Raw genomic sequence first — 72,089 nt, 5'->3', positions numbered from 1 at the left:
CAACAGAAGTTTGTCCCTAGTACTTGGGGGCTCACCTTTCATCACGAAGCACTCTATAAAGTCATTCGACATTTTGTGGCCAGTCATGCTTTCTTCAGACTTGTGTCGTGGTTTATCTCTAATCTATTATGTTGTGTTCTCCCTTATCTGTATGTCCATTACTCTGCTACAATAGGAGCATCATGGATTGCCAGCTCTTCCCAGTATCTGTATCCTCTGCTCCTAGAATACCAAATCCTGGAGGCGACTCTGACTCAGCGGGCCTTTGATGATGGGGTAAAACTGCCCCCTTGGGTTTCCAAGGCCATACATCTTTATCCCAGCTTGCGGCCCCCCCTATCGTTAGCAGCGTGTGCTGACCACTACCCCACCAAGACTCCCCATTCCTACAATATAGCTTGGCAATAGACACCCAGTGCCTCTTTCACAACTAAGTTAGCAAATGTTTGGACAAGAAACTATCCCCCCAAACATATTCGACGGCAAGTATTCATGTTCTGCGAACGACTTCCATTTACTTGCTATGCACACCAAACTCAAGCGCAGTTATTCTGACTCAGGATGACAGTGTCGCAGAGTAGTCGGCCTGTGCCATGGGGATGCTGAGCCTGTCACCTCTAGGGAAGCAAACTGCCACCTTTCTTCCTGTGGAGCTCCTGGTGGCCTTCACAACCATCTTTTGGTAACAGGGCAGCGCTTTCACCACTGTCGCCATCGGTGGCTTCTACCAACCCAATGATTGGGAGAAAAAAAAGGGGGTGGGTGGGCAACTTAAATTGCATATTAAAGTACTACTCCTACTAGCCAATAGGCTAGAAGCATTTTTCCACGAAAGAAACACTTTTTTTTAGGGGTCTAGAAAGCCACAGCCACCAAAGTGAAAGATGCATCCCTGGCTCGCCATCCCTATTCCACGTCCTGGTGCTGTGAGGTGCCCGAGCCGGCATTCCTAGCGAGCCCCGAGTGACGCAGCAGAAAGCGCCCGTTCCCCGGCAGGGGAGGCGCGCACCCGCCCGCCGGGCCCGCACGGGGCGGGGAGGGTGGCGCGCAGGCCGTCCCTCCCGCGCACGCGCAGCCCGCCCGCCGGCCTCTGGGAGCGGGCGTTCGCGGCGCCCGGCGACCTCCGGCCACTGCTCCCGCACGAGATGCTGCTGCTGGCGTCGCGCGGCCAGTGGGCGGCCGCCGTGCGGCTCGGCGGGAGGAGCGCGGCGCCGTGGGCCTCGGCCGCCGGCCGGGGCCTGCGGGAGGCCGGCGCCCGGGCCGTGTCCGGCAGCGTGCCCTTGGGGCGCGGCGGCGCTGGGCTGCGGGGCGCCGCGCCTGCTCTCCGGCGTCCCGGGCGAGCGCAGGTTGGCGGGCCGAGGGTTCTCGACTGGGGGGAGGACGGGCGTGGGGGTGCGCCCGCCGTTCTCCACGGCCCCCCTCCTGCACCGCGTGGTCTGGGCGCTGAGGGAACTCCGCTGGGCTTGCACCGGACCAGGCCCTGGAACCGGCCTGCGGCTGGAGGTTCACGGCCCCAGCGAGGGTTCTGCCGCCGGAGGAGGAGTTGCGAAGGGCCCCTTTGCAACGTCTAGAGCTGCGCGGTGGCGTTTCCACGGCAGTGATCGTTAAGGAAGGCCGCCCCCACTTTCACGCGAGGGGCTGGTGGGTCCCATCCGAGGACCCACCAGATGAGCAGTCTCCCGCTGGTAACTGCTGCGCCAGGTCTCCTTGACGTTCTTATTGGGTGGCTCTATTTTGGGAATCCTCCGGACTCTGGGAAGGAAGGACTGTGGATGGTTAACCCATTCATTTTAATTTTAGTAAGTCACCTCCCCGCCCTGTTGCATTGTAAAGTGTCAGTCAGGCTTGGCAATCCTCATGGGAATTTGGAAGAAAGGCAGAAATGGAATTAGAATCCAATTAAATATCAGCATAAAGGTGTTGGTCCTGCCACTTTGTATATGTGATGGGAAATTCATTTTCAGTCTCCAAAATTTGATGGGAGATCTCAAGTCATATTTTTCCTCCGTTTATGATTAAGAGAAACAGTATTTCCAAGAACTGTTAGGGAAGTTGTTTTTGCCCTCTTGTCTTTTTTCTCCTCTTAATACTAATTAGAGTACATTCATTTGAGAAGTATTGAAAATGGGCCGGACTATGATAATACTGTGTAGTAGGTTTTACTATAGTATGTTAAAATCAGTTTTATTTTTCATCTTGAAAAGATAATGCAATGCATCTAATCTTTAAAACAATCATGAGAATAACGTATCTAGCCATGTACGTGTCCCAGTCGTGGTCCATTCCTGCTTCTGTGATCCCACCTATAATTGTGATGTATTGAACTGCCACCAAGGATGCTTTGGGTGGCTTTTGGTGACAGTTCACCCATGCCCTTGGTATCTCAACGAGCCCTTGGGCACCATTTTGACCTTGTGCTGATGACCCCCCTCATCCAGATGCTGTCTGTGTCTTTCGCTCTTTTAAGACTTAATAAATGTACACCCTGGACTATATTAAAATAGCACAAAGGCTTCTAATTGCCAAGAAAAAGTGAGCATCTGGAATTGAAACCTATGCTTTCCAACTTCCTGTCCTGTGACTGGACTGAAATAAAGTCCATCGCGTATCCAGTTTGATTGTTTAGCTCTGTAGGTTATTTTTATTTTATCTTATCTCATAGGGACTGCATAGGACAAACTAGAACTGCCCCTTTGCGTTTCTGAGACTGTACATATTTATTTTGACTCTAAATCTTTACAAGAGTAGATAGCCTTGTTTTTTGCCTGAGGAGAAGCTGGTGGGTTCAAACCACGGACATGACTTTTAACAGCCCAAAGGGTAAGCAGCTGCACCACCATGACTGGATGGTGGTGGGTTTTGGGTTTTGGTAGATTGTGTGGAAGAATACTTGTTACCTCATATGGCAGTTGTCTTCTATGCATTATAATTAGTAAAAATGTACAAGTTGATCTAAAGTGCAAATTACTGTGTGCCTACTCATATAATGGTCTCTTTCAATAGACACCTGTGTGTTGGGAAGTATGTGTCCGATGCTTACATACACAAGTTGAAAAATCAGATGACGGAAGGCTGATCTATACTGGGAATCTAGCCCGAACAGTCTTTGGTGGGTAATACAAACCTACTTTTCTTTTTAAAATTTTTAAATCATTTCAGTGGGGCTTGTAAAACTCCTATCATAATCCATACATCCATCTATTGTGTCAAGCACACCTGTATACTTATTGCCCTCATAATCGCAAAACATGTGCTTTCCGCTTGAGCCCTTGGAATCAGCTCATTTTTTCCCGTCTCCCCCTCTTCCCTCACAAACCCTCGACAATTTACAAACCATTATTATTTTGTCATGTCCCATACTGTCTAACATCTCCCCTCACCCTCCTTTCTGCTGTCCATCTCCCTGGGAGAGGGCTACATGTCGATCCTTGTAATCGTCCCTTGTGTTCCCCCCTCCATGCCACCCTCCCAGTATTGCCACTCTCACCACTGGTCCTGAAAGGTTCATCTGTCCTGGATTCCCTGTGTTTCCAGCCCCCATTTGAACCAGTGTACGTGTTCTGGCCTAGCCGGACCTGTAAGGTAGAATTGGGATCATGATAGTTGGGGGGAGGAAGCATTTAAAAACTAGAGGAAAGTTGTGACAAATCTACTTTTTCATTGTAAAAATACTTAGCGTACCTATAGTTTTAGCATCTCTTGTTGGACTTATCAACAACAACAACAATTAAAATGCACTAGGAAAAAATTCAGTAAACTTTTTTCCCTTGCAGGCCTGTTTAGACAATGTAAAGATTAAAACCTTTGCATTTTTTTGAGCTTTGAAAAAAGATTCTGTATGAGCCCCTAATAAAATGATTTTTTAAAAAGGAGCGAGAGAAGAAGAAGAACATCTCAGGCTCTCTCCTAGAAAGACTGGGAAACAGGCAGCCTGAGAGAACTAAAATCAAGACGAGAAACAGGTCAATAAAACCCTGATGACTGAGTGCGGGGTTCCGAGATAATTTTGTAATTTTGAACTTCAGTCACTATGGTAATGTTTTCAATGAGCTCTACTGTAAATGATGAAAGAAAATTGATCCAGCGATTTCTGTTTCCCATAAAAAAAGAAGAAAGATTCTGAAGGCGATATTGTAACTGTGAGCTTACGGCTGGGCATTCACTAGATGATAAAGTGCTCCATTGCAGCGGTTCTCAACGTTGCTAACGCTGCAGCCCTTTAATGCAGCTCCTCATGTTGTGACCCCAACCACAGCATTTTTGTTGCAACTTCATAACTGCAATTTTGCTACTGTTGTGAATCGGGTGACTCTGTGAAAGGGTCGCTCGACCCCTAAGGGGTCACAACCCACAGGTTGAGAACCGCTGTTCCATGCTTTGATGACCTTTCTTGGAATGTTTAACAAGAAAACAAAAGTTGTATATAGCCTAATAGATATGGACTAATATGTTTTAAGAATAGTAGTTATCTTTGGGAATTAGGATAGGGAGGCAAAGTTAACATGTAGTTTTTCTAATTGAAATATATATGCTTTATATAGTTTTAAGATAATCCTATAATTTTCCCTTTTTTAGAGGTTTATTTTAAGAACTTTATTGTTTTAATCTTAGAATTTTCAACAAACATACATTTAGTAGCAAAATTAGGCACAGAACAGAAAAAAGAAAAAACAGAAAAAGCTCTAAGCTTAAGGTTTTTCTTAGATTATAATCTCGTTAGAAATAACTACAGTTAAGAATTTAGTAAGGTGTGTCATTTGTTAAGTTCTCTGAGACCACAAAAATGTATTCTTTAACAGTTCTCTTGGCTTCAAGTCCAAGCTCAAGGTATCAGCAGGGCCATGCTCCCATTGACGACCTTGGAGAAGAGTCCTTTGCCTTTCCCAGTTTCTTTTACTCTGGAAATCCTTGGTGTTTCCTGGGTAGTAACTGCATCACTCCAATTTCTACCTCTGAGTTCACTCGCCTTTTTCTCTGTGTCTTTGTTGTCTTTTATAAAGATTCTCACTGGATTTGAGGCCCACCCTAATCCAGTAAGATTTCATTTCCATCCTTAGGTCAATTGCTTCTGCAAAATTTACCACTCACCACTGCTCCTGAAGGGATCATCCTCCCTGGATTCCCTGAGTTTCCAGTTCCTATCTGTACCACTGTACATCCTCTGGTCTAGCCAGATTTGTAAGGTAGAATTAGGATCATGATAGTGGGTGGGGAGGAAGCATTTAGGAAGTAGAGGAAAGTTGTATGTTTCATCATTGCTACACTGCACCCTGACTGGCTCATCTCCTCCCCCGAGACTCTTCCATAAGGGAATGTATAGTTGCCTACAGATGGGCTTTGGGTCTCCACTCTGCAGTCCCCCTCATTCAGAATGATATGAGTTTTTGTTCTGATGATGCCTGGTACCTGATTCCTTAGATACCTCGTGATGGCACAGGCTGGTGTGCTTCTTCCATGTGGGCTTTGTTGCTTCTGAGCTAGATGGCTGCTTGTTTACCTTCAAGCCTTTAAGACCCCAGACACTATATCTTTTGATAGGCGGGCACCATGAGCTTTCTTCACCACATTTGCTTTATCTTCAGGGATTGTGTCAGGAAGGTGAGCATCATAAAATGCCAGTTTAATAGAACAAAGTATTCTTGCATTGAGGGAGTACTTGAGTGGAGGCCCAATGCCCATTTGCTACCTTAATACTAAATCTATAAATATATGCACACAAATCTATTTCCTCATCCTCATATATAAATATGTTTACATGTGTACATGCCTTTATTTAGACCTCTATAAATGCCCTTTGCCTCCTAGCTTTTTCCTCTATTTCCTTTTACTTTCCTCTTGTCCCACTATCATGCTCAGTTTTTATTTGGGTTTCAGTAATTCCTCTTGGTTACATTACCCTTGATCATCATGTCCTACTAGGCCTCCTACACCCTCCTCACTACCGATTTGGATCACTTGTTGTTTCCTTATCCCTGGGTATGTTAACACCACCACGTTTTCCCCACCTCCCCCTCCCCCATGTCCCCCTGGAACTGTTGGTCTCGTTTTCTCCTCCAGATTGTTCATCCAGCCTATTTTACTTAGGCAGACCTGCAGAGATAATGACATGCACAAAAACAAAACAGAGCACAACCAAGCAGCAAAATAAAGCAACAAGCCTATGACAAAAACACAACAAGAAAGAGAGCTTGTAGTTAGCTCAGCGACTGTTTGTTGGTCTTTAGGAGTGTTTTCCAGTTGAGTCTGTTGGGGCACCAAGCCCTGGCCCCAAAGTCTATTTTTGGTATTCCCTGGGGATTTCGTTGCTCTGTTGCCCTTGCTGTTCTGTGACACGCCCTTACTGTTTTGCCTCTGTGTGGGCAAAGAATTCCCACACTGTGTCTCCAGTGTTGTTTCCTGTAGGGCTATGGGTCAGTGAGGGATGTCATGTCTCCTAGTGGGGCCAGGCATGTGGTCTTCTCTGTGGATTGGCTGCTCTGAGTGGAAATATCGTCCTCAAGGCTTGGTGGGCCAGGATGTGCTGCACTCTCTCTTCCTCCCCCTTCATTTGCTCCCATATGCTCTCATCAGATTCAGTGCTGTCCTACCTTAAAACTTTAAAGCAATTTCTTGCCTAGAGTGCCAGTGCAGTGTAATGGTCAGTGTTATGGATTTCAGAGCCTAATTGCATGGACTTAAATCCCATCTCTGCCAGCTCCTAGCTATGTTATTGGATGAGTGTCCCGTTTTTCTCTTCTGATAGATGAGTCAGGGCCATAGTAATTGTACGAGGGGGTGCCCAAGAAAGACGGATGGAAGCTCCAGTGAGCGGAGCTTTCATAAGCCACATTTGCCCTGCTAGGCGAACATCCAGCAATCCACTTTGAGTTAGTGCACCCAGTGGTGTTACCTGGGAAGGTTCTCTGATCGCAGTGAATTTTCTTGTAAAAGCAGTTTCGCGTGAACCTGATTTTTTTGTGAAGGCTAATTTAAGAGAAGAGCGTGGAGCTGTGGATTTTTTTTCAAAATTTTTTTGCCTTCTCAGGAGAAAAATGCTGCAGAAACTTGTGATGTTGAATACAGCTTACAAGGACAGCACTGTGGGAAAAACTCAAGTGTATGAGTGGTTTTCTTGTTTCCAAAAGGGTAGAATGTAGGTTGGTGACAAACCTAATTCTGGATGGCTATCAGTTTACCGAATGGATGAAAATCTTGACAAAATTTGTGTAATCGTGCTCGAAGACTAGTGATGGACTATTAAAGAGATGGGGAAGCTCTCTGGACTATCTTGAAGCTCGGTTCAACAAATTTTAATGACTAAAAAGCCTGATTTGTGGCAGCCCCAGGTGGGGAGGAGGATGTGTGTGGCCTGCACTGGTTTTACCACCATGACAGTGCACCTGCTCACACAACCATCTCAGTGCACCACTTTTGGCAAAAAGCAACGTGCCTTTCTTGTTCCACGCACATTACTCACCTGACCTCGCTTAAAAAATTATTTTTATTCCGTGAATGAAGAGGGACACGAATCGACAGTGATTTGATGATATAGGAGAGGTGAAGAAAAAAACAAGGGAGGTGCTGGTAGCTTTCTGAACAGATGAGTTTGCAAAATGTTTCCAAGAATGGAATCACAGATTTTATAAATATAGTAAATGTAATGGAGAGTACTTTGAAGGTGATAAGATGGTTTTGTAAAAGAAAAAATATATATACCTAGTTTTGGGGGAAAAAAGTCTCTTTTGGGCGGGGATGGCCCTTGTATATCTGCCTCAGATTTTTTTCTGATGAATAAAATTAATACGTGTATAAAACCTCCTGTCATGTTAAACATGGTACTTAAACGGGTATTCTGGTTTTGTTGTTGTTTTGATGATATAGGAAGAAGAAAGATAGAAAAGCTAGTAGGATAGATTGATTCTGTTTTTAAAAAATAATTTTATTGGGGGCTTGTACAATTCTTAGCACAATCCATACATCCATTGTGTCAGGCCCATTTGTACATTTGTTCCCATCTTTCTCAAAACATTTGCTTTCTGCTTGAGCCTTTAATATCATTTCCTCATTTCCCCCCTTCCTCCCCTCTCCTTCCATCATGAACCCTTCCTAATTCATAAATTATTATTATTTTGTCATGTCTTACACTGTCCGACGTCTCCCTTCACCTACTTTTTTGTTGTCTGTCCCCCAGGGAGTAGGTTCTTGTAATCGGTTTCCTCTTTCTACCCCACCTTCCCTTCACCCTCTTAATATCACCACTCTGACCACTGGTCCTGAAGGGGTCATTTGTCCTGGATTCCCGGTGTTTCTAGTTCCTTTCTGTACCAGGGTACATCTTCTGTTCTAGCCAGATTTGTAAGGTAGAATTGGGGTCATAATAGTGGGGGCGGAGGGGAGGAAGCATTTAAGAACTAGAGGAAAGTTAAATGTTTCATCTAGATTGATTCTTTTATGAAGTGCATTAACCCCTTCCTTTTTCTCCTTGTTTAGGGGTGAAGTGTTTCTCTTATTCTACAAGTGTGATCAGCCTTGCTTTCCTACCGTACATTTTTGCACAGAGTGATATTGTGATCGGCAGTCTGCCTTTGCAAGTCCTGTTTTACGGCATCATCGGAAGCTTCACAGTGATCACTCCACTGTTGCTTCACTTTGTCACAAAAGGCTACGTCGTTAGGTTGTATCATGAGGCCGCGACAGACACTTACAAAGCCATTACGTACAGTATTGTGCTTTCAGAAAAGAGTACAGTGTTTCACCAGAATGATGTGAAGATTCCAAGCAGCGCACACATGTTCACCACGTTTTATGCTAAAACAAAGTCCTTATTAGTTAATCCACTACTCTTTCCAAACCCTGAAGACTTTAACCATCTAATGGGTTATGACAAGCCTTTCACTTTTGATATGGAAGAAGAAGAAGAAAAGAAACAGCTTCAGGAAGAGAAATGAGCCTATTGTTTTTATGTCTAGGCTCAAGTTTGATTTATCCTTCATTGTACAGTAATAAAGTTGCCATTACTTTTGTATCTGTAAGTGACTGATGGTTAAACTGTTAGAAAAGCCCTGTGAACAAGAGCTCTGAATTTTCAGTGAATGATAGTCCTTTATAATAAAATAAGCAATGTTTTAAAAAAACAATGCATGTTATTTTGTGTTTTTAAAAACTGTGAATGAATGTGTGTATGCGGTTTATCACGGCACTAGGGCAATGATTTGGAAGAATTAATACCAGACTAGTCCTAAGGAGCTAGATAGGTAAGGCTTTCCCAAATGTCAAAGTTTCCCAAGACGGTAAGCCACTCCCGTCTGTCTTCCTGATCACCACCACTCCACTTCGCGCCTTCCCTCACACCCGTGGGTTCTGCAGTTCACGGGAATGTCTCACAGAACTCATAAAGCTTTAAGGGTCACCCACATGTTTGAGGGTGTTAGGCCCAAATCCAAAGTTCCGGCATGCATTTTAAGGTTCCTCATCCACAGGCTGTAGAAGCTGGTGTGATGGAGTGCAACCCAAGTACCAAGAACTAGAGCTCACGGCACAGACAAGACAAATGCTGGGTCCAGAGTCAGAAACCAAGTACATCCTAAGGTCCAAGCAGATCTTGCTTCTGCGCATGCTCAAGAAGGGGAGGTAACACAAAACATAGTTTTGATAGAGATGTGGTTTTTGTCTTTCAGCAAACTATACCCCTAAGGAAACCAAGGTCACTTGAGTCATACCCTCTGTCAGTGGAGACTCAGAATGTATCACACTTTAATCCTTTCCATTAGCATAACAGAACTCCCTTCAAAATGGGTTTATAATAACTTGTTTAGAGGCTAGAATTTACAAAATATCTCAGGTACCTAACAACTACAGCATATGCAATCTGCATGGATGCTGTTAAGTACTTGGAGTTTTCTAAGTCTATAGATATGTTTTTCCACCCTTATTTTTTTTATTCCCAAATTATGAGAAACAATGCTAATCTGTCTTTAGTTCTCCACACAAGTTTTTGCCTCACCTCTGTCAAGGTTGCCCATAATAAATGTCTTGTACAGCTGAATGTGCAGTTAGTGATGGGAATTGTGATTTAAACTGTGTTGGTACTTCCTTTTCTTCCTCTCTGTTCCCTCTTGGTGGACCCTCAGGAGGAAAGCCATTTGCAATAAATAGATGGGTAATTCTATCAAATAAATAATTCCTTTTTACCTTTTTGAGACTCGTTTTAAGCTTTTTACATCTAATTTCAAAAGGTAAGTACATTCTTTTGAATTCTCTTTAGTCATTTCAAAAGAAGCAAGAGGGGACAAACCATGCTATTTAGATTATTAGGTACTTATTGAGTGTCTAGAATGCTCTTTTAAAAAAATTATGCTAGATGGGATAAACAATTCAGAGATGAAAACAACGGAATTGAGACACGTAGGACATGTGAGAAGTGGAGGGGGGCAAAAAGAAAGGTGTACGTCAACCAACCCAGGGACAAGGGAACAACAAGTGAACTAAAATCAATGGAGAGAGGGTGTAGGATGCATAATCGAGGGCAATGTAAAGTGAGGACTTATTAAACCTGAGTGAAGGTTGAACATGATGGTGGGACAAGAGGAAAGTAAAAGGAAATGGAAAGAACCAGGAGGCAAAGGACATTTATGTAGGTCTAAATACAGGCATGTACATATGTAAATATATATATATAAAGAGAGAGAGGAATAGATGTATGTACTTATATCTATATGTTAAGAATTAAGGTTGCAGATGGACAATGGGCCTTGACTCAAGTTTTCCTTCAATGTAAGAACACTTAATTCTAATAATCTTGGTATTCTGTAATGCTCACCTTCCTGACAATTGCTGAAGACAAAATGGGTGTATAAGCAAATGTGGTGAAGAAAGCTATTGGTGCCTGGCTATGAAAAGATACATCATCTGGGGTCTTAAAGGCTTGAAGATAAACAAGTGGCCATCTAGCTGAGAAACAACAAAGTCCACATGGAAGAAACATGAGCGTGTGTGATCATGAGGTGTCAATGAGAGCAGGTATCGGGCATCTTAAGACCCAGAACAGTCAATCTAATGTGAATGGTGGGTTGGGGCTGGGGGAGCATGGAGTAGAGACCCAAAGTTCATCTGTAGACAATTTGACAAACCCTTACAGAAGGGTCACAAGGAAGAGGTGAACCAGTCAGGGAGCAGTATAGCACCGATGAAACAACTTTCCTCTAGTTCCTTAATGCTTCCTCCCCCCCCCCACTATCATGACCTCATTTCTACCTTACAAATCAGATTAGATCAGAACATGCACACTGCTACAGATAAGAGCCAGAATCAGGGAATCCAGGAAAAACCCCTCCAGGCCAACAATGAGAATAGAGATACCAGGAAGATAAGGAGACGGTGGGGAGAGTAAAGGGAAATCAATCACAAGGATCAACATATAACCCCCTCCCAGAGGGATAAACAACAGAAAAGTGGGTGAAGGATGACAGAGGACAATGTAAGATATGAAAATAATAGTCTTTAACTTATCAAGGGTTCTTGAGGGAGGGAGGAAGAGAGGGAAAGGGAGTGGGAAAATGAGCTGATATCAAGGGCTCAAGTAGAAAGAAAATGCTTTGAAAATGATGGCAACATATGTACAAATGTGCTTGACACAATGGATGAATGTATGGATTGTGATAAGAGACATAATAGCCCCCAATAAAAGTATTTAAGAAAAAAGAAAAAAGATGAATTTGATGACAGTGATATTTCAAATTATTATTTTAAAAATAAACAGTGCCTTTCAATCCTTATAAATAAAATAAAATACAATGATGCTTTGGGCTGCTAGCTGGAAGGTCAGGAGTTTGATAGCACCCCCTGCTCCTCAGAAAGATGCGGCTTCTACTCCCATAGTTACAGTCTTGGAAACCCACAGCAGCAGTTCTACCTCGTTCTACAGGTTTGCCATGAATCAGCATCAACTCAATGGCAATGAGTGTGGCTTTCTGGAGAATGCTTGTTACTGAGTCATCAAGAACAAAGCACCCAGTCTGATTTTTGGAGATACCAATGTCTCCTGTGGCTAGCGGTCATGGCAGGCTTCATCTTCATGGCTCCTGTGCATACGAGGGAGGATGCTGGGAATGAGGCAGCATCACCAGATCACAGGGAGAGACCATTAGTCTGAAGCTGCTAGAAGTTTTGCATAGGACATAATCTGAGGCAAAGGAGTGTTTTCTAAAAACTCCTTTAAACAACTGCATCGCAGGCACCTCTTTCTGAAATTTACGGCCCACTTTCTCTAGGATCAACACTGGTGGTGTAGTGGTTATGCCTTGGGCTATGAACTTCGAGGTCAGCAGTTTGAAACCACCAGCCACTCTGAGGGAGAAAGATGGAGCTTTCTACTCCCTTAAAGAGTTGCAATCTCGGAAACCCTCTTGGGGGCGGGGTGCTATGAGTCAGCTGTACTCCAGCACTGAATTTGGGTTCTGGAGGTTTTTCTAGCATCAGCTGGTGAGTCAGACTGTCAGAACTTGCATCCCCATTCCTTGTTGCTCGTCCTGTTCTCAGACTGGTCATCTCCTTGCCTGCTCTTCTGTCTTATACTACCTAGGGCCATGACTATTATTGTTTCAGTAGTTAATGTGATTTGCATCTTGTTATAACACCTTATTCTTTGATTAAATGCTCATTATGGAAATATGAGCAAGCAGAAGGGGAATAATCAGTACTTCTAATCCTAGAGAAATTTCACCCCTCCCCGACTACCAGAATTCTTTCTCTTAAAAAGTTATTCATGATATTGCTCTTTAAATGCCCTTCACAGTGTATCCATATGACCATGTAGGGAAAGGTCAGACATGCCTCCACTCTTCAGCATTCTTAATTCTGACACCAATCGTCCTGCGTATGCCACTTGACATCTCTGCTGGGTTCGATAATCTGCTGCAGTGGCCATACAGAAGTCACAGACAATAACCACAATTTGGGGGGTTATTAGTGATGCTAAGAGCTTACAAAATAATCAGAACGCAGTCCTTATGTTCATAATGTCTCTTCTCAGTCATGTCGGAAGGATCTCTCTCTCTGGTCTTTTGGTCTCTGACTTGTTTCCTGGGCTGGGAAGCTGGCTGCGTGAACTCGGGATCTCGCCATGGCTCTTCTGCAGTGTCTGTGGGCTTGGTTCTGCCACTTTGCTGTCTCTGTCATTTCAGACAGGATCTTGCATGTGCTCGGTTGGTGGCTTTTTCTTTTTAAGTATTTCATTGGGAACCTGTACAACTCATCAGAACCCATACATACATACATTGTAACAAGCACGTTTGTACATTTGTTGCCATCATCATTCTCAAAACATTTGCTTTCTACTTGAGCCCTTGGTATCAACTCCTCATTTTTACCCCTCCCTCCCTGCCTCCCTCCCTCACTTATCCTTGATAATTTAAAAATTATTATTTGTTATGTCTTACACTGTCTGACATCTCCCTCCACCCACTTTTCTGTTGTCTTTCCCCCAGGGAGGAGGTTATATGTAGATCCTTGTGACTGGTTCCTCCTTTCTACCCCACCTTCCCTCGACCCTCCCGGTATCGCCACCCTCACTACTGGTCCTGCGGTGCTCATCTGTTCTGGATTCTCTGTGTTTCCAAATTCCTATCTGTACCAGTGTACATCCTCTGGTCTAACCAGATTTGTAAGGTAGAGTTGGGATAATAATAGTGGAGACTGGGTGGGGGGAGGAATCATTAAAGAACTAGGGGAAAATTGTATGTTTTATTGTTGCTACATTGCACCCTGACTGGCTTGTCTCTTCACCACGACCCTTCTGTAAGGGAATGTCCAGTTGTGGTGGCTTTTTCTTGATGGTCATGGGATTCCTTTGCCCCTGCTTCTGAGAGGGCTCATATACATAAACCCAGAGGAATGGCAAAACTGATCAATCCTCACTATTAGTGCTTCACACACCCTATTTGCATGGTCCCACCCAATCAATTTAGTGGTAGATACAAAGTTATAGATAGAAGAACCATCTTCAGCAGTTTCACTTCACCACAGGCAATCCTGCAATAGCAATAATAATTTATGAGTAGACACATAGGTCGATATGCAAGCTGAGCAGGTGTGGGATGGTGTATGGGAATATACCCATGAACATATAGGGGTTTGGCAGAGGATATTTCTATATATGTATTTGTTTTGGCTGCAAGTATATCCATGAATATAATGAATCAAACCAAGGGCAAAGTTATGCAAACTTCTTGGACATAACCAAACACCTGAGGGACTGAGTCTCTGGGCTCAAGGGTTTATAGGGCCATTGGGGACTTCACGGTTAATTGGTATAACTCAGTCCTTAAAGATATTATTCTACATAACTTTGGTGAGTAGTGACCCGGTTCTTGAAAGCTTGTAAGCCAGTCAAGAGAGGGAAGTCAAAACAACAATGAGGAGCCACCTGACTCCTGCACTGATAGCCAAGTTAAAAAAACAAAACACCCACCAAAAACCCCACAGAATATTATAGCTGGAGAGATTGTGCAGAGATAGAAATGTTTATACGCTGCCGGTGGGGCTGCCAAACCGTAAACTACCGTAGAAAGTGCCATGGACTTCCTCCAAAAAATGGGAATGGAAATGTCATATGACCTAACAACCCCTCTACTCTGTATACACCCTGGAGAAACACGGAGCAAACACGAACAGATATACATGCACATGTTTATCACAGTGCTATTCACAACAGCAAATAGATGGAAATAACCTAAAGGCCTGTCAGTGGGGAAATGACTAAATAAACTTGGGTACATACACACAATGGAATACTACACACCACTGAACAATAATGATGAAAGTGTCAAATACCTCATGATATGGATGGATTTGAAATATATCATGCCACGTGAAACTAGTCAGTCATAGAAAGACAAACATTGCATGAGACCACTGTTAGAAAACAAAACAAAAAGAATAATCAAGGTTTATATACCAAAATCCCCCCATACTTTGATGGTTGTGGGTATAGTGGGGCAAAGACACGAGGGGAAAAGATATTTTTTAAAAAGCTGGAGACTGGCCGTGTAAAGTATGACCAGTTTCGTCTTTCTTCTAGAGTAAAGAAGAATGAAGAAAATCAGTCTCAGAGGAACAAATGGAGTACCAGAATACAAGAACACAATTGCCTCCACCAGCCTGAGACTACAGGACTAGATGCTGTTCCGCAGCTATTACTGACCACTCCGATTCGGGTCCCAGTTGAAGACCCAACACAAAGTGGGAGACAAGGTGGTTGGAAACGGACTGTGATAGAAATTGTACAATTCTATTTGACATGATTGAAATATGGAATGAAATGTTATATGTATTAAATCCCAACTGATTAAAAAAGAAAACAAGGAAGGAGAAAAATAAGTAGAACATATTCACAATAATAAAAAAGACCACACTGACTGGTCCAGTAGAGATAGAAAGAACCCCTAACACTATGGACCTTAGATACCTTTTAAACCAGAACTCAACCCAATCACCAAGATTGCCTTTCAGCAGAAGAATAGACCGACCTACAAAATGAACAATAACATCTGTGAAGAACTTTCTCTGCAGAGACCCAAAGGGCAGCACTCGTCCAAAATGCAAGTTTAGAAGAAGGATGTTCCCAGGGGCAGGAAAGATGGGTAAGTGGAAAACAGGGAATCCAAGTAGGAAGAGGGAAGAGTGCTTTTCCACTGAGGGGATTGCAGCAAATGTAATGAAATAAAATGTGTATACAGGGCTGAAGGGAAAACAAATTTGCTGGATGCACTTTCACCCATACAACAACAAAGTCAAAAACAAGAATAAGATACAGAAAAGGATCAGCACACATGGGGCTACATCATGGAAATAAGACAACAGAAGCAACTCCGACTGAGGTAAGGAGGGAAAATGTCCACCCCTCTTCCCTGCCATGCCATTACCCTCTGTAGGCAGCGGGAAGATGACGAGTCTCCGCTGTCGGTGATGGCATCTGGGTCTTAGTCCACCCTGGGCAATCACACATGTCATTGCAATCCTTTATCTTCAGGCAATTCCACTGGACAAAAAAGGCCTCAGCGTTTGAAAGCAAAAGTGCAAAATGGCCTTTAAGTATTAATGACTGACTTGGCTTGGATATAGTTGCTTAAAATGTGTTCTTATGCTGTCAGAAGAATTTTATTTAACTGCTGCTTTTCTCTTTACAAACATAGGATACTCTGGTGTCGCTTCAGATTGTATAAATCTTTCACCTTTTACTAAAGATTTCTGTGGAGAGAAACAACTCTGAGTCATCAACCAATTTTTCGAGACCTTGCTTATGCGAGGTTTATAAAAAAAATTCAAACATAGGAATGGAGATGGAAGAGTACAACGAGTCCTATGCTTCCACCAGACCCTTGTCTCCATGTTCAACAATTACCTAGCCGTGGTCAGTATTGTTTATCTCTAGACTCTAGCCACTTGCCTTCTGTTATTTTCAAAGCAGCATCCTAGCATTTCTTTCTTAAATCTTTTATTTAATAGCTCTACAAGATCAGGGGTGAAGACCTTAGACAGAGTGGGAAATAGATGGAAATAACCTCAATGTCCATCAGTGGAGGAATGGATAAATAAACTTGGGTACATACACACAATGGAATCCTACACAGCCCTAAACAATAATGAGGAAACTGTCAAACACCTTATGGCATGGATGGATTTGGAAGATACTATGCTGAGTGACAACAATATCAACATTATACCTTAAAAAACCTTCCTAATGTTATCAAACACCTGGTGTTGCTGGGTGCTGTCAGGTCCATTCTAACTCAGTGACCCGATGTCCAACAGAACCAAATACTTCCCTACTGCACCACCCTCACAACTGTTACTAGGTTTGAAACCATATTGCAGCCACTGTGCCAATCCATCCTGCCGAAGGTCTTCTTTTTCGATGCCCCTCTACTTTACCAAGCAAGATGCCCTTCTCTAAGGACTAATCTCTCCTGATAACACATCCAAAGTCTATGAAACAAAGTCTCACCATCCTTGTGTCTAAGGAGCCATCTGGCTGTAAATCTCTGTGTCTAAGGAGCCTCTGTTCTTCCAAGACAGAGTTGTTGGTTGTTTTGGCAGTCCAGGGCAGTTTCCATATTCTTCACCAGCACCATCATCTAAATGCATTGATTCTTCTTCTGTTTGCCTTATTCAATGCCCAATTTCCACATGCATATTACACGAATGAAAATACTATGGCTCATCTGAAAATAATAATCATTTATCATTTATCACGGGTTCATGATGGAGGGAGAAAAAATTGAGGAGCTGATACTAAGGGCTCAAGTAGAAAGAAAATGTTTTGAAAAGGATGGTGGAAACATGTACAAATGTGCTTGACACAATAGAAATATGGATTGTTATAGGAGTTGTAAGTGCCCCAATAAAATGATTTATTAATACAACAAAGAAAATACCATGGCTTGTATCATGTGCACTTTAGTCCTCAAAGTAATGTCTTGGCTCTTCAACACTGTACAGAAGTTCATGTGCAGCAGATTTACACAATGCAACGTGTCATTTGATCTCTTGACTAATGTTTCCATGAGCATTATTGTGGATCCAAGCAAGATGAAATCCTTGACAGACTCACCCTTTTCTCCATTTATCGTTATGTTACCTATTCGTCTAGTTGTAAGGAGTTTGGTTTTCTTTAAATCGAGTTGTAATGCATATTGAAGGCTGCAATCCTTGATCTTCATCAGCAAGTGCTCCGAGTCCTTACTTTCAGCAAGCAAGGTTGTTCCATCTGCAGATTCCAAGTTATTAATAAGCCTTGTTCCAATACCGATACTGAGTTCTTCTTCATGTAGTCCAGCTTCTTTGATTATCTGCCCAGCATGCAGACTGAATAAGTATGGTGAAAGGAGACAACCCTGACGCAAACCTTTCTTGATTTTAAACGGTACAGCACTCCCTTGTTCTGTTTGCTCGACTATCTCTTGATCCATGTGCAGGCTCTGCAGGAGCACGCTTAAATGTTTGGAAATTCCTAGGCTTCTTAAGGCTATCCATAGTTTGCTTTAATTCACACAGTCAAATGCCTTGGCATAAGCAATAAGACACAAGTGGACATATTTCTGGTATTCTCTGCTTTTAGCCAAAGTCCATCTGACATCCGCAAAGATGTCCCTTATTCCATGTCCTCTTGTGAATGCAGCCTGAATCTCTGGCAATGCATTGCCGCAACGGTCGTTGAATGATATTTAGCAAAAATGTTACTTGCGTGTGATATCAATGATAGTATAATTTGTGTATTCCCTTGAGTCACCTTTCTTTGGACTGGGTGCACATTTCAGTCTCTTCCAGTCAGTTGGCCCGGTAGTTGGCTGTCGTCCAGATTCCTTGGCATGGGTGGGTAAGTGCTTCCTGTGCCTTAATAGCTTGTTGAAACATTTCCATTGATATTTCATCCATTCCTGGAAACTTGTTTTTGGCTATCGCCCTCAGCGCAGCCCGAGCTGATCTCTCAGTGCCATGGTTTCTGGCTGATATGCTGCGTTTTGAAATGGTGGAATGTTGACTGACCAGTTCTTTTTAGTACGGTGACTGCATCTTTCCATCTTCCTTTGATGCTTCCTGCATCGTTCAAGATGTTGCCCATACAATCTCTTAATAATGCAATTGGAAGCTTACATTTCTTCTTCATTTTAAAATTTTCAGCTTAAGATATACTTTTTAAATTTTCTGTCTGTAGGTCATTGCACATTTCATTGAAATACTTCACTTTGGCCCAGAGCCCTGGAGTCAAAGCCGGTTCCTGTTTCATCTAAGCGGTCGCCTGTCGCCTCATTCTCTTCCAACATGACAGATGCCGCTGTGTCCTTCGCCAAGGACTTCTTGGCAGGTGGAGTGGCCGTGGCCATCCCCAAGACGGTGATAGCGCCCATCGAACGGGTCAAGCTGCTCCTGCAGGTGCAGCCCGCCAGCAAGCAAATCACCGCAGATAAGCAGTACAAGGGCATCATCGATTGTGTGGTTCGTATCCCCAAGGAGCAGGGAGTCCTGTCTTTCTGGCGTCGTAACCTGGCCAATGTCATCCGACACTTCCCCACCCAGGCTCTCAACTTTGCCTTCAAAGATAAAAACGAGCAGATCTTCCTGGGTGGTGTGGACAAGAGGACCCAGTTCTGGCGCTACATTGCAGGGAACCTGGCATCGGGCGGTGCCGCGGGGGCCACATCTTTGTGCTTTGTGTACCCTCTTGATTTAGCCCGTACCTGTCTAGCACTGATGTGGGCAAAGCCGGCGCCGAACGGGAGTTCAAAGGCCTCGGTGACTGCTTGGTTAAAATCACCAAGTCTGATGGGATTGGGGGCCTGTCCCAGGGCTTCCCCGTGTCTGTGCAGGGAATGATCATCAACCGGGCTGCCGACTTGGCATCTATGACCCCGCAAGGGGAATGCTTCCGGATCCCAAGAACACCACATCTTCGTCAGCTGGATGATTGCATGGTCCGTCACAGCCGTGGCTGGGTGACTTCCTACCCATTGGACACCGTTCGTCGCCGAATGCGGATGCAGTCGGGGCGCAAAGGAACTGATAGCATGGACACCGGCACGCTGGACTGCTGGAGGAAGATCGCTCGGGATGAAGGGAGCAAAGCGTTCGTCAAGGGCGCCTGGTCCAATGTGCTCAGAGGCATGGGTGGTGCCTTTGTGCTGGTCTTGTACGATGAAATCAAGAAGTACACATAAGTTATTTCCTAGTGGGTTCCCCTGTGAATGGGCATGTTGTATTATGTAACATGTTTCAGGCATTCTTGGCAGACGGTTGGCTGTCTAGATCAATGGCAACTACCTACTGGTTGAAAACGGGAAGCAATAATATTCATCCGACCAGCTTTCTCTTAAAGCCATTTCCACGATGATCATCATGATGATGGGACTCAATTCTATTTTTTATTTCAGTCACTCCTAATAAATAAACAAATTTGAAGAAATAATATCTGAAACAGAAAAAAAAAGAAATACTTCACTTTGTCTTTTTAAGCTGCCCTTTGAAACTTTCTGTACAGTTCTTTTACTTCATCAGGAGCCCTGGTGGCAGAGTGGGGTACTGGTTAGGCTGCTAACCACAAGGTTAGCAGTTCAAAGCCAGCAGCTGTACCATGGGAAAGAGATGAAGTTTCTACTTCTATAAACAGTTACAGTCTCAGAAGTCCACAGGGGCAGATCTACACTGTCCTAGAATTTTGCAATGATTTAGAATTGTTTTGAAGGCAGTGAATTTAATTAATCAAACATCTAGTCTGTTCAAATATTGTTCAGTTATTTTTTTTTTAACATTTTGGACCACTATCCAAATAGGCTTCACACATTGTAATTGTTGAAATGCCTTTTAAGACTTTTCTAATCCGTGAGCTGGGCCTCTCCATTTCTTTTACTGTTTGTATCTGTTTCCCTTGGAAGTGAGGAAGCTGCTGTCCTGTAGATCTCCCCAAGGTCTAGTTTTTTCTTATTACCTCCTCATGGTGTCATTTAACATGCTACGCTGACTTCTGTACTTCTGATAGATTTGTAGTTATATCTCAGCTTTCCAGATCCAGATTTTATTACTTCAGATAAGGCTACTTCTTAGATGATATAATTTGTATTAATTATCTATTGCTCTACCAAAAATTACTCTAAAATGTAGAGATTTAAAATAGCAACAGGCATTTATAGTATTGCCCTATGCCTATGAATTTAGAAACAGTTCAGTTCAGGGTGGTTCAAACTCAGGGTTTCGGATGAGGATGTAGTCAAACTGTCAGCTCATATTGCTGTCATCTGAAGGCTTGACTAAAGCAGGAGGGCATTCTTCCAAGAGAGGTCGTTGATATATTACTGTCAAATTGGTGCTGGCTTTTGTCAGGAAACCTGTTTCTTACCACATGGATCACTTTATTAGAACTGCTTGTTTCCCCCAGAGCGAGCAATCCAAAAGAGATCAAGGTGAAAGTTACAATGTCATTTATGACTTACCATGGACATGTTGTAAGATATTGTAAAAACAATCTTTTGTTGGTCACGCAAATCTCACTTATTCATTGTGTTTGTATTTGGGTTGGAGGGGGCTACAGAGGGATATGAATACCAGGAAGTGAGGATCATTGGGAGCAATTTTAGAGGCCAGCTACCACACTGTTTTTCCATCAGTAGGTTCATAGGTCTTTTTGCTTCTCTCTTGGTGATGTTAACAACCCTGATACTCAATGCCTAGATCACCTAACATATTAAGTGTTTCAAATGGTTATATTCTTTTATTTATTTTTATCTATTAGCTAGAATACTCTTTTTACATAGAAAAGTACAAGAAGACATGAAAAGCTTATTACTCTCTACTAGTTGGTTACATAGAAGTTCAGTTTGTACATAAAAGTCATGATAAATGCTTGATTCTTTCCTTTTATTTACAATTTTCAAAATAGAATTGATTTCCCAGTATTATCTGCTAATGACCAATTATACCTAATTAAACTATTAATTACAACATATTTGATGTTTTAACATTCATTGCAGTTATTATCTTATTAGTGTTCATATAGTCACACTGGGGGAGCCCTTGTCGTGTACTGGTTACATGTTGGGCTGCTAACTGTAAGGTCAACAGTTCAAAGCTACCAGCTGCTCCAGGAAGAAAAACGAGGATTTCTACTCCCATAAAAGGTTACAGTCTCAGAAATCCATAGGGAAAATTCTACCCTGTCCTGTAGCGTCGCCATGAGTCAGAATTAGCTTGATGGCGGTGAGTTTGGTTTATAGTCACACTGTGGTAAATTGACTAAGGGTCCCCCTCTGGCAGATATTCATGTTTGAATCTCTAGCCCTTTATATAATGTAGCAAAGTTAAATTTCTTGGTATGACTCTGAAACTCCCACCCGAGGAAAATGTATCTTAGATCCCTGCCTGTGGTGGAGGAGGAAATAGAGGTACCAGTGGTGGCAACACCAAGACCATGAGACAGAGCAGAGTTGCTGTGCCCAGAATGTGAGGCAGTGTGGCTGGTGGGCTTCCTGGTTCTAAGAACGAGGCCGACGTCAACAGACCAGCGTCTGAGAGGCAAAGAACCAGGGAGAGACAAGCCTGAGGAGAGGTGCTGCAGACAAAACACCTGCATCCTTAACATTTTGCAGCCTGTTAACCTCTCCAGCGAACCCCATAGCCATAGACAAGATCTGTGAGTTCTGTGTGGCCATTGCAAAGAATCACCCAAACTCAGGAAAGAAGTAGAATGTTATGGGAGGGATACCTGGTGTCAGAACAGGGTCAAAGAAGTTGGAGGCATGTCTGACCTCTGTATCGCAGGAGTTATCCTTGGGCAGAAGTGGTGTCGGATTCTTCTCTGTACTCAAGCTCAAGGCGGACAGTGACTTTCACACCATTTCCCAAGATGGCAAAAGAGACCTTGAAGGTATGATTAAGGATCTTGAACTAGACAGATTAGCCTGATTCTACAAGTCTGTTGATAGACTACAGGAGTCCTCAAAGGAAGGAAGCAGGGTTTCCGAGGTGAAGGTATTGTGATGATGAATGTAGAGATTGGAATGATGGGCTTTGAAGACGTAGGTAGAGGGCACAACCCAAGGAATCAAGGTGAGCATTTGAAGCTGGGAAGGAGAAGGAACAAACCCTCCCTTTAGAGCCTTCAGAAGGAATTAACACTGACAACATTACTAAAACGGATGTTTTTTTTTAAACATCTGACTTCCAGAACTATGAGTAAATAAATTTGCATTGTACTAAGCCACCAAGTTTGTTACAACAGTAAGAAATGATTGCACCCAACTTTAGTCAATGGGGCCATCTTCAAATTGGCTATCTAATATGAAAAGATGTTTCAGCCTCACCTTAGATATTTTCTGCTTCAGTCCTGGAATCAGGTTAATTCTCTAAGGAGTCCTTGCCCCTTTGAGTTGGAAATGATATTTTGAGGCCACAATCTAGGCTTTTCTCTTAAAAAAAATTTAATCAATAAAAATTTAGTGCCATATTGGTCACTTTCTTCCCCACAGTTTTATTGGTGCATAATTCACATATCATCAATTCATTAGTTCCATCATATCAAGCAGTATTGTACAATCATGACCACAATCAATTTTAGAACATTTTCCCCCTTATGGTTAAATCAATTAAAAAATATGTTATGTAATCGCAATCAGTTCTAGTGCTCCCTCCCCATGTCCACATGTATTGCTTGATTCAGAAATCCCCTAAAAAAATAAAAAGAAATCCCCTCAACCCGCTATCTCCCTCTCTCAACCCTTATATCACTTTCATCAGTTATTATCTCTACGCATCCACTCCTGTGCTTCACAAACTGGAAAACCCAGCAGAAGCAATAAAATCAAAACCAACATAAAGTGGTAAGGATAAAATAATCATATTATAAAGATAAAAATACAAATAATGAGTGAGAAAGAAAAGGCCATCATCAATATTTAAAAGCCAGGGAAGAAGTTTTTGTCCTGGAACAAGTTGGAAGTACTCGAACCCAGAACAATTTCAGGTAGGGTCAGGAGGAAGTTCAACTGACCAACTGTCAAGTTCAATCTAGCATGATTAATATACAGTGATCTCTATCTGATAATAAAGCTGTTTGAGAATGTTGCCTCTGGCTTGAGGGGACCTGCCAGAGGCTTAATCTGACTCGATGGGCTTTGGAGTCCCACTGTCCTCCATAGCTGTCTACTAATTGGGTGGTTGCATTTTAAGCTCTGACACTTTTCCCTTTTGCACGTTTGAATTTTGTCATTGTCATCTTTGGATCACGCAGGCTGGTATGTGTTTCTGTGTGGATGTAGATGACACCTCACTTAGATGGCTGCTTGTTTTGAATACAAGCCTTTAAGATCTCAGACACTATTCTGTTTGATAGCTGGCCACCATCCGTTTTCTTCACCACACTTTGCTGTAATACCCTTATCTTCAGTGATTATTTCATGAAGGTGAGTATTGAGCAGGGCCATCTTATCAGAACTAACTGTTCTTGGATTGGGGCTAGAGTTAAGTAGAAGCCCAGAATCCATCTGATTGTCCACGGGATATTCATGACTCAGGATTGCTTTGGCGGTCGTATTATGACCAATTCAAAACTCCATAAGACCAATTATAACACCAAACCAACCATCCAACAAAACAAAGCAAAACAAAAAACTTAAGACAGGTAAACAAAACCCCCTCGAAACCAAAATGTAAAACATTGTCAATCATCCCTCTGGGGCATAAGGCCATTACACTGATGACATCATCAATTTTCCCAATGACACAGGACTCCAGGCACTGGCAGTATGAAGAGACCATGTTCCACCTTGACCCACAACCGATGAGGTGTTGCCCTACCCAGTTATATCTCCCATTGGACTGAGCTCTGTTTACCCTAAGTATGCGAATTGGTGCCAGGGGGAAACTTCCTGGCAGTTCTTCCAAGTGCAGATTCCTTCCCAACAGATCAAAACCTGTCATATCACTGAGGGGGTGGGGCACCAAGGTACTAACTATATGGTGAGTCTGGGTCCTTTTCAATTGGATACTCACCGAGCTGGGGGTTCTCCCCAAGGTCTAATGACTGCCACTTCTTCCACAACCCTGGGGTGGCCCCTCTCTACTTCGACTCCCATCCAAGTACCCATCTTCAGTACAAGGGAGCAGCAGGGCTTAATTCATTCAACCGAACCTCTATGTTAAGTCCTTCTGGTGTAGCTTCTGGGTTATGCAAGGTCAGCATCCAAGGTCATCATGGAGCATAGTCCATGGAGTGATTCACTGAGGGTTGGGTAGAAACGTATTCCTAGTGTCTACCCAGGAACATAAAATCTGGTCCATTGTTTAGCATACCATCCCCATTGGGAAGTTACTTCTCCCCAGTCACCCACCATACTCACTAACAGAACTATGTGTGCCTCCTCCAAAATGTAGATGCTCCTCTCCTCTGGTCTTGATTTAAATTTTTGGCAAGGTTCTCCTTCCATTCCTATGGGGGACCCATTGATTTGTCCCAGCTTGTTTTGATGTTGTTTATCCTTAAGTGGACAGTCTTCTCCCATTAACCCCCTCTTGAAGAAGTGACCCCAGACTATGTGAGGTTCCCTCCTCCAAGGTGGCTCTGTGAGGTGCACAATAGGGAGGCGACATATGGCAGGTAGGTAGCCTTCTCCCCTTTTGTTCAGGAATCGGTCCCTTAGATTTCTTTAATTGGTGTTTCTCCTTTTAGTAGTGGACTCATATCATGGTCCAGACCATGCAGCCATTTCCCCCAGCTCTCCCGAAAGATAGCCTGCTGGACTGTGCGCCCCCCGCCCCCACCTCTCAAGGCCAGGGCTGGACTGTGCAGTCCCTGCCTCCAGCGTTCCAAGGAGCTTATGTCTCTGGGCTGGGTCTGTACAGCCCTTTCCCTCGGCGTTCCAGGATGATTTACTCACAGACCACATCCTGACTCAGACCCTGTAACTGTAGCACCAGAAGGCCCTCCTTCCTCTTATCAGCACATACATCCTTGGCTCAAACCCTATAAATGTCCCATCGCCTCACTACCAGGCACGACCTAACTCGTTTAGTCTTGGAACCTGCCTGGGGCCTCAAGATGCCCCTGTCCCTTTCTCTGCTCTCCCTTCCCCTCCAGGAGTTCTTTCCCTGCCCCAATAAAATCTTTCTCAACTTCACATTCCTGGCTAAATGCTATCTCTGTTCCGAGTCTCCATTTCCAACCTCTCCGTTTCCAGGTCCTTCCATGTCGTGAGGTTGTTCATGCTTTAAACACTCTTTGTTAGGGATGCATAGTATTCCATTATGTGTATATACCATTGTTTTTTCATCCCTTCTTCCACTGTTGGGCATTTGGGCTGCTTCCAGTTTCTTGCTATTGTGAATTGTGCTTTTATGAACATGGGAGAGTATACATCTACTCATGTTATATTTCTTATTTCTTTGTTGTTGTTGTTATTTGTTATAGTTCTTATTTCTTTAGCTATATGCCTAATAGTTGTATTGCTGGGTCATGTGGGATTTCAATTCCCAGTTACTTTAAGTATGACTTTAATGCTTTCTACAGTGGCTGTATGTATTTACAAGTCCACCAACAATGTATATGCGTTCCAATCGCTCCACATCCTCTCCAGAATTTGTTATCTGTTTTTTTTTAAATTTGGGCTAGCATTAGAGTGTGGTTTTTGTCTTTTTTAGAAATGGAAAAGAGGTATAGTTCAATGCCTTTACCAACCTGATTCATTTCCTCTAAATTTTAGGTTCCTTTGGACCCAGCCAGACATAGAGTTATGCCATTTTGACTCCCAATTTCAACACTATATCCTACAAAGGAATTTCAAGTGGCAAAGTTACTTTTCTAAAACAAAGTGAGAATTTTGAAATTAAATATAGACTGCACACAGAATAATGACTATTGTTAGGGTTCAAAACATTTCCTTAAGCTGCACTTTGTGGTAGATGAATACATTCTCAAACCTTGTAAGAAACAAAGTATTCCACTATGAGACATCCCTCACTGACTCATAGCCCTACAGGGGACAACACTGGAGACACAGTGTGGCAATTCTGCCTGATCTGATCCCAACACACCGAGGCAAAACACTAAGGGCGTGCAACAGAGCAGCAAGGGGAACAGAGCAATGAAGTCCTCAGGGAATACCAAAAATAGACTTTGGGGCCAGGGGTTGGCACCCTGTCAGACTTGACCAGAAAACACTCCTAAAGGCCAATTAGTCCTTGAACTAATTACAAGCTTTTCTTTCTTGTTGTTGTTTTTTTGTCATTGGCTTGATGTTGTTTTGCTTTATTTTCTTGCTTGGTTTTGCTCTGTCTTGTTTTTGTGCATGTTATTATCTCTGCAGGTCCGTCTAAACAAGATAGGCTGGATGAAAAATCTGGAGGAGAAAACAACGGGACTGACAGTTCCAGGGGGTTGTGGGAGAGGGGGATGTGGGGAAAAAGGAAGTGGTGTTAACAAGCTCAGGGACAAGGGAACAACAAGTGATCCAAATCGGTGGTGAGGAGGGTGTAGGAGACCTGGTAGGGTGTGATCAAGGGTAATGTAACCAAGAGGAATTACTGAAACCCAAATGAAAACTGAGCATGATAGTGGGACAAGAGGAAAGTAAAAGGAAATAGAGGAAAGAGCTAGGAGGCAAAGGGCATTTATAGAGGTCTAAATAAAGGCATGTACATATGCAAATATACTTATATATGAGAATGGGGAAATATATTTATGTGCATATATTTATAGGTTTAGTATTAAGGTAGCAGAGGGACATTGGGCCTCCCCTCAAGTACTCCCTCAATGCAAGAATACTTTGTTCTATTAAATTGGCATTCTATGATGCTCACCTTCCTGACACACTCGCTTAAGCCAAAGCGGGTGCATAAGCAAATGTGGTAAAGAAAGCTGATGGTGCCCGGCTATCAAAAGATATAGTATCTGGGATCTTAAAGGCTTGAAGGTAAACAAGTGGTTATCTAGCTCAGAAGCAACAAAGCCCACATGGAAGAAGTACACCAGCTTGTGCGATCATGAGGTGTCGAAGGTATCAGGCATCATCAGAACAACATTCATATCATTGTGAATAAAGGGGGAGACCCAAAGCCCAACTGTAGGCAATTGGACATCCCCTTATGGAAGGGATGTGGGGAGGAGATGAGCCAGTTAGGGTGCAGTGTAGCAATGATTAAACATACAACTTTCCTCTAGTTCCTAAATGTTTCTCCCCTTACCTGCCCCCCACTATCATGATCCCAATTCTACCTTACAAATCTGGCTAGACCAGAGGACGTACAGTGGTACAGATAGGAACTGAAAACACAGGGAATCCAGGGCAGATGATCCCTTCAGGACCAGTGGTGAGAGTGGTGATGCTGGGAGGGTAGAGGGAGGGTGGGTTGGAAAGGAGGAAGTGATTACAAGGATCTACATGTGACCTCCTCCCTGGGGGACGGACAACAGAAAAGTGGGTCAAGGGAGGCGTTGGACAGGGCAAGATATGACAAAATAACAATTTATAAATTATCATGGGTTCATGAGGGAGGAGGGAGTGGGGAGGGAGGGGGAAAATGAGGAGTTGATGCCAGGGGCTTAAGTAGAGAGCAAATGTTTTGAGAATGATGAAGGCAAAGAATGTAAAAAAGTGCTTTACACAATTGATGTATTTATGGATTGTGATATGAGTTGTATAAGCCCCTCATACAATGTTTTAAAAAAAAGAAGCAAAGTATTGGTAAATCCCACACTCACAGTCACAGCAAGTATCCTACGTCATAGGCATAATCCAGCCCGAGCCTACTATGTGACTTGTTTTAGGAGGAAAAAAGACACCCCCCAATTAAAATATAATTTACACAGACACCTTTATTAAATCTTAAAAAGGACAAAGATAAATCATCCAGATGAGGGAGACCATCAACTCAAGGCCATAATGGTATCCAAGGATTCTCAGTCACACACTCACTTCAATAGGCTATGGAGAACAAAGGCAACTGTCACAAAATCACGATTGGCAGAGGTGGCAGCTACATAATCTGTCAACTTGAGCTAAGGGATGGAGTTTAGCCTGGTGATGGGGTCACAAGGTCACACCCACCAGGAGGATTCTGGGAACTTCATCTTTTTGTCCTAGGAAGAGGACCACACACTCTCTATGTGAGACATTCCTGTTGACAAGTCACATGGACACGCTGATGACAGCCAGAGCCCTGGACTGCGAGGAGCCACATGAGACCTGCACCAGGCCTGAGATGCTTCCACTGCCACTGGATCCGCCACTGGCCAGTGATCTTCCGCATTTGGTATCATCGCATGTGCTGTGTGAGTCTCAAGAGGAATTTATGGACTAGTATTGGACATGGGGGCTAATATTGGACTTATTGACTTGATCTGAACTGGGCTGGGATGTTTCTCAATATACAATTTCTCTTTGCCATAAAGCCCTCTCTTACACATTTATAAATGTCTCTGGATTTTTTTCTCTAGTCAACCCGGCCTAACACAGCAGCAGATCCATTCATGACAATTGTAGTTGAGATTCCAGAAGTGGAAAAGTGACTATGATCAGGATGCCTACACTATTAAAGATTAGAAATGCTTACAAGATTTGTTTACAGCCCTCTGACCAAGGCAGGCAGGCTAGGACTCACGACTGTGTGGTCCTAGTACCCTGATTTCCCCATGGGTACACTCAGGCCATCCTTGCGAGTAGGGGCTGCCCCGCCCAGGACTGGCTAGGGCACAGGCAGTCATCTACTTTCGAACACACTCTGCTAGAGGGCAAACCTTTTCACACTGTGGCCTATGGTTAGAAAGAACTCACATAGAAGCTGAGACTATGCAGAGACTCACCAATGGATTTAGGGCTCCCTCTGTAAACCATGGCCTCCTAAATACCCCGTGCATAGAATTTAGGCTGTAATACAGAGTGAACCTGTTACTGGGCAGAAATCATTTGCGTGAGACCCAGGTGATGAGCATGGGGCTGCTCACCACACGGTGTGAGACTCAAATCCACCAGTTGCTCTGTGGGAGAAAGGTGAAGCTTGGGTAAAGATTTACTGTCTTGGGAACCTTACTTAGGGTTGCTCTGATTGCAGTGGGTTTGATTGGGTTTGGGAGGGAGTTCAGGTCAGCTCTCTAGACCCGGGTTTCTGGGCTACTTGAGAATCTGTTGTATAAAGAGAATAGACCTGCATTGCAAATGCAAGGGAGCACTGTTGAGATGTAGAATGGACGACCAGGAAGTGTTTGTTTTTTTTGAAGTTTAAGAAACACTTTATTCAATGAGACCAATATGACTTAATATCAAAATCCAACAAAGACCTTACAAGAAAAGGGAACAATAGAGCAATAATGCTCATGAGCATAGATGCAAAAATCATCAACAATATTGTATTCAACAATTCATATATAATTGGAATGATCAATAAAATTGGTCAGCTATGATCAAGTAAAATTTACTTTAGATATACAAAGTTGGATCAAGATTTAAAATTAAGTTTATCGTTGACAAATAATCTGGAGGATAAATATTTAGCTGATAACTGTAGTTACCAATGGGAATAGAAATTAAAAATGATTTTATTATGCCTCCATTTTTAAGTTAGATTTACAGAGCAGATTGGTTTCCCATTTAGCAATTCATACCCTTTTTGTTCCATGTCATCTATTGCAATCCCTTCAATATAATATCACTTATCCCAGTTCCTCCCTGTGCTTCCTGTTCCCATTCCTCCTTCTTTCCTAGCCCTTCTGAACTTTGTCCTTTGGTGAATGCTGTACTTTTGATCTCAAATGGTTGGTTATTCTAAGGTGTGTGGGCATCATTAATGTTATCAGTCCCTTTATATACATGTGTATTGTTTAGCTGAAATTTGAGCTACGGGGGTGAGTTCAATTTCCAGACTTTACTTGAGACTAAAGGCCTTAATTTTGGGAGTTCCACCAACCTCTAACTGATCAGTAAGTCTTGTCTTTTTAAATGAGTTTTAGTTTCGTTCCACATTTTCTCCCACTCTCCCCAGAACCTTCTAATGTAATCACTTTCAGAGAAGTTGTCGGGTCTCAGGGTCATGGAGACTGATGTTCACATGGATCATTAGTTCCCTATATTAATTGTGTCCATGAATTTTCTGTTTTTTTAGTCATCCTTCCTTTAAAGAAGGAGGGACCATAGCTGCACCTTAAATGACTGCTCATTGGCTTTAAGATTCCAATCACTGCTCAACAAAGTAAGATGTAGAACATTGCCTTTCTGGACTTTGTTATTCCAGTTGACCTTGGTGTACAACTGATAATCTTGATTCTCCCTTTGTTTGCTGTATTGATTCTCCCTTTGTTTGCTGTATTGAGGTGTTTTGCTGATATGCTGGAAGTTATATCACTATTGTGGAGAGCAAATGCTTTGAGAATGATGAAGGTAATGAATGTACAAATGTGCTTTACACAATTCATGTATGTATGGATTGTGATAAGAGTTGTATGATCCCCTAATAAAATGATCTAAAATAATAATAATAATAATTTTGGAGGAACATGACTTGAATCCCTCCTGTTGTATAAAGAGAATAGACCTGCATTGCAAATGCAAGGGAGCACTGTTGAGATGTAGAATGGACGACCAGGAAGTGTTTTGTTATTAAAGCGCCAGACACTCTCATTTGCATCAAGTGTTCAAAAAGAATAAATTCTAAATCATTTTCCTCCCCCGCTCCTTACAGGAAGTGCCTAAATATTAAAAACACAGACATACAAAAAAAAATAGAGGCACTTGTTGACCAGGAACTAAGGAATCACGTGAGAGATGACTAAGTGTATTTTCTGCTCAGAGTGACAGAGAAGAATCTGATGATTAGTTACCAAGCTTCCTTTCATTTGAAAAGTTTTGGAAACTTCATTCAGGCATGTTTCCATTTATGCTTTTCTCCACCCTGTTTTCTTCCATAACGACTGAGCCCAGGGAGTTACACTGGGTCTGCAACTCCACCGATTTGAGTGTTTGGTACAGCTACTGTGGTAAGTAAAACAGCGGCGACAAATGGCTTTCGTTTTTCAGTGGTGAATTTCCCCAGCCACCATCCTCTGCCTGGCCAGGCCACAGGAAACAGGTCTGCGTTCCAGCCAGCGCTGTTGGGAAATGTGATGACAGGTAACTGCCCCCGAAGGGGCGGGGAGGGAGGGGGAGGGGGAGATCCCCTCTCTAGTCCTGAAAGGCTCACAGATCTCTCTAAATTTTGTTGCACTTGACTTCCAAATGCTTCTGTTGTTTTCTTCGGTCAACTCTCTCACCCTTCAGCTCAGGTTCGCATTCTCCCCAGTTTCAGTAGCATTGTCGGCTCCTGAGTGTTTGCCTCAGCCCCAGGAGGAACTGGTTTTTCCTCTTGAGGAAGTAAAAGCAGTCCTAGCCGCCTCCTCAGGTTTTCTGCTCAGGACTAGGATTTAAAAAATTTTTTTTAGGACTCTTGGGATCATATCCCTAACTGGATGTCTTAAAAAATAATCAAATCTCACCAAATCTGAACATTAGATTTATTCTGCGCAGTTATTCCATGTGGCATATAGAGAGACGCTTTTAATTGCAGAAAAGGCCCTGGCTCGAAGAAACTAGATACAAGGAGGCTTATAAAGAGAAGAGATAGGCCTGCTCGCTCGCAAGCTTCTCAATAAAGCCTGCTTCTAAAACTTAAAAAAAAAAAAAAGAGAGAAGAGATAGGAGAAATGACATTGGCCATTGGCTAATCTTAACATGACTGACTGAACCCAGCCTTCCCGGGAGCCTTTCCTGAGGTCAGCTGATATTCGACTACTTCTAGCCTGGTTGCTAAGAATGTGAGCGCTGGCGGCAGGCATTGTGAATGATGTGTTGGGTTGGTCACCTCCAAATCAGCGGAGAAAGGGGAGACTTGTTGTTACCAGGCAGATTTATAACCTTGGAAACGCAAAGGGACAGTTCTGCTCTGTCTTAAAGGCTCACTTAGTCAGAAGCTACTTGATGGCAATGAATTTTGGTTTGACTCACCTGGAACCAGGAGACTTTTTTTGAAGAGAATAGTTTGGCAGGTATTCATTTCTAGCAGTGTTAAACTAATTTAATAAGGGAGCCTTGTGGGAGTGGTTGTGTGTGGGCTGCTAACCTCAAGGGCAGCAGTAGTTTGAAACCATTATCCTTTCTGTGGGGAACGATGAGGCTTTCTACTCCCATAAAGCGTTACAGTTTGAGAAACCCACAAGAATGGATGACTCTACCCTGCCCTATTGGGTGGCCATGATTCAGAGTTCAGTTGATGACAGTGAAACGTTTTTAAATATTTTCTAAGACAAATTTTCTATTCTCTATAGCAGTTTCTGGCTGGCTTTTGCAGTTTGGGTCAGGCTTTTTACAATTAATATATGGTTCCATGCAGTGGCGGGATTCAAATAATTTAACAACTGGTTCGATGCCTTAATGACTGTTTTAAGTAAAAAAGATATATCAAAAGGTAACTTATTCCTGCATACAGTTAATAGTTAAATAAGAACAATTCTGTGAGGGGATATCCAATTGTCTACAGATGGGCTTTCGGTCTTAACTCCACACATTTACATTGGGTATGATTTTGTTCTGGGTCTTAGATGCCTAATACCTGATTCCATCGATACCTTGTGATCACATAGGCTGGCGTACTTCTTGCACGTGGACTTTGTTGCTTCTCACTTAGATGGCCACTTGTTTATCTTCAAGCCTTTAGGACTCCAGACACTATATCTTTCGATAGCCAGGCACCATCAGCTTTCTTCACCACATTTGCTTATGCACCCATTTTGTCTTCAGCGGTCATGTTGGTCGGGAAGGTGAGCATCACAGAATGCCAGATTATTAGAATGAAGTGTTCTTATGTTGCGGGAGTACTTGAATTGAGGCCCAATGTCTGTCTGCAACCTTACTTCCTAACATATAGATAGAAGTACATAGATCTATTCCCCTCTTGTTATATATAAATATATTTACATATGTAAATGCCTGTATTTAGACCTCTATAAATTTCCTTTGCCTCCTGGTTCTTTCCTTTCTTTCCTTTTACTTTCCTGTTGTCACACCATCATGTTCAGCCTTCATGCTGGTTTAGTAAATGAAACACACAATTTTCCTCTAGTTCTTTAATGCTTCCTTCCCCTAACTATCATGACCTCAATTCTACCTTACAAATCAAATTAGACCAGAACATGCACACTGCTGCAGATAAGAGCCAGAAACCCAGGGAATCCAGGATAGATAAACCCATCAGGGCCAACAATGAGAATAGAGATACCAGGAGGATAAGGGGAAGGTGAGGGGAGAAAGGGGGAATTGATCACAAGGATTAACATATAACCCCCTCCCAGGGGGACAAACAACGGAAAAGTGGGTGAAGGGTGACAGAGGATGATGTAAGATATGAAAATAATAATATATAACTTGTCCAAGGTTCATGAGGGAAGGCGGGCAGGGGAGGGAGGGGAAAGTGAGGAGCTGATATCAAGGGCTCAAATAGAAAGAAAATGATGATGGCAGCATTTGTGCAAATGTGCTTAACACGTTGGATGAATGTGTGGATTGTGATGGGAGATGTAAGAGCCCCCAATGAAAGTATTTAATAAAAAAAGAACAATTATAGTGATACACAACACTAGATTATATTATAAGAAAGAGTTAAACATGTTAATGAAAATATTAAACAATACTTGACAAAACAATAAAACTGTTATTAATGATATTACCATATTGGAGATATCTCATTCCATATTCTTTTTTCCCATTTTACTGGGGCTCTTATAGCTCTTATAGCATTCCATATATCAATTGTATCAAACATATTTGTGCATATGTTGCATTATCATTTTCTAAACATTAACTTTCTATTTGAGCCCTTGGTATCAGCTCTTCTTTTTCCCCTCCCTCTCCCCCACCTTGTGACCCCTTGATAAATAATACATTATTATTGTTTTCATATCTTACACTAACTGCTGTCTCCCTTCATTCACATTTCTGTTGTTCATCCCCTGGCGGGAGGTGGTGTCTTTCCATATTTTTGATTGGAGTCCTTACTTGCAAGATTCTTTGATTTTATCTAAGCATCATGGGCTGTGTGATTTATCCTTTTCCACTTTTCACTGTTGAGGTAGGCATTTGGGCAATAGTCGTTGTGTTTAGTAGATTAGAACAGTTAAATGACTTTTCTGAACATATTATGTTCATCTTGAAAAACCCCTTTCTGCTACTGCTGAAGTTATAGCAGTTGGTCTGACAAACAATATTTTTAGCCTTTTGAAAACTTTCAGGAGTTGTAGAATTCACTCATAACATCTCATGGGAATTTGGGCCATAACACAACACTGAAAGGAACGACAGTCTTCCTCTGGTTGTTCGGCACTTTCTCTTTTTCTGAAATGTAGTTTATTATTCCACACAGGAAATAATTAAATAAGAACAATAAAAGAGGTACACAAAACTAAGTTATACATAAGAAAGTTAAAATATTAGTGAAATATATGAAGTAAAACCCGACAAACCCAATATAACTGTTATTTAAGATATTTCCTTTCACATTGCTTCCTTTTGGGTTTAGATGTATTTTTAAATAATGATTTGAAATATTTTAATTTATTTATTTGGCTTGAAATTTCATTTTGCTTCTTTTCTTATTTATTTGCAATTTCATTTTCTTTCTTTTTAAAAATCATTTTATTGGTGGCTCTTACAGCTCTTATAATATTCCATACATCAATTATATCAGGCATAGAAATCTTTTTATATTTAATGTATTTTTATTTTTGGGCACTTTTCTCCTTGTTATATATTTGTTTACTGAAATAGCAAATACGAGGGAATAAAAATGTAGTATTTCATCAAAAGTATAATGAGTTTTGAAATGAATAAGTAAATATTACACACATAGTTCCATTTAATTTTTCATACCTATGGGTGGAATGGATATTACTACCAGTGCTTCGAATATGCTATTGTGCAGATGAATATTAAAAACGACTAAGGAATGTAAATTGTGGTTTCCACATTGGGGGCTGCCCAGCCGCCTACCAAGTGCCATTTGAACAACAAGGGTTGCTGAACTCAACAAAAAATTAGGTATCAGTTCTGCAGAACTGGTGCAAACCACACACTTCTCACCACTGGTTCTGCGGATTAGATGAACTACGAAACCTAAGAAAGAAGTCCGTTTTAATTGTCCTATTTAACAGATGCACGCCTGGTTCTGCTGTTAACTAGCTACGTGACCTACTGGCTGTGTGGTGTTGCGCAAAGTACTTGACCTCTTTGTACCAGTTGTTGTTGTTGTTTTCAAATGGCAATACTTTGATTATAGTAAAAGCATGCTGAGTACAGGACTCCCTAAACACTGGTAGGTAAACTAGGGCAATGTTAAAAGTAAATACAGTCAAGAGGTAAAAGCTACAGGGATTTTGCCTTTCAGAGGAAATGGCATGTCCAGCAGAGGGTGTCCCACCCAGCACAGACAGGGCATCTTTCATGGGCATCCGATTAACTTTCTGAGACATTCTGCCCACTGGGACCATTTCTACAGCATGACAAGAATGGGCATGGAGCCAAATAGTAGTGTCTGGTTCCTGGAATTTCTGTTGACACTTGATTGAAAAAACAAACAACTTCTTATTACAGCAACAGCTTGTGCTAATTTAAACCCATGAGTAAGATATTTGCTCTTAAAAGGACTCTTTAGAATGCCATTTCGAGGTCACTCACCCTTACTGGGCCGAGTCTGAGTACTTTCATAGACGTAGATGTGCAGGCGACCGTGATGTTCTTAGGAATTCAGGGTAACATTGGCTAGTGTATATTGTGGAGTAAATCCAGCTAATTTTCCACCTCAGCTGTTTTATTCAGAAAATTAAAAATGATTTTACCACTGTCTATAGGATGAGTTCTGTAAAGTTTTTTTAAAATCCTTTTATTGGGGACTCATACAACTCTTACCACAATCCATACATACATCAATGTGTCAAGCACATTTGTACATTTGTTGCCCTCATCATTCTCAAAATATTTGCTTTCAACCTGAACCCTTGGTATCAGCTCCTCATTTTCCCCCTCCCTCCATGGTCCCCACTCCCTCATGAACCCTTGATAATTTATAAATTATTATTATTTTGTCATGTCTTACACTGTCTGATGTCTCCCTTCACCCACTTTTCTGTTGTCCATCCCCCAGGGAGGGGATTTTATATAGACCCTTGTAATAGGTTCACCACTCTCACTACTGGTTCTGAAGGGATCATCTGTCCTGGATTCCCTGTGTGTCCAGTTCCTATCTGTCCCAGTGTACATCCTCTGGTCTAGCTGCATTTGTAAGGCAGAATTGGGATCATGATAGTGGGTGGTGGTGGTGGAAGCATTTAAGAACTAGAGGAAAGTTGTATGCTTCATCATTGCTACACTGCACCCTGACTGGCTGTCTCCTCTGCGTGACCCTTCTGTAAGAGGATGTCCAGTGGCCTACAGATGGGCTTTGGGTCCCTACTCTGCACCCCCCCTCATTGACAATAATATGAGTTTTTGTTCTTTGATGCCTGATAACTGATTCCTTCGGCACCTTGTGATCACACAGGCTGGTGCGCTTCTTCCATGTGGGCTTTGTTGCTTCTGAGCTAGATGGCCGCTTGTTTACCTTCAAGCCTTTAAGACCCCAGACAATATATCTTTTGATAGCTGGGCACTATCAGCTTTCTTCACCACATTTGCTTATGCACCTGCTTTGTCTTCAGTGATTGTGTCGGGAAGGTGAGCATCGCAGAATGCCAATTTAATAGAAGAAAATATTCCTGCATTGAGGAAATACTTGAGTGGAGGCCCAATGTCCTTCTGCTACCTTAATACTAAACCTCTAAATATGTGCCCATAGATCTATTTCCCCATCCTCATATATAAATATATTTGCATATGTACATGCCTTTATTTAGACCTGTATAAATGCTCTTTGCCTCCTAGCTCTTTTCTCTATTTCCTTCGACTTTCCTCTTGTCCCATTATCATGCTCAGTCTTCATTTGGGTTTCAGTAATTCCTTTTGGTTACACCCTACCAGGCTTCTTACACCCTCCTCATCACCGATTTGGATCACTTGTTGTTCCCTTGTCCCTGGGTTTGTTAACACCACTACCTTTCTCCCACCTCCTCCTCTCCCATGTCCCCGCGGAACTGTCCATCCCATTGTTTTCTCCTCCAGATTGTTCATCCAGCCTATCTTATTTAGACAGACCTGACTACCTAAGTCTTTTCTATTTTATCTTCCAGTTAAATCTGCAGATCCCAAACCAGGGCTCTCCGACATGATCTCGAAATTTCTCTCATCCTCTACAATCTACATCCAATTGATCAGCAATTCCTGTTCTCATTGTCTCCAGCATATAGTCAAAATCCAATTTATGTCTGGTCTTGGCCACATTATTTTTAGCTTTACTCTGTTGTCCCCCCCCCCATTGTCTCTCTTAATTTTTGCTACCATACATGCTATTCTCCATAGAGAGGCCACAGTATTCCTTTCAAAATGTAAATAGATCAGATAATATTGCTCCCTGTGCTTAAAAACCACTGGAAGCAGTGGTCTCTCGCTATAAGTTATCACCCTCCCACCCCCCAGTTTTATATGAAGGACTCCATGGCTCATCATGGTTTCCCACTATGGCCCTACCTTCCTTGTCACCATAGGACCCATGCCTGACCATCTCTGATTTCATAAGGGGAAAAACCAAAAACAAACTCACTGCCATCGAGTCAATTCTGACTCATGGCAGCCCTATAGACCCTATAGGACAGGGTAAATTGCCCCTGTGCGTTTCTAAGACTGTAACTCTTTAAGGGAGTAGAAAGTCTGTCTTTTTCCCACAGAGCACCTGTTGGTTCAGAAATGGAGCCTTTGTGGATCGCAGCCCAATGCGTAACGACTACGCCACCAGGGCGCCTCACAAGGGGGAAGGAGAATCACATTCAAAATCAGCCCAAAGACGATTCTCCTGACACAGAGATCAGATGTGTCTTTGCCCTCTAACTTCCTTACCCCTCTAATACCTGACATCCCTTCCATGGCACTCTCTACGGAGTGCCATAATTCATTGTAATGGCTACACATAACTCACAGATAGTACTCGTGAATATGGATTTTTTTTGAGAATATGTTAAAATTCAGGATCAGAAATGCTCAGGATTCAGATCTTTAGGCCAGAAGACTTGCTGCTTATCTTTGTCCTCCAGCATGCCTCTCTCTGGCCCTCAGACTCTAAGCCATGCCACTCCTTGACCGCTGCCCTGCTTGGGCAAGGTTACAAAGCTCCCTTAGCATAGCTGATAATGTCCCAAAGGACACTCTGTTTCCACATAAGCCTAAGACTGAAGGCACCCAGTCTAGTTCTGTGGGTCAATACATCTAGCTCCCCCTGCCCAACTAAGTGGCTGGATGCATCCCCCCACTCCACATATGAGCCTCTTTTCTGAAAGAATAATTTTTACCCAATCCCCTGGCCAACTAGACAGCTGCCCTGTCTGGTGCTCTTGGTCCTGCCACAGCCGCTTCTCTGCTGCCATGCTTTCTCACTATTCTCTGCTGCCTCTCTGGAATTCCAGCTTCATCTTTTGCATAAAGGAGGTAGATCATGCTGTGCTTTCAGGACCCAAAGAATGAACTCTACTCCTCGGTCTTTCTTCATGCTACTGAGATGGCTACATTCCCGCTTCTGAGATTGCTCATTTTTAACCCAGTGGGATGGCAAAAGGGATCCCTCCTCATGTTAGTGTTTTACGTACCTTATTTGCATTGCCCTACCCAATCATTTAGTGGGAGTTTCAAAGACTGTGGCTAGGAAAACCTAATAGTTCAGTGTACTGCACCTGCCTGCTTGCACACTTATCTGAATCCTGTGACTCTCCTCTGACTCATGACTTTTTATTACATGGCACATGTTCTTTTCTTGAACACATCAAAATCATTCTCACCTCTGAGATTTTGCACCTACGTGGTAGTCAACGAATCTGGTGTCAATGTAAAGATTAAGAGTGTAGGGGTGGAATCTAGGCTGTCAATCTGGAGATAGCCAATGAGACTTCTGTGTGGGCATAGCCTTCTCCTGAGAATTCTGGGAAATCTGGTACTTCCTTCTAGGAGGCAGGAGAGACACACTCTCTCTATCACTCCCTGAGAGACATTGCAGCTGACTAGATGTCTGAAGCCGGAGAAGCCACAGAGAGACCTCTGACAGTGCAGAGATGCTTATAATGCCACTGGACCCAAAGACTTTCTACCCACTGGCTTGTGATCGTCTTGCATTTGGCTTCATTGTATGTGCTTCATGAGTCTGAAGAGGACTTTATAGATTGGTATCGGACATATGGGCTAATATCAGATTTATGGCCTTGGACTGGACTGGGATGGGATATTTTCTTAATGTACAGTTGCTCTTTGTGTTAGTCTGCGTACTTTAGAGAATGAATTCACAGAAACTCATGTATAAGAGAGAGTTTTATATAAAGGGTAAGTGCACATCAAGAAAACATCCCAACCCAGTGCTGCCCAAGCCCACAAGTCCAACATTAGCCCATTAACCCATATGTCTGAGTGCAATCCACAAAGTCCTCCTCCATCTCACAAAACAAATGCGATGATGCTGACTGCAGGAGGAAAGTCGAGTCAGTGAATGTGTAAGCATCTCAGTACTGGCAGGGGTCTCCACATGGGTGCTCCAGCACCCAGGGCTGCATTGGGGTAGGTCCATGTGGCTTCTCCTCAGGGATATCTTGCAGGAAGTGAGCCTTGCAAGCTAAAGCAGGGAACTGGCTAATGTAACTGCACCCTTGTCCGACCATCAGAAAGCAAGAGACCTGAGAACTAGAAAGGTGAGGCTCATTGAGCCATTTATCCCTCCGCCCTTCAATTAACCCCACATGTGTTTATTGGCCAGGTTGACACAATAAACTAACTACCTCACTCTTGAATATAAATCTCTTTCTTATACATATATGTGGGTCCATGAATTTGTTTCTTTAGTCTACCCAGACTAACACAACTGATATAGTTAAAATTTAGTATGCTAACCTGGCCGATAAACACATGTGGGGTTAATTGAAGGGTGGAGAGATAAATGGCTCGGTGAGCCTCGCCTTTGAGTTCTTGGGTCTCTTGCTTTCTGATGTTCTGGCCAGGGTGCAGCTGCAGTAGCTAGTTCCCTGCTTCAACCTGCAGGGCTCACTTCCTGCAAGACATCCCTGAGGAGAAGCCACATGGACCTACCCCAATGCAGCCCTGGGTGCTGGAGCAGCCGTGTGGGGACCCCTGCCAGCGCTGAGAGGCTTACACGTTCACTGACTCAGCTTTCCTCCTGCAGTCCACATCAATGTGTCTGTTTTGTGAGATGGAGGAGGACTTTGTGGATTGATGTCAGACATATGGTTAATGTTGGACTTGTGGGCTTGGGTAGCACTGGGTTGGAATGTTTTCCTGATGTGCACTTACCCTTTATATAAAACTCTCTCTTTTACAATGAGTTTCTGTGGATTTGTTTCTTTAAAATACCCAGACTAACACAACCTACCACTAGTTTTTTTGATTGAAATGCTTTCTCTGATGCCATCAAGCCTGGCTTCTTTCCCTCACTCATGAGGTAACATAGTTGAAGTAACTCTACCCACTCCCTACTCCTTCACCCTACCATATACTCATTAAAAATTTTTTTATTGGGGGCTCGTACAACTCTTATCACAATCCATACATACATCTATTGGGTCAAGTACATTTGTATCTTTATTGCCCTCATCTCAAAACATTTGCTTTCTACTTGAGCCCTTGGTATCAGCTCCTCATTTTACTCCTCCCTCCCCACCACCATCCCCATGAACTCTTGATAATTTATAAATTATTATTATTTTGTCATGTCTTCCACTGTCTGACGTCTCCCTTACCCACTTTTCTGTTGTCCATCCCCCAGGGAGGAGGTTATATGTAGAAACTTGTAATCGGTTCCCCCTTTCTACCCTACCTTCTCTCCACCTCCCCTGTATCACCACTCTCACCACTGGTCCTGAAGGGTTAATCTGTTTTGATTCCCCGTGTTTCCAGTTCCTATGTGTCACAGTGTACATCTTTGGTATTGCTGAATTTGTAACGTAGAATTGGGATCATGATAGTGGGAGGGAGGAAGCATTTAAGAACTAGAGAAAAACCAGGGATGTGAGTGGCGATAATGGGAGGGTAGAGGGAGAGTGGGTTGGAAAGAGGGAACCGATTGCAAGGCTCTACATGTGACCTCCTCTCTTGGGGACGGACAAAAGAGAAGTGGGTGAAGGGAGACGTTGGACAGGGCAAGATATGACAAAATAATAATGTATAATATAATGTATATAATGTATAATATAATGTATAAATTATCAAGGACTCATGAGGGAGAGGGGAGTGGGAAGGGAGGGGAGAGCAAATGCTTTGAAAATGATGAGGGCAATGAATGTACAGATGTGCTTGACACAATTGATCTATGTATAGATTGTGATAAGAGTTGTATGAGCCCCTAATAAAATGTTTTAAAAAATATTTAAAGGCAACAGAAAAAAAGAACTCGAGAAAAGTTGTATATTTCATCGTTGCTGCACTGCACCCTTATTAGAACATCTCCTCCCTGTGATCCATCTGTAAGGGGATGTCCAGTTGCCTACAGATAATACTATGCACAAAAATAAGACAGAGAAAAACAAAGCAACAAAAAACCAATGACAAAAAGAAGATAAAAGCCTGTAAATAGTTCAAGTTCTATTTGTTGACCTTGAGTCTGATGGGGTGCCATGCCCTTGCTCCAATGTCTATTTTTGGTATTCCCTCAGGACTTCATTGCTCTGCTCTCCTTGTTATTCTGTTGCACTCCCTTAGTGCTTTGTCTCGATGTGGTGGGATCAGATCGGGCACAATTGCCACACTGTGTCTCCAGTGTCCCCTGTAAGCCTATGGGTCATGAGCAATGTCGTGTCTCATAGAGGGCCGGCCATATGGGCCTCTGTCAATTGTCTGCTCTGAGTGGTAATATCATCCTCAAGGCTTGGTTGGCCAGGATGTGCTCCACTCTCCCTTCCTCCCCCTTCACTTGCTCCTGTATGCACTGATCAGACATGTCCCTCTCCCTAAACTATAGCTTCATTGCTCTCTTCTGCAGTGAATTCTTCTTGGGGGAGGAGTGGCTGTCCATGTAGTTGGGATTAGGGCCAGCCCCTCAGACTTCTGTACTGATTCCCTGCTTTATGCCTGTATGTTGCATTCACATCTTGGAGCACAGGGTTGAATCTGGTCCCTCTTTCTTTGTGGAGATATAAACAATACCCTCCCCTTGGCACACACTCATTCTTTATCCCATTGTGCTGCACAGTGTACCTTTCTAAAGAGTATGGATCATGACTATCTTGCTTATTGTTTCTCTAAGGCTTAGAACAAAGTTTGGCACCTAGTAGATACCAAATGGGGGCAGTGGTGGTCCAGAGGTAAAATTATTGCCTTCCAGATGGGATACTTGAGTTCAATTCCCAGCCAATATACCTCAAGTATAGCTGTCATTCATCTGTCAGGGGGTACAAAAAAAACCCCCTGGAATTGTGCTGGGCTGGGCAGAGCTTTCCTGGTACACCTTTTTCCTGCTAGGTGAGCATTGGGGAATTTGCTCTGAGTTAGTGCACCCAGTGGTATCACCTGGTAAGGTTCTCTCTGGTCACCGCAGTTTTGCGCAAACCTTGTTTTGTGTGATGGCCTGTTTAAGAGAACAGAGTGCAGCTGTGAAATGTCGCTTCCTCTCTGGGAAAAAATGCTGCAGAAACTGCTGTGATGTTGAACACAGCTTACAAGGACAGCACTGTGGGAAAAACTCAAGCGCCCACGTGGTTTTCTTGTTTCAAAAAAGGTGAAATGTCCATTGATGACAAACTTCATTCTGGAAGAATGTCAGCTCATGAACAGAGGACAATGTCAAGTGGTAGTGCATCTGGAGTTGTTCCGCCAGGTTAGACCGTTAATCAAGCTTTCTATTGAGAGGTTCTGAAAAGATTGCGTAACAGTGTGTGACAAAAAAAGACCTTATCTGTGGCAGACAGGGCCTTGGCTTTGCAACCACGACAACGCACCTGCTCACACAGCCATCTCAGTGTGTCAGTTTTTGGCAAAAAACAACGTGCCTCTCTTGCCCCAGGACCTTACTCACTTAACCTTGCTCTCTGTGACTTCTTTTTTTGGCAAATGTAGAGGTACATGAAAGGACAGTGATTTGACCATGTAGAAGAGGTGAAGAAAAAAACAAGGGAGGTGATGTCAGCCATCCAAACAGATGAATTTGAAAAATGTTTCCACGAATGGAATACATTTGGCAAATGGATTCAGTGTAATGGATAGCACTTTGAAGGTGATAAGGTTGTTTTGTGAAAAACAAACAAACCAAAAACATAGCTTTCAAAAAAAAATCCTGTTTTTTTGGGGGGGAGGGGCTACCCCTCGATATTGCTATGATACTGAACAGCTTTACCGGAGTTTTTAGCATATGCCAGACATGGAAGGGAAGGTCGGATGATCTACTTCTGAGACAATCAGGCAGGGAAAACCCTATGGGCCTCATAGCTGGTCTTTTTGAACACAGGGTTGTCATGAGTCAGGCACAGACCCAAGGGCACCTAACAACAACAGCAGTTGCCAAAATGAAAGTGAATAAAGACAAATTAATGAGATACTATGTGCCCAGCACTGCGCTCTGTGCTGCACCCGTAAAGCAAGTATCGAGCGACTCGAAAGGAGGCTTACACATTAATGCCCACGACAGCATTGTTCACAACAGACAGAAGGTGGGAACACCCGGAATACTTATCAACGTGTGAGTGAAGGAGCAGAATGGGTATATGTATACAACAAAAGACAACCTAGTCCATAGGAAAACGATGTCTTGATGCTGTGTGGATGGAGCTTAAGGACATGCTGAGCAAAATAACCAATGAAAAAGGACAGATTTTGTATCACTCACTTACATGCAAAAAGAAAAGGTAACTATATAGAGACCAAAGTTTATGAACGATTACTAGACGTGAGGGGAGGGGGAAAGAGGGGTTAACCATGATTTTTAAAAATCACCACCAATTATTGTAACTTCTGTCTTTAAGTTGCACACCGGTAAAAAGCTGAATGGGCAAAAGTGAGGATAGATGCATTTATTGTAATAAGGATGGCAACAACAACAGCCACAACAAAAGTGTAGTTGCTGAGGCTACTTATGCATAACCAAACACCTGTGGGAGCTGGCTCTTTCGTCTGCAGGTTCAGGGCCATGGTTTCATTGGACATCCCAGTTAATTGACCTTGCATGTTTAGTGCTTCTGTTTTACTTCTTAGTTCGTTGGGTAATGCTTGGGATCTTAGAAGCTTTCAGGCAGCCAAACAAGGAGCAGCCATTGGTCTCCATTTACCTGAAGCAACAATAGGAGAATGTGCAGCTAATTGTCTCCATGAACAACGGCCTCCTCTGCAGGAAGACTGTGCCTGGCTGGCGCCTCGCTGCCGTGACTGAACATTTTGACCAGAGATTGTTCTTCATTGTTCGTGTGTTTGTTTCAGGTCATAGCCACGGCACGGCGAATACCTTTTATCCAAATGCTTGTGAACATCCATGATGAAGTAAAATAAGAATCAACTCAGCTTATTTTATGTATTTGCATCGTCTATTTCTATAGGAATTTTATTTTGCAATTGAACTCAGTTCCCTAATAACAGATGTCAACACTACTTTAAGAGTTGCACTCAGATACAAAATTAACAAAACTGGCCTAGTTTCTTTCCCCCCGAACACTTTTATGAACTTTCCCTCTACTCCGCTATTGAATCTTACTCTTTAGGCAGCGTTTTCATTAATTAACTTATGCCTTCACTCTCTAAGTTTACAGAATCTTAAATTACCATTGGGGAATTTTCCTTTTGGATCAATGGGACCAACAACAAAGGTCAAGGTTGTTGAGTGAAGGAGGGTAGGCAATGGAGAAAGGAAACCAAGCTCAGTGTGGTTGAGTCCATTTGACCCCATGGGAGCTGCTCCTCGGGTTTCCAAGGCTGAAGTCATTACAGAGGCCGGCTGCTCTTTGTTTATCCCACGGAAAACCAGGCACCTTTCATTTAGCAACTGAGTGATCAATGACTGCCTACCAGGGTGGGACAGGAGAAAAGGTTAGGTTAAAAGTCTTAGAACTAGTAATTTTATGAAAATATGTTTTGGGACAATATTTGTAACTGCTTTAATGTTTCTCATCATAGTTATGGATGGTGTCTTTTGGGAACCAATACTCAGAATCTAATGAGAAGTTCTTTATAATAACATATTGATATTATCTTTATCGCACTTAGATAACCTGAAATACCCTATTTCACTGAACGTGACACCCTGTGTAACATTGAAGACAACCAAAGGAACTTTGCAGCTTTCCTACATTCCAAGTAAGTCTCATTTTTGTTTTTGTAGATCCAGTAAAGTCTCAAGAAATTATGATTGTATTCCAAATGTATATACATTAGCTATGTACTGCAATGTAAAAATGTATCAACATTTTAGTGGCTTAAAGCAATGCATATTCATTGTCTCTTAATTTCTGTAGGTTAGTAGTCTAGATCCGACTTAGCTGGTCTGTCTGAGGGTCTCCCATCCATGTCATCAATATGTTGGCCAATGCTGGGGTCTTTTATCAAGGCTCGCCTAGGAATGATCTGCTTTCAGGCTTGTGTAGTTGTTGGCAGAACTCAGTTCCTTGCTGTCTGCTGGCCAGACCTCAGTTGCTTGCCATGTGGGTCTTTCCAACATGGATACTTACTTTATTAAAGCCAACAAGAGAGCAAGTACTAGAGAAGTGAAAGTAATCATGTTATGTAGTCTCATCCTGGATGAGACTTTCTATCATTTTTACTGTATTTTATTGGCTAGAAGCAAGTCACTAATGTCCAGCCCACACTCAAGAAAAGAGAATTACAACTGGTCTGATAGAGATGGTGAAACTCATAAAGCTATGGTCTTTAGATGCCCTTCAAATCTGAAACTGAATTCACCCCTGTGGCTCAATTTTTAGCCAAACAATAGACCAGTCTCTCAGGGGAACAGTGACACCAGTGCGGTATGCACACCTAAGAATAATCAACTACCAGCATTTACCCAAAGGCAGAGTTCAGAAGAGTTAGTGACAAAGTGGGGTGGAAGTCACATCAGACCTCCTCTGGCTACACAAGAGAGGAGGATCCAAGTCCTCACTGGCAAGAGGCAGAGGTCACTCAGGCCTCCAACCTTTTTTACGTGGGTTGGTTTGACACCAACTGTTCTGCCCTCATGCTCTGTCTTTTTGCTGGTTCAATGATTCATGGCAATGCCCCCCCCCACCCCCCGCCCTCACACATACGTACTCACAATTAAGGGCGTTTATTAGGGAAGTTAACAGAATACCACAGTCCAGGTTCACTAAGCAGTAATGGCATAGTCATTAGCCCACATCTCTTTTCAGCCAGCAGCTACTTCTCTCTGGTCTTCAGCCTCTCAGCCACGTGGTTCCTTGGCCTCTGGTCTTCATGGGCAGGCAACTGCCTGCTGCTCTGCCTCAGTGTCATAGTCTTGGCACTGCTTCTCTGCTCTGTCTCAAGGCCTTTTTGTGTAGACCTCTGGCCTTCGTGTAGCCTGGCCTCTACTGCTTCTGCTGCTTTAAATAGGGAGAGATCTCAAACGTGCTGTGCTGCTTGCCCTGTGAATTCGCTCGGTCAGTCTCTGAGTTAGCTCTCATACGCAGAGGAACAGCTTTGATGGAGGTGTGGTGTTGTCTTCCAGTAGACAATATACTTGAGTAAACAAAGAGTAATAACTTGGTTCACACCCTCTAGTAAGGTGGAGATTCAAAACACATCCCTCATTAATCCTGTCTATTAGCATAACGTGAACTCACTTGAAAATGGGGTTATAACTTTAGGCATAGAGGCTAGAATTTGTAACATATCATATAAGGGACAGTGGCTAGAAAGGACATGTAAATTAATTACATCTCAGTTATGAATAAGATTAATCAAAATGTGTATGAATTGCCTAATATAAAACTGGTGATATGCTTTGTAAACCTTTACCCAATTCGCAATTAAATAAAAAAAAAGAAGAAGAAAAGAAAGAGGAAAAGAGAGGATTATACAAGGGCATGAATACCAGGAGGCTGGGATTGATGGGGCCCACCTTAGGTCCCCCGTTAGCTTGATATTTTTGAAACATTTTATGTTCTTTAAAACATGCTTAACTCATGTTTGAATTCATGAAACATAGAAACATGGTCCCTTGTCATGAATCAGATAGATATGATAAAAATGCTCTCTTTTGGGCCCCAATGGAAAAGTTCTTCCAACTTCTACATGTACCAATACAGGGATAAATGCACTGACTCTCACCTAATGTTAATTTTAGCTTAACGACCTAGTCTTTGGAAACTTTGTCGGTGTGTTAGGTCAGGTTGACTATAAAGACAGATTCAGAGACACTCATATATGTATAAGAAAGTGCTTTATATCAAGTAGTAATTATTTGTCAAACAAACATCCCAGTCCAGTCCAGATCAAGTCTATACGACTGATACTAGTCCATAAATCCCTCTTCAGACTCATGAAGCCACATGCAATGATGCAGAAGTCAGGAACACCACTGCCTGGTGGGTGCTAAATCCTTTAGCTCCAATGGTGGTGGCTCTGGCAGCTCCCTGGGTGACTTGGTAGGAGGAAGGTGAAGGCACACACAGAGAGAGGAAGTTCCTCATATCCTCCTTATGAGAAGGCCACACCCACCAGCAGGTACAATCTGGCTGTGACCTGATTGACAGACTAGACCCCACCCATATCTTCTTATGGGTGCCATGTTGGTACAAAAAGAAATCTGTCTATCACAATCAGTAAGTGGGGAATAGATATGTAAACAAACACCAGGTCAATTTCAAATCATGCACCTCCACCCTAGTTATGACCAGACCAATCCCCTTTGGGTAGGTCATAAATACTTCATTTGCATAGTGGGATAACATTGCCATTTAGTGGATTCTGGCTCATAGTGAACAACCCTATAGGACAGAGTAGAACTGCCTCCATGGGTTGCTGAGATTGTAAGTCTTTACAGGAGTAGAAAGCCTCACCTTTTTCCTGTGGTTTAGAACTACTGACCTTGTGGATAACAGCCCAAGTCCTAGTCCACTACACCACCAGGTCTGTTTAGTAAGGTCTAATCACTTTATTTGCATTGTACATTGACCAATCCCTGCAGGGGGAATAGGGCAGAGTACAGCTCAGGCCAGGCAAAAAATGTCAAATCAAAAGTGTTTATAATTTACCTAGGAAATATCAATTAACCCAGACAAAAGGAGGAGAAATACCTCAAGCTGTTTTTCAAAAAATGAGCCAAAGAACCAAGGCAAAAGCCCACATAAAGGAATTCATTTTACCACAAATGTGGAGAGTGGAAATGGAGAAGAACAAGGAGAGAAGCCCCCAAATGAGTCAGTTAAATAGAGATAAAGGAATCAAACAGGTTAGGGACCAATTTGAAGAGATTGGTAGCATCAATTCTAAAGGAAGGAGAGGACTTGAGAAAGGATGTGATAGTTATACTTAACATGATCAAGTTCAAGTTCTATGGAAAGTGTTTTATACCTACCATGAGTTACAGTACCTTATCAGTTACTGACCTTATCAGTAAGTCATCTTCAGTGAGGCAGTGTTACTATACTTTTTCATTATAAAAGGTATTATACATCTTTTCTAGTTGGAGCTGTTGATTAATTTGTTAGAACTGAATACAATTCATTATTATAATTTTCAGTGTTAATTGAAAAACAAAACAAAAATCAAGCTCACTGACTTCAAGTCAATGCTGACTCCTGGCAACCCTGTAGGACCAGGTAGAACTCCCTGTATTAAGGCTGTGGCTAGATCAAGGAAGTCTATTCTCCCCACCACTGTGTGGCTGCTTTGAACAATCCCATCATGGAGTTGACCACACTATGTTAGACTATCTCATGGAAGCATCCTGGCTCTCTCAAGTTGGCATAAAACCTATCACACCACTTTCCTATCAATTTTTTGTATTGTGGTGACTTGTGTTGAGGTAGTTAGTTTATTGTGCCAGCATGGCCAATAAACACATGTGGGATTAATTGAAGGGTGGAGAGATAAATGGCTCGGCGAGCCTCGTCTTTCTTGTCTCTCGCTCTTTGATCATCGGACCAGTGTGCGGCTGCCTTGCTTGCTCTGTGCCTCAATTTGCAAGCTACACTACCTATGGGACACCTAGCCTGTGGACTGTGTTGATGTAATTTGAGGTTTCTTCAAGACCTGTTTTGCCATACGATTGGAATTTACATCTTTTGAGCTGGGGACGGACTGTTGGTGACCTGACTGACTGTGGGTGACATGGCTGACTGTTGGTGACCTGCCTTGCTGCTTGCTGCCTGTGCCCGGATAGCCTGAATCTCTCTACAGAGGACTACCTGGTGGCCCGCAAGACTTGAAGGACTGCCAGTCTCACAACTGTCTCACGGGAGTGAGTTGCATTGAGCCATTTGTACCGCTTTATAATTTAACTATTTATTTCTTGTGTTATATATCTATCTATCTGTATAAATATATATATAAAATTATTAGCAATCTGATTTTGTCTCTAGAGAACCCTGTCTAATACATGTGTGTTGCTGTGATTCTAGAAGCGATACAACTGTTATTTAAAATACTGGCAGAGCCACCTGTGTTGGACAGGATTGAGCAGTGTTTCCAAAGACAAAGACACACTAGAAACAGCTGGGTTCTATAAAACAGAACATGGCATCAGAATTGGAGGACGATTCATTGACAACTCACAGATGACACAACCTTGCTTGCTGAAGGCAAAGAGGACTTGAAGAATTTCTTTTTTGAAACTAAGTGTCATAACTTTAAGTGATTTTAAAATTAAATACTGTTATTGGGGCTCCTGCATCTCCCATCACAATCCATACATTCATCCATTGTATCAAGCACATTTGTACATATGCTGCCATCATCATTTTCAAAGTATTTTCTTTCTACTTGAGCCCTTGATATCAGCTACTCATTTTTCTCCTCCCCCCTCCCTCATGAACCCTTGATAAATTATAGGCTATTATTTTCATATCTTACATCATCCTCTGTCACCCTTCACCCACTTTTCCATTATTCGTTGCCCTGGGAGGGGGTGTGTGATCAGTTCTCCCTTTCTCCCCTCACCTCCCCCCTATCTGCCTGGTATTTCTATTCTCACTGTTGGTCCTGAGGGGATTATCTATCCTGGATTCCCTGTGTTTCAGGCTCTTATCTGCAGCAGTGTGCATGTTCTGGTTTAATCTGACTAGTAAGGTAGAATTGAGGTCATGATAGTGGGGGGCGGGGGGAAGGAAACCTTAAAGAACTAGAGGAAATTTGTGTGTTTCATTGGTGCTATGCTGCACCCTGACTGGCTGATCTCTTCAATGTGACCCTTCTGTGAGAGGATATTCAATTGTCTACAGATGGGCTTTGGGTCCACACTCCACACTCTCTCCCACTTCACATTGGGTATGATTTTGTTCTGGGTCTTGGATGCCTGATACCTGATTCCATTGACACCTTGTGATCACACAGGCTTGTGTGCTTCTTTTTTGTGGGCTTTGTTGATTCTAACTTAGATGGCTACTTGTTTATCTTCAAGACTTTAAGACCCCAGATGCTTTATCTTTTGATAGTTGGGCACCATCAGCTTTCTTCACCACATTTGCTTATCTGCAATTGCTTATTTGCAATCATGTTCGGAAGGTGAGCATCACAGAATGCCGGATTATTAGAAAAAAGTGTTCTTATGTTGAGGGAATACTTGAGTTGAGGCCCAATGTCCATTTGCAACCTTAATTCTTAACATATAGATATAAGTACATAGATCTATTCCCCTCTCATTATATAGAAATATATTTACATATGTACATGCCTGTATTTAGACCTCTATAAATGTCCTTTGCCTTCTGGCTCTTTCCTCTATTTCCTTTTACTTTCCTCTTGTCCCACCATCACGTTGGCCTTCATTAGAGTTTAGTAATTCCTCGCTGTTACATTGGCCTTGATTAAGCCCCAGTAGGCATCCTACAACCTTCTGGAACTCCATCGATTTTAGGTCACTGTGTTCCCCTGTCCCTAGGTTAGTTCCCCTGCTCTTCCTTCCTTCCACTTCCCCTTCTCCTGTATCCCCCCCAGAACCATTGGTCCTGTTCTTTCATCTCCGAATTGTTTATCCTGCTTATCTTATCTAGATAGAGATGCAGAGATATTAATAAGCACAAAAACCAGGCAAAGCCAAACAAAACAACAAAGGTAGTCAAAACCAACAAAACAACAACACCAACAAAACACAACAAAAACAAAAAGAAAGCCACTGACAAAAATGGAAAAACCTATACATAGTTCAAGGTCAGTTTGTTGGCCGACTTGAAGCATTTTTGATGAAGATCAAGGAATATCTTGACATAAAGAAAACAATAATTCTCACATCATCATGATCAACAGAAAAGATGGAAGTTGCCAAGGATTTCATTTTATCTGGGTCCTCAATTAATGCCCATGGAAATGACAGTCAAGGAATCAAATGCCTTATTGTTAAATCTGCTGTGAAAGCTCTTTAAAATGTTGCAAAGCAAAGATGCTGCTTTGGGGACTAAGGTGCGCCTGGCCCAAGCCATGGTATTTCCATTGCCTATGTGCAAAACCTAAGGAAGACCACAGAATTGATACATTTTAATTATGGTGTTGTTGAAGAACAGTTATTGAATACCATGGACTGTCAGAAGAATGAATGCATCTGTTTTGGAGGAAGTACAGTCAAAATGCTCCTGAGAAAGGAGAATGGGAGGAATTTGTTTCTTGTATTTTGGACCTGTTATCAGGAGGTACCAGTTTTGGAAGAAACACATCGTACTGGGTAAAAAAGAGGGTCATCAAGAGAGAGGAAGGCTTTTGAGTGATGGATTGGCGCAGAGGCTGTCATCATGGGCTCAAACATGAAAATGATTGCCAGGACAGGGTTGCGTTTCATTCTGTTATACACTCCCTTACCCACAGGTATAATAAGCTCATCTATTTATGACAGGAGGCAGCTTTACAGGTTGGAATTCTATCAAGTTAAGTTCTAATCCCCCACAGTAGCTGAGAGGTCAGAGTGGTATCTTCCTTACTTATTACATTTTTAAGAGATGGCTTGCAGGTCATGAGGAAACATCGCTGGGTTGTCAATTTGGCAAGAAACGTATGTAGGCTTTCTAGAGGGTTTCTTAAAAGAGGCAATGAAAGCATGCACAATTACACAGTTTCTGGGGTAAATATTCTAAGGGAAAGGGAAGGAGGGGTGGGGGAGTCTCTTTTCATTTTGGCACCAGGGAAAATTTTTTCTTCTGTTCAACTTATATTTGTTACTCATGGAGCATTTTAAGTGTATAAGATGAGTGTTATTTATACAAAAATCTCTTGTGGATTTTTCTTCTTTTAAAGGGAGAGATATAAAAGACCTGCGTTTCAATCTCAACGTGTCTCTCGATTCCATGGTCTTTCCAATGCGCCAGGAAGTGGTTTGTCGAGGATCTGATGGTGTGTACTCTTTCTGCAGAGCTCTGAAAGGAGGTAAACAATCAGTTCATGTGACTCTTAAACATAACAGAGTTCCTTAGGAGAATGCCGTGAAGTTCAAATACACTGAAAATGCAGAGTTGTTTCCATTAATACATTTTCATCCTAATCTATGCTGCTAGAACTTCAAGCAGCTTAAACAACATTTTATCATTATTAACTTGTTCTTAAGATGACACTTATCTGTGTTTAATGGGACATTGATATGACTACATTGTTCAGATTAGTGCTTTACATCACCTTTGCTAATAGGCTTCTTTGCATGAATATTTAACCAATTATTTTTCACTGAAGCTCACCAAATGTTTTTTATTCCGTTATATTGCATTCTATTCCAATGCCTTCATATTTTCTTTCTTTTTGATTAATTATTTTATTGGGGGGCTCTTACAAATCTTATAACAATCCATCATTCAATTGTATCAAGCACATTTGTACATATGCTGTCATCAACATTTCCAAAACATTTTCATTCTGCTTGAGCCCTTGGTATCAACCCTCTCTCCCATACCCCTAACCCCTTTGTGAACCCTTGATCAATTAATTATATATTTTTATTGTTATTTCGTGTTTACATGGTCTGTTGTCTCCCTTCACCCACATTTCTATTATTCATCCCCCTGGGGTGTGTGTGCTATATATCCAATCCTTTTTTTTTCTTTATACTGTAATATTCACAAACTCAGGAAATTAAGATAATTAATTTCCAGATCTGAAGGTTGTTTAAGGGTGAAAGTCTCAGAGGTTCCACCAGTCTTAGTCCAACTAGTAAGTCTGGTCATTTTTATACTTTGAGTTTTTTTCCACATTTTTCTACCTTTCTCTCCAGGACATTCTAATGTGATCTCTTTCAGAGCAGTTGATAGTCAGGCTCCATCTAGTCTTCTGCTTTCAGATTATGGAGAGTGTAGTCCATTGGTCCACTGTACTGATTGTTTCCTTATGTCTTTTTTTTAGCAGATTTATTTGCAAGCAATTTAAATATCCTATAATTCAATGGACCCATCATTCAATCATATCATGGAGAATTGTGCAATCCCTCCCACATCAATTTTAGAGCATTCTCCCGGGCCCCATGGTCAAATCGCCTTTTAGATGAGTCATGCAACCACAATCCATTCGAGTGCTCCCTCCCCTCCCCTGTCTTTATTAGTTACTCCCCAAATCCCGCTTCCCTCCGTATCTACCCCACCCCCCTGTTCCCTAGAGCCCTTGTATCCCTTATTACCATTATGCATCCACTCCTCCTGCGCTTCACAACTGGGAGACCCAACAGAAAGTAATAATAAACAAAATCACGCTAACTGGGAAGAATGAAGACATAACAGTATATAGATAAAAATACTGATTATGTGTAAGAAGGAAAAGACCTCCAGCAATAATCAAAAAGCCAGGGAAGAAATTTCCATCATGGAACCAGTAAGTGATACTTGCATCCAGAACAAATTCAGGTCTCATCTACAGGGTGATCAACTGGCCAAGTGTCTAGTTCGATCCAGCATAATTAAGGTTACAATGCTCTCTACTTGATAGAAAGACTGATTGAGACCCTTGCCTGTGGCTAGAATGGATCTGCCAATGGCTCAGTTTGACTAGGCAGCCTGCAGATGGGTTTTGGGTTCTCACTGTCCCCCACAAATTGGGTGTTCATGGTTTTTGCTCTGATGCTCTTCTTCTCACCACATTGGAGTTTTGTCATTGTCATCTTTGGATCACACAAGTTGGTGTGCTTCTTCTTTGTGGACTTAGTTGACTCCTCACTTAGGTAGGTGCATGTTTGAATAAAAGCCTTTAAGACCCCAGACACTTCTAATTGATAGCTGGGCACCATCTGCTTTCTTCACCACACTTTGCTGTAGCACCCTTCCGTAAATATGAATAATTCCTCAGTAAATACCAATTTTGAGATCATCTGATGCTTGGGTCTTCATCCTACACACGCTTACCAAGAGAATTTGAGCGCACAATAAGGAAATCACAAGGATGCACTTTGAAAATGCAGAGAAAGACCTAAGAAACTACTCTGCTCTCTTTTTTTCATGGTCTTGCCACCGTCCCCTCTTGTTTGCCTGCAGTGTGTGCAGAGGTGTCAAGCTAAATGCCTATAAGAAGAGACTGGGAGCAGTGATCAAAATGTGAGCTTTTCAAGAGAGACAAATTGGAAAAGAGTGTACTCTACTGTGCTAGTCTGGGTTGACTAGAGAAACAGATTCATACACACTCATATGTGTATAAGAAATAGCTTTATATAAAAGAGTAATTGTATATTGAGAAACACCCCAGCCCGGTTCAGATCAAGTCCATAAGTCTGTTATTAGCCCACTGTCTGATACCAATCTATAAATTCCTCTTCAGATTCACCCAACACATGCAATGACACTGAATGCAGGAAGATCACAGGCCAGTGTGTGGGAAGTCTTGTGGATCCAGTGGCAGTGGAGGCATCTCAGAGCTGGCAGGGGTCTCCATGTGGCTCCTCCAGCTCCAGGGCTCTATCATAGCTCCATGTGTCTTGTCAATTGGACTGTCTGACAGGGAGTGGGAGTGTTCCACCTCCAGTGAGCTATTTATCTCCTTAGTGCTTCCAAATGAGGTCATCAAGCTGCGACCTGATTGACAGGCCAAACTCCATCCCTTTGACACCATGTTATATAACTACCACATCCACAGAAGTTAAAGCTCTTTCTTTTTACTGTACCAGGAATTCGAACCAATTCAGGCCAGTTTTATGGTGACCAGATTTTAACACTGGTAAAGTGGGACACCATTGATAAAACTCAGATCCTGGTGAAATAGCCACATGGCAGTCAAAAACCGTATACCCTAGCTTGTCGCACATTCTTTCCAAAAATCAGAACTTTTAAAAAATGCCACAGGACATGGGAAAAATGGCTAAAAATTGGGACTATCCCGCCAAAAGTGGGACATCTGGTCACCTTTATGGTTGAAGAATTGATACCAGATAGACTTGCATTTAAAAATGTGGGTGAGCCTGAATGCCAACTAAAACCAGAGAGAATATGGTGGCTAGAAATGTAAATCTCACTCTTAGAAAACAAAGGCAGTGTTCAAGTTACATAGAAACCAAATTTCTTGAGAGGCTCTGTTGAAAATGCCAGTGGCTGCCTGAAAGATGGGGGCCTGACGCAGCCTCTTTAAATGAAGATCCCTCTGTACACTCCCCGCAATAATCCAATGTCACAGAACAGTCTCTTGAAAGGGCTCACTACACGTCCCAACTTGGGAGCCAATACATATGTCATGTCTTTCCATAATTTAATCACGTCCAAAGTAATTATGCAATTTCTTCCATAAGAAGAACCTTCCATTGAGAAGTGGAACTATTCTGAAATTCTTCTAAACTATTAATGGTATGTCTCCCATTCCAGGGCCTAGTTGTTACTTGCTGTTTGGATAGATTTTTATTCATAGTGACCCTGCAGGACAGAGTCGAAATGTTCTCGAGTGTTTCTGAGGCTGTGATCTTTGTAGTAACAGACAGGCCCGCCTTCTCCCTGTGGAGAAGCTGCTGGGTTTTAACCTCCGACCTTGCAGTTAGCAGACTACACCACACCATCCGGGTCCTTTGGAAACAAAGGGCTCTGCCTTTTTATTTTGCACTGAGCTTTGCTAATTGCATAACCAGTCCTGGAGTGTTGGGTGACTAAAGCAGAACCCCTGCTCTCCGGGTAGCAGAGGAAACAACACCATATATAACGAAGTAATGAAATAGGACAGATTCGGATTGTGATACTGCTCTCAAGGAAATCAGCAGGTCTGTCTGTGAGCTCTCAGGAGCCATCACCATGGGACGGTGACTAAGTGCTCAGCTACGAAGTGAAAAGTCAGTGACTTAAACACACCAGCTACTGTGTGCGAGAGATATGGCTGTCTGCTTCCTGAGAGATTACAGCCCTGGAAACCCTTAGGGGCAGTTCTACTCTGTCTGACAGGGTTGCTACGAGTTAGAATCAACGTGATGGGTATCTCTCTCACAGACACTCTAATGGAGAGGGCTGGCACAGGCTGGGAGAGTCTCTGAAGGTCTCAGGAAGCATATGGGAATAGTAGCCATGGTATGAAATTCGTGGTTTCTTTAGTTTTGCATAGGGCTGTCTCTACTAGTAGTAAATGTATAACAGGGGCACTACATGCTATGAAACAAACACCAAGGAGAAAATGTGCCCAATAATAACTAATATGCATATTTTGTATTTTGCAGAGACGGTGAATACAAACGTAACATTCTCCTACAAGGGTATAAATTTTTTTAAGGTAATGTTCAAGATTTGTTTTGTATTTTCTCAAAATTTGGCAGTAGCAGATATGTTAAGGATTTGAAAGAAGCAATCCAAAATGTCTAAAAATAGATGTAAAAAGTAAGATGTTTAATATTATTTTTCACTTTTTTGGTATTGTAGTACTTCTTTCTGCAGCATATGAAAAAATTACATAAAATGATATTTCTTTTTATTGCATCTTCTCTAACATACTTTGCTGAAATTAAGGCAAATGCTCAATATTAGTATATTGAATGATCTTCAGATTAAAACACCAGACAATCACTGTGTATAACTCAGTAAATCTCTAAATGATATACTAAATACTTAGTAATATAAGTAATACAACTTCTGACTTGCCAACCTGGCTAGGTTCTAAAGACCAGATTGTTATATGAAAATCAAAGTTATGCAAAAATTCAGGATGACCATATGAGATCACAAAATGGGAGATGACTACATCATTACATAGCTGTCAAATTACATCATCACTTAACTGCCAAATTCCTGAGACTCATGGCCAAACCAAGTTGACACATAGGCCATAACTGTCAAAATCAGCATTACTCTCACCTCTCACTTCCACATTCATTACTATCAGATGCACATCGTTAATGTGCAAAATGGATTGTAGTTATTTCACTGTTGCTGTAAATGCAAATGTTAGTTAATGAGCTACTGAGAAGTACTCAGTATATGTACATATAACTTATAAATATATAACTTATAAAAATTGCTTATGAAAATAAAAATGTCATAAATTATAGACTTATTTTTGTTCCACATTTTCTGGGAAACTTAGTTTTTGTAAACATAATTAATGTCTATAAAAAGTATAGATATAAATTTAGATAATTGCATATAAATACCTAGCAATGATGTGTAAGTAATATCTCATGTTTGAAAAACTCTTAGGGTACTTAAAAATTGTGAAAAACATAATTTTGTGAAAACAAAGGTGTTTTATGTTCATTGAATTCAAAGGCATGCACATTTAATTTGTGTTTTAGGAGTTTTATAGGCATATACTTCACATGTATGATTCAATAGTTCCAGCATATTGATGAGAATTCAATCATCTCCACAATCAATTTTGTACAATCTTGTACTCATTGTCATGAGCTCTCCACCTCCCCCAAACTGGCCGCCAGTCCCCTCATGACACCGTCAATGCAGTCCGTCTCTCTGTAGATCTACCCACCTGGATTTCATATACAGAAAAGCCTAGAAAAAAACTATAGAAAAGCAAAACAAAGCCAACAAACAGAACCAACACCGCACTTGGTATGGAGCAAGGTTACTTACACCCCTGGTCTCTGGTCAGAGGGAATTCACTGGAGGCTTACACCCTGCAAATGAGTTTTGAGCTCCACTGTCATGCACAGCCTTCTGTACACCAGGCATTCCCAATTTAAGCTCTGATACCATTCCCTCCTTCAGGTTTGGATTTTGTCATTTACTATCCTTGGATCACATAGGCTGGTGTAAAGGCTCACGTCTTTTCATCTCATTAGAAAACTGAGAAGCTGCAATCAATTCAATTTAAATGACTTCTGTTTTTTTTTTTTTTTACATTTTAGATTTCTTTATTATGAAAGTTTGGATTCCTGATACTTTATTTTTTTTTTAAATTTTAACAATTTATTGGGGCTCATACAATTCTTTTCACAGTTCATACATATACATACATCAATTGTATAAAGCACATCTGTACAGTCTTTGCCCTATTCATTTTTTTCTCTTTTCTTCTTTTACATTTTATTAGGGACTCATACAACTCTTACCACAATCCATACATATACATACATCAATTGTATAAAGCACATCCATACATTCCCTGCCCCAATCATTCTCAAGGCATTTGCTCTCCACTTAAGCCCCTTGCATCAAATGACTTCTGTTTAAACAAACAAAAAATTCTCACTAAAGCCTGTAACCTAGAAGCACCTAACATCTTATATTATTTATATTTCTTTTTATTTGTTTTAGGGACAATACAAGATTGTTGTAGAAGCCATCACTGGAAGTCATGACGACAGGCTCTTTTGTTTGAATGTGACCGCCATACATGAATCTAAATTCAAATAGAATAAATTGAGCATATTTTTGTTTTTCAAAGGTTTGTGTGTGTGTGTGTGTGTAACTTCTCTCCCCACCCCTCCCACATACAAACACATAAAGAATTCTCCTGAGTTCATTCGCATGCTGCTACTTTGGCGCAAATTACCAGTATTGCTCCTCTGCGCCCCGGCAGCTGCCTTCTCTGCCCTGTCAGACTGTTTCACATGCTGGGAAAATGGAACATAGCAACCTAGACAACATTCTTTCCCTGCCTTCATGGAGTTTGTATTTCCACGATGGGAGGGGTTTAACTTCTCGGTGATGCTGTATCAGAAGTAGTACAGAATTGATAGCTTTAAGTAACAAATTTACTTTCTCACACTGCCATTGAATCAACCATTTCTGATTCATAGCAACCCCATAAGACAGAGTAGAGCTCTCCTTGTAGGTTTCTAAGATGATAACTCTCTCTTTCCAGGAGTAGACAGCCCCATCTTTCTCCTGTATAGCTGGCTGCATGTGGTTTTGAACTGCTAACCTCAGTTAGCAGCCAATTCATAACCCACAACACCACCAGGATTCCTGTGTTGAGGAAGCTGGGAGTTTGAATTCAGGGCTCTGGCCCTAGGGCAAGGCTTTCTTTCTCTGTTCGCTCTGATGGAAGGTACTTGTCCCTTCTTAGCTTCTGTTCCTTGGTGATTTTCACGTGGCATGTATCTTCCCCTGCGTTTGTGCTTGATTCCACACCCAAACTACTACTTTTATCTTAAAAGTGATTGGCTTAAGAAATACTCTCCACAGTTACAGTATTATTTACAGGACAAAGAGAACCCAATTCCCAGATGGGATTACATCTATTTAAACACTTGTTGTTGTTAGGTGCCACCGAGTTGGTTCCAACCCATAGCGACCTTATGCACAATAGAACAAAACACTGCCTAGTCCTGCACCATCCTCATAATTGTTCCTGTGCTTGAGCCCACTGTTGAAGCCACAGTGTCAATCCATCTCATTGGGGGCTGGGAGGGGTGTTCCTATTTTTTGCTGCCCTTCTACTTTACCAAACATTGTGTCCTTCTCCAGCATCTGGTCTCTTCTGATAACATGTCTGAAGTATGTAAGGTGAAGTCTTGCCATCTTTGCCTCTAAAGAGAACTTTGGCCATACTTCTTCCAAGAGAGAAGGTTTGTCCTTTAAGCAGTCCTTGGCACTTTCAGTATTCTTCTCCAGCACCACATTTCAAAAGCATCAATTCATCTACAGCCTTCCTTACTCAATGTCCAACTTTCACATGCATACGAGACACAAGTCAAGTGAACCTCAAAGTAACATACTAATTTTTCAATACTCTAAAAAGGTCTGTGTAGCAGATTCACCAAATGCGACACATCTTTTGATCACTTAACTGCTGCTTCAATAAGCATTGCTTGTAGATCTAAGCAACATCCTTGACAACGTCAACCATTTCTCCGTTTATCATGATGTTACTTACTACTTCAGTTGTGAGGATTTTGGTCTTCTTTACATTGAGCTGTAATTCACCCTGAAGACGGAAATCCTTGATCTTTATCTGTAAGTGCTTCAAGTTTTCTGTGCTTTCAGCAAACAAGGTTGTGTCGCAAGCTTATCCATGTTGTTAATAAGCCTCCTTCAATCTTGATGCCACACATAAGCGAGTTTCTCTGATGATTTGCTCAGCACACAGACTGAGTAAGTATGATGAGAAGAAACAACCCTGATGCACACCTTTCCTGATTTGAAACAGAATTCCCTTGTTCCATTCATACAACTTGCCTCTTGATCTGTGATCACAATGAAGTGCTCTGGCATTTCCATTCTGCTCAAGGTCATCCATAGTCTGTTATGGTTCACACGGTCAAGTGCCATGGCACAGTCAATAAAACACAAGTAAACATCTGTGATAGTTAAGGTTTATTGTGACAACCTGGATGATGGCCACATGTGGGATTCATTTAAGGGCAGTTTAATTGAAGGGTGGAGAGATAAATGGCTTGGCGAGCCTCGTCTTTTTGGTCTCTTGCATTCTGATGGTTGGACCAGGATGCAACTGTCTTAGCCAGTTCCCTGCTTCAACTGGCAAGGCTCACTTCCTGCAAGACATCCCTGAGAAAAAGCCTCATGGGCCTACCCTGATGCAGCCCTGGGTGCTGGAGTAGCCACGTGGAGACCCCTGCCAGTGCTGAGATGCTTACTTGCTCACTGATTTGGCTTTCCTCCTGCAGTCGGTGTCACTGCGTGTGTTTTGTCAGTTTGAGGAGGACTTTGTAGATCAGTGTTGGACATATGGACTAATGTTGGACTTAGGGCTTGGACAGGACTGGGTTGGGATGCTTTCTTAATGTACACTTACCCTTTATATAAAAATCTATTATAAAATAAGAGTGTCTATGAATTTTGTTTCTCTAGGCTACCTAGATTAAGTCAACAACCTTCTAGTATTCTCTGCTTTTAGGCAAGATCCATCTCACATCAGCAATGACTTGCCTTGTTCCATGTCCACTTCTGAATCTGGCAGCTTCCTGTCGCTATACTGCTGCAACCATTGTTGGATGATCTTCAACAAAAATCTCCCTGCATGTGATATCAGTGATATTGTTCTGTCATTTGAGCATTCTGTTGGGTCACCTTTCTTTGGAATAGGTATAAATCTCCCTTTCAGTTGGCCCGGAAACTGCCTTCCACATTTCCTGGCATAGATGAGTCAGTGCCTCATCAGCTTGTCGAAACATTTCAGTTGGTATCCTTGCCAATTTTCTATTTTCCAATGAGTATTTTTTGCACTTTGTTTCCAGCTTTTGCATTCCAATCACCATTATTGATGCATTATGATTACATCACATGGATCACTTTCAGACCAAAGTAGTTGATAGAATTCTTCACTTTCTTCATCACTTGAACTATTGGTTGGTGCATACATCTGAATAATAGTGCTGTTGATTGCATGTCCTTGGAAGGAGATAGATACAGTCCTAGCACAGGCAGCACTGGCTTCTTGGTTGATTTTGCAGTGTTTTTGACAGTGAAGGCCATGCCTCTCTTCTTGATTGTGCTATGCCTGGAAGAGCAAATCCTATGGTTTCCTGATTCAGAATTATCAATACCAGTCCTGTTTAGCTCACAGATGCCTAGGATATCAATCTTCAAATGTTCTATTTAAGTTTTGATGATTTCCAATTTTCCTAGCCTCGTACTTCACATATTCCAAGTTCTGATTATTAGATGTTTGCAGCTATTTCTCCCTATTGGACATATGGACTTTGTTAGTCTGAGTTGACTAGAGAAACAAATTCATAGACACGCATATGTGTCTTTCATAAGAGCTTTATATAAAAGAGCAGTTATATATTGAGAAAACATCCCAGCCCAGACCAGATCAAGTCCATAAGTCTGATATTAGCCCATATGTCCGATACCAGTGTATAAATTCCTCTTCAGACTCATACAGCACGTGCAATGATGCCGAATGCAGGAAGATCACAGGCCAATGGAAGGACAGTCTGGGGAACCAGTGGTGATAGAAGCATCTCAGCACTGGCGTGGGTCTCCACTGGCCCTTCCAGCTCCAGGGCTCTGGCTCCGTCAGCGTCACTCCATGTGGCTCGACAACAGTAATGTCTCCCAGGGAGAGTGTGTGTCCTCCTCCAGGGAGGAAGACAGGTTTCCCAGAATCCATAGGAGAAGGCCATGCCCACACAGAGGCCTCATTGGCTATGACCTGATTGACAGGCTAGTCTCCACCCCTTCACTCAAGTTGACAGCAGAGTATGTAACTGCCACATGGCCTAATAAGGGACTTAAGAACTTGATCTGGACTGGGCTGATGTGTTTTCTTAATATACATTTACTCTTTGATATAAAGTTCTCTCTTATACACATGCGTCTCCCTAGATTTGTTTCTCTAACTGGACTAATACACACTCGTTTTGAGTAGTTCTGGAACCACCAGAGGCATACTATGGAAAACCTTGTGGTAACGGCATTTTACCTTACCCTCGATTTACTTGAGGAATGCAGGAAAGATCATGGTCGTAGAGGTTTGCTTGGGCAGGGTTGCAGAGCTGGGATTGAGAGGTGTGCCTGGATTGCTCTTCTGCCTGACAAAGCTAGCGCAGCTTTTTCAGATGAATCCGAAAGCCCAGGTAAGCAAAGTCATGGAAGATGAAGAAGGTGGTTACGATCACAGAGATTCACTCCTTGAAGGCAACCCTACTGCAGAGCCGTGTGAATGTGAACTTTTCCTGATATTATTTCAAGAGGAACACAATTGGGAAGTTTTAAATACCTTATTTGCTTAAAAACAAAAAACAAACAAAAACTCTTGAAATTGTTTTTCAGATGATACTGTCCAGTATCAAAAAGCCAGGTGAAAGGTTCTGTAAAGCAGTTCTGTAATGTTAACTTCTTTTAAAAATTAGGATGAGCTACCAGGCTATGAGAGGATGTGGGGGAAACGTAAGTGCATACTTCCAGGTGGAAGATTCCGGTCTGAATATGGCATGTACTGTGTGATCCCAAGTGTAGGACATTCCGAAAAAGAAATTGATAATTGAAATATCATTAGTGGCCATTTGCTCAGTGGAACCATGAGCTCAGGGCAACCATGTGGAGCACAGGGCAGCTTAAGGGCAGTAAAATGATTCTGTATGTGATGGGGGATACATGCCATTCTGCGATTGTTGAGCCCCAGAGGACTGTTCAACATTAAGGGCGAGTCCTGGTGAACTTCAGTTAATGATAATGCATCAATATTACTTCAGGGTTGTATCATCAATTATAACATATGCACCACAGGAATAAAAAATATTAATAATAGGAAAATAATGTGTATATGGAGAGAGAGGATATGGAAATTGCCTTTTCATGAATTTTCAGTTAGCTTAAAATTGCTTTCAAAGAGTCTATTAACATTAGCATTTTCTTCACAAACTCTCAATGGCAAAGTAAGGAAAACTGCCAGCAGGGTGTTACCAATGGACTGTTACCCACAAACTATTCCGAGGGAGAATGATGAGGTTTCTGCCCCATAAAGATTTTCGGCCCAAGTCACCCTGAAATTGGGTTCCCATGGGTTGCAGATTCCATGGTCGTGGATTTTAATGGCCACAGAGTGCATTTCACTGTGCCAAATTCATAAAGTGCAGGAGTATAAAGATTAACAAGTAAAAATCACTGTTTTTATTTATTTCCCTGTACTCTTTTACAACCATACTTAACACTTTGGTGGCTTTTTAGGTAGGTGGCTTTTTAGGTAGGTGGCTTTCCAGACTTACACTACATATGGGTTCCCCACTATATAGTATTTTTATATACATGGGATATATATGTACACGTTTAAAAAATGAAAATACTGAACATGAAAAGTATTTCCAAGTCATTATAGATAGGTCTACTTATTTCTTCATTTGAGATTATTGAAAAAAATATAAATAATACAACATATTCTAATTCAATATTTTCACCTGTACAATTCAGAGACAATTGCATCAATCGCATTGTGAAATCATCATCCCTAATATCCACCGCCCAATAACCCATCACCGTCAATATTAATGTATTTGTCAAACCCTGTCGGGCCGTACAAGAGAAACACAATGCTACTCAAGCAACAATTGCTCCTCTCTCCCTCTGCCTGCCTCTTATAACTACTGCTGAACTTTGATCTCTAAACAGTTATATTTTCAGTGACTACGTAAGTTCTCTGTTTAGATGTACCATAATTTGCCTATGCATTCCTCCATTACTGTAATATAGGATGCAGTGCAGATGAAAAATATAGTGCTAAACATTAAGCTAAGTATTACTTAATTGGGGGGAGGTAGAATTTATTGCTTTTATTTTAAAGGTGAGGAATCTAAAACTTAGTTTAAGTAACTTGTTGAAAGTCAGAGAGCTATTAAGAGGATTTGATCTTGGTAATATAACTTCAAATTCTGAGCTACTTAAAAATCTTTTTGGTGGGATCATGAGTGTTTTAGACTTTTTGTCTTTGTAGTCATATTTTATATTAACTGATAATGAGGCGTTCTACTTACGTAAAGATTCACAGCTACTCAGAGGGGTAGCTTTGCCCTGTCCTATAGGGACTCTATGAGTCAAAATTGACTCAATGACATTGAGTCTGGTTTTTGGAGTTTTCTACATTAAATATGTATTGATTTATACTTAGATATATGTACTAGCTAAATATGACATTTAAAAACCAAGTTTTACTATTAAACACATTCATTTACTTATCCTAAATTAAAGCAATATTTAAGTGATCCAAATTAAATGTAATGAAAATTAGAAACAACATAGGTGAACAATCATTTTCGATAACTTCCAAAGTAAATAGTGGTATTATCATATTACATAGCATTTAAAAAGAATGAAGTATATATACAAGTAGGTCTCCAGAGGATATTGTTGGGTTATAAAATTAAGTTGAAGAGACATTAGCTGTATAACACACGGAAAATGTAAGAATGAAAAATAAAAAGGTTACAATGTATTTTATACAAGGACATATATAATGTCTTAATCAGTGTTCTTTTTTTCAATTTCATTTATTTATTCTTTTAAAAATCATTTTATTAGGGGCTCATATAACTCTGATCACAATCTATACATACATCAATTGTGTAAAACACATTTGTTCATTCATTGCCCTCATCATTCTCAAAACATTTGCTCTCCACTTTAACCCCTGGCATCAGGTCCTCATATTTTCCCCTCCCACCCCACTCCCCCCTCCCTCATGAACCCTTGATAATTTATAAATTATTATTTTGTCATATCTTGCCCTGTCTGACATCTCCCTTCACCCACTTTTCTGTTGTCCGTTCCCCAGGGAGGAGGTCACATGTAGATTCTTGTAATCAGTTCCCCCTTTCCAACCCACCCTCCCTCTATCCTCCCAGTATCGCCACTCTCACCACTGGTCCTGAAGGGATCATCCGCCCTGGATTCCCTGTGTTTCTGGTTCCTATCTGTACCAGTGTACATCCTCTGTTCTAGCCAGACTTGCAAAGTAGAATTGGGATCATGATAGTGGGGAGGGGGGAGGAAGCATTTAGGAACTAGAGAAAAGTTGTATTTTTCATTGTTACTACGTGGCCCCATGTCTGGCTCATCTCCTCCTCGAGACCCTTCTGCAAGGGGATGTCCAGTGAATGAGGAGGGGAGTGCAGAGTGGAGACCCAAAGGTCATTTGTTGGCCACTGGACATCCCCTGATGACACCTGATACCTGATCCCTTCAACACCTGGTGACCACACAGGCTGTGCGCTTCTTCCATGTGGGCTTTGTTGTTTCTGAGCTAAATGGCCGCTGGTTTATCTTCAAGCCTTTAAGACCCCAGACACTATCTGTTTTGATAACTGGCCACCATCAGTTTTCTTCACAACATTTTCTTATGCATCCCTTTGTCTTCAGCAATCATATCATGAGGTGAGCACACAATGATATGATTTTGTGCTCTTTGATGCCTGATAACGGATCCCTTCAACACCTTGTGATCACAGAGGCTGGTGTGCTTCATCCATGTGGGCTTTGTTGTTTCTGAGCTAGATGGCCACTTGTTTGCCCTCAAGCCTTTAAGACCCCAGAAGCTACATCTTTTGATAGCCAGGCACCATCAGCTTTCTTCTCCACATTTCCTTTTCACCCGCTTTGTCTTCAGCAGTTGTGTCGGGAAGGTGATTAATTAGTGTTCTTTATCTACTCTGTGTTTTAATATACTTGGCAATGACTAAACAGAATTCACAGACAAAATTCATGACTAAAAGGTTTATTCAGGAATTTGACAAGTTTTAAAAATGACAGTGAGAAATGCTCAATGCTAGTGAGAAATGCTCAAGGTTGAGTTGCTTAACATTTGACAAAATTCTGTCAGATCTGTGAATAAATGCCCCAAAGGGCATTCGACTCTGCCATAAGTCTCACCTGAAGGCATTCAGCTGTGGGTCAGCACTAGGAGTTCTTCAGAGGCACCCCGCTTCAGTAAGCCTCAGCCTGAAGGTACTCAGCCCCACTTCCATGGGTCAGCAAGTCCATCTTTGCCAATTGAGTGCCCAGATGCACCTCACTGTGCAAGCCAGCCACCTGTACAAAGCACTCTTGCTCCGAGGGTTGGGAAGTCCGTCACTCTGTACCATGCTCTGGCTCCTGGCTCTGCTGTGGCTCCTTTGATGGTACAGCTGTCTTCTGGATCCAGGAGGTTCACTGCACAGGGAGCTCGGGTCCAGAAGATGCACTCCACTCCTGGTTCTTTTTGGTAATGAGATCCCTCCTCCTGCTTCTCAGAGGGCACCTGTTATACACAGCAGGATAGCACTCCAGGGACTCCTAGTCACAATCACTCACAGGTGAATCCCATCAATATCCTTCTCCCTCACCCTCCTACCAGAACCATTCAGGGAAAGGTCGTTTGGTGGGAGACTTTGACTAAAAGAGCCCAATCAAATATTTCACTGCCCTTCAGCATATATAAAGACATTAGATAAAAATTAGAAGACGATATACCAAGTTATTCACCGTAGTTATACTTGGATGTGGAGGAAGGGGGCCCACATAGCGGGTGATATTTAGAAAGGACTGTAGCTTCATCTATAGTGTTTCAAGTTTTTATGAGGAAAATCTATTAGTGAATTATTTACATTAGTCTCTACAATTGTGAAAAGATAAATCTCACTCATGAGAAAAATACATATTAAAGGTACATTGAGGCATCACTTTGCCCTCAGTTGGCAAAGACTTGAAAGCTTCGGCATGCTCTTGTGGTGAGATTGTCACGTGACATTGCTGTTCGGAAAGCAAACGGTGCAACCTCTGTAACGGATTTTCACAGTATCTAACAAAGCAACCTACCTGCTTCTAAAAGTTTACCATGAAGATACATCCTAAACAACACAAAAATGTAGGCACCAAGTCATTCATTGCAGCATTGTCTGTAATAGCAAGATATTGGAAAATACTCAAACCTAAAATATTGGTTAAACTTTGATACCTGCACACATGCACTGCTGCGTGGTTATGTAAAGGAGTAAGGAAGATAGCTGGGAACTGACCCGGGGTGATTTCTAGAACACAATGGGAAGTGGCAAAAGAAAGTTGCAAAGGGAAACATATAGTATGCTTTTGTGGAAGAGAAAAGGAGAAAGAATGCAGTTATCTGCTTTCTTTTGTAAACAAAAATCTAACGAAATCGATCACCTAAAAGGTGTGTATGTGAAGGAGGCAGGGAACAAGATGGACACTTTTAAGGGGAATAACATTTATCTGACTACATCTCTTTTGGCTTTTGGATTATGTTAATAATGCTTTAAAATAAATGTATATTAATAACGGTGGAGGGATTAGCAAAGATTGAATGTACATAGTAGCAAATAAACCTGACTATATATATTTTAAAAACTATCATGATCACATTGAAGGTGGGGGAGGGAGGGAAAGAATTCAAAACACTTGAGGAGCTGATGCCAAGGGCTCAAGTCGAAAGAAAATGTTTTGAAAATGATGATGGCAACATATGTACAAAAGAGCTTGATGCAGTGGATGGATAGTATAAGAGCTGTCAGACCCCCCAATAAGATGATTAAAAGTAGATTTAAATATACTCATTGAATATATTCTGAACCTAAACAGAAAAAGAACTGTAAACACATTTTTGAACTTTTAAAAGTAATATTTTATAGGAGGATGGGAATATCAATGTTAGAGCAATTTTGTGTGGAAGTGAGGAGAGGGGAAGACTTGTTTGTTGTGTTGGGAGCTACTGTTCTCACTATGTACAAAGGGAGATGCAAAGGTACCAAGATAGATAAGGAAAAACCTTCTGAAACTGTATTGGAATAGAAGGTTTTAGTATAACTTCATGATTTTAAAGACATTCCCTGACTCAGACACATTGAGAGGACCAAGAAGCAGCAGCACTGCAGCGGAAGAGAACACCTAGTGTGTAGCGCTCAGCTCCTCTCACTGGGAGCCAGTACTTTGTAAAGAAACGGCTGCCTTCAAGGTTGAGCCAGGAAAGGTCCAAGATGAGTTTAAGGCATCTTATTGTTGCAGAAATTAAGAAAGTCCTATTTTTTTTAAGCCGCATGTCCCAAAACACACACAAGACAGTTTGATATGTCACTCACTAGCCCAAATTGGACATCAAAATAAGTAAAACCCGAACAAACAAGCAAACCAAACTCACGGTCATCGAGTCACGCAGTCTTGTAGCAACCCTGTAGGACAGGGTAGAACTGCCCTGTGAGTTTCACTACACCACCAGGATTCTTTTCAAAATAAGTAAGAGCTGGATTAAATCATAATCCCCTGGGAGGAGGGATTCAGGAATCTTTACTAATAATAAACAAAGAAGTAAGTATATAAAGAAGAAAGGAAGGGCACTTCACTTCTTTTAAGGAAGGGCCTGGTACAGGAATTGAACTTATTACTTTTGCTTACCATAACTTGGCCACATGGCTACTCTTGGCTGACAAGGGCCAGGCGGGATCTCTGGTGGTGTAGTCATTATGCGTTGGACTGAGATCTGCAAGGTTGGCAGTTCAAGACCATCAGCCATTCTATGGTAGAAAGATGGGGCATTCTATTCCTGTTATCTCTGAAATTCACAGGGGCACTCCTCCCCTGTCCTAGAGGGTTGCTATGAATCAGCATTGACTCTGTAACGATGAGTTTGGTTTTGGTTTGGCCAAGTGCCATGGGGTCCACTACCCAGAAGGAGTGAATGGATGTAGGGATACCTCATGGTCACATATTCGGATATGCCATTAGGAAATACCAGTAGAAAAGAGCATCAAGTTTGTTAGAGGGCCAAAGGAAAGGAAAGAAATCCTCAATTAAATGGACCAACCCAGAGCAGCAGGAATAGACTTGAACATGCCACTGATCGTAACGATGGTGTAGAAATGGACACTATTTTGTTCTGCTATTCCTAGGGTTGTCATGAGTTGGAGCAAATACTCCCACAACTGACATCAGTTGTCTCTTGGGCAAACCACTCAACTCAGATGATAATGATACACTAATTAGTGTGATTATTTAATTGATATCTATTTGTTCCACTAGATTGTAATCCCTATGAGAGCAGGGAGTAAGTCTGCTTTTGTACCCTATTGTATCTTCACAAAGGAGCCCCAAGGAGGCAATGCTTAGGCGCTGGGATGTGCGATAACCTCTGTGTCTATTCTACTGAACATCTAGTCAAGCCTTCATACATGTTTGCTTCACACATGAGTGAATGGATGGAACTACTGAATACCTCTTGCTATTTTTTTGCTTTATGCTTGGCATTCCCGTCAGACTAAACTATTTGTGGTTTCCAAATAATAAGTTAATTCTCACCCAAAGATCTTTGCTAATCCTGTAAGCAGAGAGAGTCACTTCACACGGAGTGACTGTTGCATCTGCACCTGTTTTCACATCTTTCCTTCTAAATGACCCAATCGATTCTAACAGCAGCTCTTGAAGTATTCCAAAAGCGTAGCACAGAGTTTAGTGGAAGCAGTAAGATCCAAGAACTTGTTTCATGAGGAGTAGAATGTAGGGTCATTCTTGAACTGGTTTTCACCTGCAAGCCTTCCTGAATGCTTTTTCTCAAGTCTGAGCTTTTACAAGAGCTGGGAAACCAAGTGTGACAGGTTACATTCTCTGTTTACAATATGAAAGAATGCCAGTTCGAGGAATAGCCATAAGTGTTACCATTCAATAAGCCTTCATCTTTTGTTGCTACATGAATAAGTCTAAATAGATCTTCATGTGAACAACATAATCACCCTCCACTATGTAACTATATATTGCTTATCCTATTAAGTGGTAATTAAATACACAACAGTATGCTTACTTTGAGTGAAGTTAGATGAAAAAATGGAGATAGTAAGTGAGGGGGTTGGCATTTAGATGTTATTATTATTATTTTACCGTTTTTCTTTAATATTATGATATTGTCTCCAATCGAGTTAAATATCATCTCCATCATCCAAGCAACCTGGCTTGTAATAGTCTTTTTAAAATGTGTAAGACACGTAAGATTATGTAGGTAACAGGAAAATTAAGAGGGAGCTGTTCTAAGATAAGCACAAGTGTGGTCAATATGTGGAAGACATGTGTTCCTGTATGAGACTCGATTGTAGTTCTGAAAGCCAGAAGAGGAAGCAATAATTCAAGGCAAAGGAAGTGAAGAGCTTCTGCCTCCGGAGTGTTTGTGAGAAGGCATAGACAGGATTGCTAATGAGAATAACATGCTTTCAGAAGACCAGGATACGCCAGCGTCTCGGTGCAGTTTGTGTAGGGCCAACAGAACTCTAGCAACACGGAACACAATGGTTTTGTTCTTGGTATCACTTGGGTAGAAAATAAATGGCTGGGAGTGGGTGGCCTCTTCAAAAGTTGTTCAGTGGCTGCTCAAAAATGCATTGGATTGTAGACCCCCCCAATGCACATATCCTTTCTATTAATCATTTGATTTCATAAGGTTCTCTTTCAAATACCAAATGTCTTGGCATGGTCCAGTTTTACTCAGTTCTCGATTCCAGGGGACCCACTCTACGAGTCAAGTTTGCTCCTGCAGATGCTGAGC

The 72,089-nt window shown here is 41.9% G+C and overlaps 2 protein-coding genes, 1 non-coding gene and 1 pseudogene across 3 annotated transcripts; all 4 read left to right on the top strand.

Annotated features, from left to right (window-relative positions):
* Window positions 1-1,100: 1,100 nt before the first annotated feature.
* On the top strand, window positions 1,101-9,116 carry TMEM70 (transmembrane protein 70). Its single transcript, XM_075549560.1, has 3 exons — window positions 1,101-1,346; window positions 3,004-3,109; window positions 8,470-9,116. The coding sequence occupies exons 1-3, from the start codon at window positions 1,146-1,148 to the stop codon at window positions 8,925-8,927; spliced, it is 765 nt and encodes a 254-aa protein (XP_075405675.1). The 5' UTR covers window positions 1,101-1,145; the 3' UTR covers window positions 8,928-9,116.
* A 7,054-nt stretch (window positions 9,117-16,170) lies between these two features.
* Window positions 16,171-16,286, top strand: LOC142449451 (U5 spliceosomal RNA). The gene has a single exon (XR_012784616.1). It is a non-coding gene; the product is annotated as a U5 spliceosomal RNA (small nuclear RNA).
* A 2,450-nt stretch (window positions 16,287-18,736) lies between these two features.
* On the top strand, window positions 18,737-19,806 carry LOC142448760 (ADP/ATP translocase 2 pseudogene; annotated as a pseudogene).
* Window positions 19,807-31,264: 11,458 nt separating this feature from the next.
* LY96 (lymphocyte antigen 96) lies at window positions 31,265-59,557 on the top strand. The gene is made up of 5 exons (XM_075550647.1): window positions 31,265-31,483; window positions 45,852-45,941; window positions 53,025-53,153; window positions 57,382-57,434; window positions 59,429-59,557. Exons 1-5 carry the CDS (start codon window positions 31,372-31,374, stop codon window positions 59,525-59,527), a joined length of 483 nt encoding a protein of 160 aa, XP_075406762.1. The 5' UTR covers window positions 31,265-31,371; the 3' UTR covers window positions 59,528-59,557.
* Window positions 59,558-72,089: the final 12,532 nt, after the last annotated feature.

This window comes from Tenrec ecaudatus, chromosome 5 (genome assembly GCF_050624435.1).
Source record: "Tenrec ecaudatus isolate mTenEca1 chromosome 5, mTenEca1.hap1, whole genome shotgun sequence".
Classification (NCBI taxonomy): domain Eukaryota; kingdom Metazoa; phylum Chordata; class Mammalia; order Afrosoricida; family Tenrecidae; genus Tenrec; species Tenrec ecaudatus.
Note: the sequence above shows the minus strand (reverse complement) of the source record. Positions and strands in the feature narration are given on the sequence as shown.

Excerpts from the sequence above, each read along its gene's own strand:
- TMEM70 (XM_075549560.1), top strand. The coding sequence starts at position 1,146 with ATGCTGCTGCTGGCGTCGCGCGGCCAGTGGGCGGCCGCCGTGCGGCTC. Across the intron at positions 1,347-3,003 it reads GGCGTCCCGGGCGAGCGCAG|ACACCTGTGTGTTGGGAAGT; the intron begins GTTGGCGGGCCG and ends CTCTTTCAATAG. Across the intron at positions 3,110-8,469 it reads TCTAGCCCGAACAGTCTTTG|GGGTGAAGTGTTTCTCTTAT; the intron begins GTGGGTAATACA and ends CTCCTTGTTTAG.
- LY96 (XM_075550647.1), top strand. The coding sequence starts at position 31,372 with ATGTTTCCATTTATGCTTTTCTCCACCCTGTTTTCTTCCATAACGACT. Across the intron at positions 31,484-45,851 it reads TGTTTGGTACAGCTACTGTG|ATAACCTGAAATACCCTATT; the intron begins GTAAGTAAAACA and ends TATCGCACTTAG. Across the intron at positions 45,942-53,024 it reads GCAGCTTTCCTACATTCCAA|GGAGAGATATAAAAGACCTG; the intron begins GTAAGTCTCATT and ends CTTCTTTTAAAG.